Below are 72,089 nucleotides of genomic sequence, written 5' to 3' on the forward strand. Positions count from 1 at the left end.
AAACAAACGCGGTGTTCGAGGACTACCTGCCGGTGATGGCAGAGAAATTAGGGGCAGAGGGCCTAATGGACCTCATGTGCAATGGCTTCTGTCTCCTGGCAGATGCGGAAACAAGCGTCATCACCTTCGATAAGATAAAGAAGTGAAAAAAGCAGAAGCGCACAGCTCTTTAACTCAACACACAAACACTGAACACAAGAACTTGCCTCTATTCATCAATTAACAGGTATATATACAAGCTGGAGAAGTTTCTGGAGATGGGTTCAGTCGGTGGCTTCCTGGAGAAGCTTCCCCCATTGTCAATGTATCCGCCGACTTCTAGAACTTCATTAAATACAGCGGCTGATTTCTAGATCCAGCATTAAATCATTGTTGAATATTGGTGGCAGGTAGTTGGAATTACGTCTGGTTTCCAACACTCCCCCTTAATTCCAACTACATACAATAAACAAGACATTATACTCTTAATTGTCATGCCTGCTGGTCTAAGTCTCAATGTGTTTTGTCCTTGCATGATATATAGGATTGTTTGCCAATTTGATAATTCTTTGATTATCACATCTGATTACTGTAGGTGCTTGTTGTGTTTCTCCAACATCTTCAAGTATTCTCCTAAGCCATATTGCTTCACAGGTAGCACTGCATAATGCTTTATATTCAGCTTCAATGGATGACAATGAAACAATTGGTTGTTTCTTACTGCTCCATGATATTGGTCCTAAACCAATATTGAACATGTATCCAGTAGTAGATTTCCTATCATCTGGATTTCCAGCCGAGTCAAAATCAAAATATCCTACCAATTCAACATCAAATTCATCAGTATACATAATACCAAACTTAAGTGTTCCTTTCAGATATCGAAGGACCTTCTTTGCTGCTTTCCAATGGCTTTCACAAGGCTTAGCCATGAACTGACTAAGTATACTGACAGAATATGCTATATCTGGCCTGGTAGTGGTGAGATAATTCAGACTTCCCACCAGTTGACGGTACATAGTTCCATTCACCTCTTTGGTTCCATCATCACTGCACAATTTGAAATTCTGTTCTAAAGGAGTAGATGTTGCCTTGCATTCAATCATATTGAATCTTTTAAGGATTTCCCTTGTATATTTGCTTTGTGAGATCAGTGTCTTACCAGGCTCCCTCCAAACTTCAAGACCTAAACAATAATGCAATTCACCAAGATCCTTCATCTCAAATACATGAGACGACTGATTTTTAATTTCTTCAATCAACTTGCATGCGTTTCTTGTTATGATAAGATCATCAACATATACAGATATTAAAGCAACATTCTTGCCTTCATCTTCCTTGATGTACAAGTTAGGATCATTTTTGCTTCTCATAAAAGAAAGAATCAATTTTCACATACCATGATCTTGGTGCTTGTTTCAAGCCATATAAAGCTTCCTTTATCCTGCAAACCAAATGCTCCTGTCCCTGTTTTACAAACCCTTCAGGCTGAACTAAATAAACTTCTTCTTTTAACTCACCATTCAACAATGCAGATTTGACATCTAACTGATGCATTTTCCAATTATATTTTGTAGCTAATGCAATCATGATTCTAATTGTGTTCAACTTAGCTACAGGTGCAAAAGTATCTTCATAATCAATTCCCTCCTTTTGTGAATATCCTTTTGCAACCAATCTAGCTTTATGTTTATCAATACTTCCATAAGCATTAAATTTAGATTTATAAAGCCATTTGCATCCTATGGGAACTTTGTTTTTAGGCAATTCTGTTAATTCCCATGTGTCATTCTTCATTATAGAGTTATATTCTTCATTCATTGCATTTCTCCATTCTTCATATTCTTTAGCTTCATCATATCTTGAAGGTTCTACAACATTCATAACCTGAGACATTAATGCATAATCTTTATACTTTACAGGTACCTGACTTTGACGTGATGACCTTCTTGGAGTTTTACTGCTTTCATCTTTATTTTTGCTTTGCGGAGTCCCCTCTCCTCTTCTTGGAGTATCATGACTGCTTGATGCTCCTTGCTCTTCAGCTTGTATCTGTTCCTGTGCTTGTTCCTGTTCTTGTTCAACGCTTGGATCTAATTTGACATAATCATCAATATCATGCCACACACTAGTATTATTTATTTTATCACCTTCATTTGTATTCTCATGAAACACCACATCCCTACTTGCAAGCAGTCTATGAGTACTGGGATCAAACAACTTGTATGCTTTCTGTTTATCACAATAACCAATAAATATGCACTTAATTGATTTTGCATCAAGTTTTCTTCTTTCATCTTTTGGAATATGAGCAAATGCCTTGCAACCAAAAACTCTTAAATGACTCACTTTTGGTTTGTACCCATAAAATGCTTCAAAAGGTGTTTTAAGCTCTAAAATTTTGGTTGGACTCCTATTTTTCAAATAAACAACAGTATTAATGGCTTCATCCCAAAAAACATTAGAGATATTTTTACCTTGAAGCATATTACGTGCACATTCAACTAGTGTTATGTTTTTCCTCTCAGCAACTCCATTTTGCTGAGGTGTATGTGGCACTGTAAATTGTTGTTGAATCCCATTTCTTTTACAATATTGATTAAATTCTCTTGATTTGAATTCTCCCCCTTGATCAGATCTCAAAATTTTGATGTAATTACCAGTTTGTTTTTCTACCATATTCTTAAATTCTTTAAAGTACTCAAAAACATCACTCTTCTTTCTTATGAAATAAACCCATGTATATCTAGATCTATCATCCACAAAATAAGAAAATACCATGCTCCACTAATAGATCTAGTTTGCATAGGTCCACATACATCAGTATGAATTAATTCAAGTATTTCCCTTTGCCTTTTTCTTTATGTATAGGAAATTCCTCCCTATGTTGCTTGCCAAGTACACATGCTTCACATTCAACATGATCATTCTTCAAGACAGGAAGACCTTCAACCATAGTGTTCTTTTGAAGTAGCATTAAATCTTTGTGATTTAGATGTCCATACCTTTGATGCCATAAATCTACTGTTGACATTGTTGTAGATGCCAAAGCTTGATGACTTTTCCTGGTCACATCTAGCTTATACAAGCCTCCAACTCTGGTTCCTGTGGCAATAACTTTGTACTTGTCTTTCACTACACACTGTGATTTAACAAATTCCACCTTCAAATCTTGGTCAGTAATAGTAGAAACAGAAATTAAATTCTTTTTGATATCAGGAACATACATCACATTATGGATCTGTTTCTCTTGTCCATTAGGAAAATTCACACCTATTACTCCATAACCTTGAACTTTAAGTGATCTGTTATCTCCTAGGCAAACATATGTTCCATCAATGTTTTCATGATATTCATCAAACCACTCCTTATTACAAGACATATGGAGTGATGCCCCAGAATCAATGAACCAAGCATTCTTATCATCATTTTCCACAGACAATGCAGCATCAGAAACAAACAATTTAAGATTTTTAAATCCATCATTGATATCCTTGTCCACAAAATTTCCATTATGCCTTCTGTTTCTTTGCCTAGACTCATTATATTTCCTTTTATAACAATCTTTAGAATGATGCCCAGGTTTGCCACAATAATAACACTCATCATTTCTCTTTGGAAATTTAGACTGTATCATACCTTTTTGTTTTGCTTGAAACTTGCCTCCTTTGTTCTTGTCCCATGGCTTGCCTCTGTATGGATATTTGCCCTTGGCCACCAATGCCAAATCTGAACTGCTAGAGCCCAAATTAAATTTCTTCATCCTCTCCTCCTCTTGTAGAAGAATTCCTATCAATTCATCAAATGAAGAGGGTTTCTCTCTAGCTGCAAGACTTGAAACAAAAATTTGATAATCTTGCACTAAGCCATTTAATATAATGGTGACTAAGTCAGTATTAGACACCTTTTCACCAATATCTCCTAACTTATCACTTAAATCTTTGACACAAGATATGAAATTGCTTATAATTTCATTTTCTTCCATTTTTAGAGATAAAAGCTTAGTCTTCAAAAACAAGATTCGGTTTGCATTTGTTGTTTCATACAAACCCTTCAACGTATCCCATGTTTCTTTTGATGTCTTGCAATCTCTGATATGAGGAATAATGTTGTCCTTTACGGACATACACAGCAACACTTTTGCTTTTGTCTCCCTTCTCTCCCAATCTGGAATAGAACCTGCAACAGTGGGTTTGGGCTCATCCCCACTCACAATGGACCACAAACTATTTCCTTCTAAAATAGTCATTAACTTAAATTTCCAATTCACATAATTTTCTCCATCAAGTTTGGTGGATTCATTCATATAATTATCAAGCAACAAATTTGCCATGATGAGAAGCTTTCTCCAATCACCAATATTCAAATATTAGAGAGGGCAAACTCAGACACATAACACAGAAACCACAACTTGCAACTTCACAACTTCAATATTTCCTTAATAATAACAACCCTCCTTTTTTTTAATCACTAAATCATAAAAAACATATACTCATTCAACGTCAAGACTACCAAAACCAACAGCCAAACCATATTTTATAGGTAGAATCATTCATTTTTAGTAATCAGCATTTCAAAGGAGAAACCTTCTAAATTGCAAAGCCCTTCAGCACCAATACACCCTAATAAGAATAGGACAGGTTTAAAATGGTTTAAATGATCCACAAAACAGCAAATCAATACACGAGAATCATAAATATTTGATGAACATTTACAGCAACTCAATACACGAGAATAGTATCGACTACACATAGAGTAACTTCGTAGAACCACCTAATCTTCCAATCTCATCACAACTTGCTCAACATATCATTTTCAGAAAATCAAACCAAACACGAAGAGGGAGTTAACGTCCATCTTAATATCCCTTAATTGACCAGACTACTTACACACTCGCAAGCACTCATTACACAAAACAAGAGTTTCAAATCCGCTGGCCTTGGTTCCCTCCGAAACGGCATGCTTCGCAAGCTTCTCCACGCTCACCGCAGCAACCTTTCAGATCGTTCTCTTCACTACAGCGGCTGCTGCAACCTCCACCGCAACGCACAGCTGAGCCCTCCTTTGCACTGCTTCTCTGCAACACTTCTCAGCACACAGCTCACAGCTCCTCTGTAACACACAGCTCACTTTACAGTGATATCTCACCCACTCTGATCGCTCGACTTGGGCTCTCACACTCAGCCCTCAACCTCGCTCTGATACCATGAAAAAAGTAGAGGCGCACAGCTCTTTAACTCAACACACAAACACTGAACACAAAAAATTTCCTCTCTCACACTCAGCCCTCAACCTCGCTCTGATACCATGAAAAAAGCAGAGGCGCACAGCTCTTTAACTCAACACACAAACACTGAACACAAAAAATTGCCTCTCTCACACTCAGCCCTCAACCTCGCTCTGATACCATGAAAAAAGCAGAGGCGCACAACTCTTTAACTCAACACACAAACACTGAACGCAAAAAATTGCCTCTATTCATCAATTAACAAGTATATATACAGATTGGAGAAGTTTCTGGAGATGAGTTCAGTCGATGGCTTCCTGGAAAAGCTTCCCCCATTGTCAATGTATCCACCGACTTCTAGAACTTCATTAAATACAGCGGCTGATTTCTAGATCCACCATTAAACCATTGTTGAATATTGGTGGCAAGTAGTTGGAATTACGTCTGGTTTCCAACAAGAAGAACGTTGGGGTGTTGGGCATGGAAACCATGAAAGACGAGGAGCTCCGACCGATGATCGAAGAAGGCGACTTAGACGGCAATGGGGTTTTGGATATGAACGAATTTTGCGTTCTCATGATCAAATTGAGTCAGTGTTTCATGGCAGAGGCCGAAAAGTGGTTAGAAAAGGCAGCCATGGATATTATCCATACCTTTGATTTTGATAGCTCCGTGTGAGTTTCAATTCAGGGTTGGGGAAGAGGGTTGTGGACGTGAACGAATTCTCGTTCTCATAATCAAATTGAGTCCGTCTTTCATGGCAGAGGTCGAAAAGTGGTTAGAAAAGGCAGCCATGGATATTATCCATACCTTTGATTTTGATAGCTCTGTGCGAGATTCAGGGTTTGGGAAATGGAATAGCTTAGTTTGCTTTCTTGCCCCCACTTCCTTTCATATGTTTATATAATTTATGATTTTTTTTTATTTTTTTTTGTATAGTTTAGGAAATCCAAAGAATTTTGAACTCATTCTTATACATTGATATATGGGGATATTGCTGTTACGACCAAAACTGTGTTGCAACTCAGGATCTTGCGTTACCTAAGGAGTTATCCTCTACCAAAACTGAGTTGCAACTCAGGACCTGGCCGTTAGCTAAGGAGCTATTTTATTGTTTTAAGAAAGACAACTTACATTCGGTAAGGAAGGTCAGGGGATGAAAAATACCGTAGCGTAATGAAAAAATGGAAACTATGACTAAACTAATTTGAATAAAATAATAATTTGACTAAATAATTTTGAATAAGATAATATAAACGAATTTGGTTTTGTTTATTTAATAATATGATTAAATGATTTTGAATAAAATAATATAAACGAATTTAGTTTTTTTAAATATATATTTCTAGAATTTGGTTTAATTAAATATAATTTGATTTTTATTATATATATATTTTTGGTTTTGTTACATGATACTATGATTAGATTATTTTGAATAAAATAATATAAACGAATTGGGTTTTTTTAAATTATATATCTTTTACAGTTTTTCTAATTAAATAATATAAATGAATTTGATTTTTATTATTTTTTTTTTGGTTTTGTTTATATAATAATATGATTAAATGATTTTGAATAAAATAATTATGTCATAAGGCATTCCCTTTGAAATCAACTCCCCTCTTGCCCACCTGTCATTATTGTGTACCATGAGATTATTTGTTAGACGATTGGAAAAGACTCAACCGTTCGATTAGGGAAGTGGTTACCAATTCGTTGCAAGTTGTATACGGTTCCAAAGCATAAGTAATGGCTCATCCTGATGCCTGATGCCCTTGCAGATGGCAAGACTCTTTTAAATGCCACCAAGAAACAACCAGAGCCAACCAAATCGATGGTGAATCTACTGAAATCATTATCATCGGAAGAAGAACAGAAAGATGTCGTCTGCAAGCTCCGTATGTGATGTTGTGCTTGGTATTTCATCGATGTGTATAGTGGTGATGCTCGAGTTCAAATCCCTGCCATCAAGCAAGCCGTTGGGTTCTATTTCATCGATGTGTATAGTGGTGATGCCCGTCTTCAAATCCCTGCCATCAAGCAAGCCGCTGGGTTCTAGCAACCTTTCTCCCAGCCCTGAAGCCTTTCCTGATCTGGCCTGCCTTTCCTAATCTGCGCCCCAACAGGCAACCAACCTCTATTTATCGCTACGCTAAGGGATTTTGATGGGCACTACATATAACCCCAACCTAGCCAGTTTAGAACCCATCAATGGATACCGAATTCATCTATTAAGTGTCTTAAGATATGTAAAGATGAAAGTTCGATAGGGTTTGATTTGAGTTGATTTATCATGAGATTATACGGTTAAAGAATCAACCGATTACTATGGCTATTATTTCAAATAAATATGATATATTCTTTGTATGTTTCACAATGGAGGTTTCCTATATCAGTTCCAACCTTGGAACTATGGGATTGGCCAATCTTCACAAGCCCATAAGGGAACAGACACTGATAGCATCATATTTTATCTCATTCAGAAACAAAAAATGTTAAAGGACTGCTTTCTTGCAGAGAATCCAACTCCATGCATTCTCGCAGAGAATCCAACCCCATCCTATGAGAAATCCCCTCAAATATGACCAATAACAGTTGTTGAAGGTTATTCGTGCATGAATCAACCAGAAAATGAATTTATACCAAACCCTTCCTCCTTATTCATGTGGGCTCACTAATGTTCAAAATTCCTTATTTGATTCTTGGGCTTATTCTCTATGAATTTGGACTGTGTGATGTTCATGGCCAAGGTGTATTGCTCCTACGCTTGTTGTTGACTATGGAGCGGGGTAGGGTAAGCTCAAAAGCACATTCGCAACAAAGTGAAGAGGTAGAAGACCATTTTGTTTGCATGTCCAATCACATTGCCCCACTAGGATCTGGAGATTCAAGAATTCAGTTTTTCTCAGTGAGGACATCACATGTTACATGGAGGTAAAGCCCTCATCACCAAATAGCTCAAATCCATGTGCTAAGCACAAATGTCAACCAAATTTTGGGTATCAAATTTTGTGAGGGGAAAGTCATGTAGTCTCCATGACCAACCAGAGGATGGAGGGCAAGGACATATAACAAAGAAACTCAGACGGATATCTACTTATAATGGGACATAGATTCATCCAACAAGTTGCAGTATCATAAGAAAACAGATCAAGAAAATAATACTACCTATCCTTTATATTAAGACAAATGTATAGAAAGTAGGATATTAGAATGGCTTGCAGCAACTGTGTCATTTATGACAATATGGGACTCTAAAGGAAGGCTTAAAATTTTTATGATGCCATTATGGTACTATAAATTTCAGAAGTTGGTAGTATAGGCAAGAAAAGAAGGAATGAATTGCATATAGTGATTTTGATGATAAGATGTGAACCATAAAATCAAATATTTAGATATCATCAACTTCTATTTGAGATATTGTAATTAATGTCTAACACTGTTTTCCTGGTTAAAGTTGTTTATAAAACAAATTGAACAAATTTAGAGCATTCAATACATCTATGAAAAAATATCATGTCATAATTTTTTTGGTTCTTACTATATAGAAAGAAGTGGGGTACTCTATGGTGGAGGTGGGGGAAGATCCCTGTAAGTTTAATGTATCTAGAGTTAAGATATATGTATAATGGTTGAGAGAACTCTGTTTGCAATGTGCATGCATGAAGTATTGTGGTGGGGACTTTAAGTATGAAGTGTTATGATTGCAAAAATTGATGTTCATATGCTGAGGTCTTCTTTCAATTGTTGACGTAGCTGCTCCACTGTTCCCCTACCCCACTGTAGTTCTGAACAAAATTTGGTGTTAAGCTTCCTCAAAGATGTAAAACGTTCAATACCTGGAAGTTCTTCTAACTTGTAACAGTAGCAACCCTTAAAACTTGAAGTTATTCAACTTCACCAACCCTTCTATGCTCTTCAGCTTCAAACATTGAGATGCCCTCAACTCCTCCAAAGATATCAATGTTTCAAGACCTAGCAGCTCCTCTACTTGATAACACCCGCTGATATTCAAATCTTTAAGTTCTGAAAGACCACAAAGCCCTCCTCTTTTCCTCAATGCATATTTTTTTGGTTCTTACTGTATAGAAAGAAGTGGGGTACTCTATGGTGGAGGTGGGTGAAGATCCCTGTAATTTTAATGTATCTGGAGTTGAGACATATATGTATACTGGTTGAGAGAACTCTGTTTGCCATGTGCATGCAGGAAGTATTGTGGCTGGGTCTTTAAGTATGAAGTGCTATGGTTGCAAAAATTGATGTTCATATGTTGAGGTCTTCTTTCAATTGTTGATGCAGCTACTCCATTGTAGTTTTGAACAAAATTTGGTGTTAAGCTTCCTCAAAGATGTAAAACATTCAATACGTGGAAGTTCTTCTAACTTGTAACAGTAGCCACCTTTAAAACTTGAAGTTTTGTCAACTTCACCAACCCTTCTATGCTCTTCAGCTTCAAACATTGAGATTCCCTCAACTCCTCCAAAGATATCAATGTTTCAAGACCTGACAGCTCCTCTACTTGATAGCAGCTCCTCTACTTGATAACACCCGTTGATATTTATATCTTTAAGTTCTGAAAGACCACAAATCCCTCCTATTTTCCTCAATGCATTGCAATTGATCAACTCTAACTTTATTAGTGTTTTTGGCAATGCCCCAACATCCAACAAATCATGACAAAAGTTCAGGCCAAAAGTTCAGGCTGAGACATTGAAGGTTGGGGCAAATACCTTCATGAAAGGAAACCTCCAATATCCTTGTCTGGAATAGTTCAAGGTGTCTGAGGGAAAACAAACATTTTTCAATGGAAGTGTCTGTGTTATGCAACATTCTTTGCCCTATCAAACCTATTAATGTTTCAATTTCCCCTTCAACTTTCTTGAATGGAAGTTCCTTTAATGGACATTTCATTACTTATTTTCGTTAATGTGGTAAGTGTTGTACATTTGACTCCATTATTTTCAACTCTCTCAATTGAGTCAACAGTCTAATGGAATCGGGCAATCAATTCTGTAGACAGAAATTCTCTGAACTCCTTAGGTAGCCAATGGAAGGTGGCAACATTTCTAGCAAAGGGGTTCCTAATTTCAGAACACCCAAATTGAATAGTTTTCCAATGGAACTTGGCAATTCTTTTATGTTTGTACCTAACAAATGAATTTCTAAAATTATGAGAGCGTGAACAGATGAGAGATGCCTTCAGAGCTTCTCTTTACCTTCATCAGTGTTTTATATTTTCATGTTCAATTGGGTCAAATCGTCAATAAGTATACTCTGCAAGGAATTTAAAGAATTCCTAGCAGCACTTTCTCTGACATCAGACAAGAAGCAAGATCGATTGTAATATGATATGTTACGGTTGAAGAATTCTTTTGCAAGGGTCGTCTTGCCAACTCCACCAAGACCCACAATTCCCACAACTCTAGCATCATTGCTTTGCTGCTGCAATAGCACTGTATTTTCAAAATCTTTTATTTTTTCATTTAGACCAGTTGGGTATCTGGCCACATTTAGTGGTGTTTTTCTAACCTTTTTCAACACTCGTTGCACGACCTAATCAACCAGCTGCCCCTCATTCATGAATAAAATAGCTTAACAAGTAAGAAAACCCTACAAAAGTGTCATATATCTAATCTATCCAACATGAAATTAAAAAATAAGAATATCAGGAAGAGTTTGAGGTCCTCACTCACCCATTATATGCCTCCAGCTCGAAACCACTTATTTCTGCAACAGCAAAAAGTGCCTTCCTCCATTTTTCAACAGTGTTGTAGTCATATCGTTGCTTTTCTTTATGTGTTTGAGGGTCTAATGTTTTCTTCTCTTCGAGTGTGCGCAGGGCTTGAGCATACACTCCGTTTTCACCCTTCGTCCACCTAAGATCTAAAGGCTTCACACTGTAGAAAACAGGAATAATGGTTGACCTTGACTCCACCATCAGTAGTAGCTCATTCATACACCAATTTGATTCCACATAATTGGGAGAAAATATTGTAATATGTACAGAGGTTGTTCGAATGGCACCTTCTATTTGAAAAGTTAAGCTGTCTCCCTCTTGCAATTTCTCAAAGTCAAGGAAAATTCTCAATCCATGTACAAGAAGGTTATGGTAAAGATGGTTGGCTAAGGTCTTCTTAACATCTGGTCCCGGATGGTTTATAAACATATTTAGTAGCTGCTGGGGATGGCATATGTAGCCAACATATGGTTCCTGATGGTTTATAAACACATCGTAATAGCTGCTAGGGGTGGCAGATGTAGCCATGGAATTTGAAGAGGAAGCAGATGTACATGCCATTACAAATGAAAATATGTTGACACAAAAGGAAAAGGAAAAAAAAGGGAAACTATAAGTTGGGAGCTATGTTCCTGGAGTAGCTTGGGAAGGTGCTCTCCCACAATTTCTCAGTTTAGCTAAGTAGAATTCCTTCTTCTCCCCATTCAGCTTCAAACATTGAGATGCCCTCAACTCCTCCAAATATATCAATGTTTCAAGACCTGGCAGCTCCTCTACTTGATAACACCTGCCGATATTCAGATCTTTAAGTTTTGAAAGACCATAAAGCCCTCCTATTTTCCTCAATGCACATTTTTTTGGTTCTTACTATATAGAAAGAAGTGGGGTACTCTATGGTGGAGGTGGGGGAAGATCCCTGTAAGTTTAATGTATCTGGAGTTAAGACATATGTATATTGGTTGAGAGAACTCTGCTTGCAGTGTGCATGCAGGAAGTATTGTGGTTGGGACTTTAAGTATGAAGTGCTATGATTGCAAAAATTGATGTTCATATGTTGAGGTCTTCTTTCAATTGTTGAGGCATCTCCTCCACTGTTCCCCTACCCCACTGTAGTTTTGAACAAAATTTGGTGTTAAGCTTCCTCAAATATGTAAAACGTTCAATACCTAGAAGTTCTTCTAACTCATCATAGTAGCCACCTTTAAAACTTGAAGTTTTGTCAACTTCACCAACACTTCTATGCTCTTCAGCTTCAAACATTGAGATGCCCTCAACTCCTCCAAAGATATCAATGTTTCAAGACTTGGCAACTACTCTACTTGATAGCAGCTCCTCTACTTGATAACTGTCGCTGATATTCAAATCTTTAAGTTCTGAAAGACCACAAAGCCTTCCTATCTTCCTCAATGCAGTGCAATTGATCAACTCTAACTTTATTAGTGTTGTTGGAAATGCCCCAATGTCCAGCAAATCATGACAAAAGTTCAGGCTAAGACGTTGAAGGTTGGGGCAAATACCTTCATGAAAAGAAACCTCTAATATCCTTGTTTGGAACAGTTCAAGGTGTCTGAGGGAAAACACACATTTTTCAATCAAAGTGTCTGTGTTATGCAACACTCTTTGCCCTCTCAACCCTGTTAATGTTTCAATTTCCCCTTCAACTTTCTTGAATGGAAGTTCCTTTAATGGACATTTCGTTACTTATTTTCGTTAATGTGGTAAGTGTTGTACATTTCACTCCATTATTTTCAACTCTCTCAATTGAGTCAATAGTCTAATGGAATTGGGCAATCAATTCTATAGATAGAAATTATTTGAACTCCTTAGGTAGATGATGGAAGGTGGCAGCATTTCCAGCGAAGGGGTTCCTAATTTTAGAACACCCAAATTGAATAGTTTTCCAATGGAACTTGGCAATTCTTTTATGTCTGTACCTAACAAATGCATTTCTAAAATTATGAGAGCGTGAATAGATGAGAGATGCCTTCAGAGCTTCTCTTTACCTTCATCAGTGTTGTATATTTGCATGTTCAATTGGGTCAAATTGTCAATAAGTATATTCTGCAAGGAATTTAAAGAATTCCTAGCAACACTCTAACATCAGACAAGAAGCGAGATCGATTGTAATATGATCTGTTTCGGTTGAAGAATTCTTTTGCAAGGGTCGTCTTGCTAACTCCACCAAGACCCACAATTCACACAACTCTAGCATCGCTGCTTTGCTGCTGCAATAGCACTATATTTTCAAAATCTTTTATTTTTTCATTTAGACCAGCTGGGTATTTGGCCACATTTAGTGGTGTTTTTCTAACCTTTTTCAACACTCGTTGCACGACCTAATCAACCAGCTGCCCCTCATTCCTGAATAATATAGCATAACAAGTAAGAAAACCCTACAAAAGTGTCATATATCTAATCTATCCAACATGAAATTAAAAACCAAGAAGATCAAGAAGAGTTTGAGGTCCTCACTCACCCATTATATGCCTCTAGCTCCAAACCACTTATTTCTGCAGCATCAAAAAGTGCCTTCCTCCATTTTTCAACAGTGTTGTAGTCATATCGTTGCTTTTCTTGATGTGTTTGAGGGTCCAATGTTTTCTTCTCTTTGAGTGTGCGCAAGGCTTGAGCATACACTCCGTTTTCACCCTTCATCCACCTAAGATCTGAAGCCTTCACACTGTAGAAAACAAGAATAATGGTTGACCCTGACTCCACCATCAGTAGTAGCTCATTCATACACCAATTTGATTCCACATAATTGGGAGAAAATATTGCAATATGTACAGAGGTTGTTTGAATGGCGCCTTCTATTTGAAAAGTTAAGCTGTCTCCCTCCTGCAATTCCTCAAAGTCAAGGAAAATTCTCAATCCATGTACAAGAAGGTGATGGTAGATATGGCTAGCTAAGGTCTTCTTAACATCTGGTCCCAAATGGTTTATAAACATCTCGTAGTAGCTGCTAGGGGTGGCAGATGCAGACAACATCTGGTCCCCGATGGTTTATAAACACATCGTAGTAGTTGATGGGGGTGGCAAATGCAGCCATGGAATTGGAAGAGGAAGCGGATGTACATGCCATTGCAAATGAAAATATGATGACACAGAAGGAAAAGGGAAAAAAAATGAAACTATAAGTTGGGAGCTATGTTCCTAGAGTAGCTAGGGAAGGTGCTCTCCCACAATTTCTCAGTTTAGCTATGCAGAATTCTTGCTTCTCCCCATCTTAAAAGAAAAGAAACGGAGAAAAATGTATAGTCAATTATCATTCACAACATTTCTGCTCTTCCCCATCTTAGAAAGAAAAAATTGTAGAGTCAATTATCATTCAGAACAATAGTATAATTGATGATCATTTCCACATAAAACCATGACGAACTAGCTTCTTGAAGATCCCAAATATTATGATGTTGTACACCCAGTCCTGTAATATTAATCAACACAAAATTCATTATTCATCAATTGACATGAAACTGCAATCTTCGCAATTTCCTAGTAATGTAACCCGTGGTCCCTGACAAGCAGGTGAAAAAAAATAATAGAGTTGAAAAATGTTTAGTTGACTGCCATTTAATAATAAAATCACAGGTTTTATGGTTTTATAGAGCAATTAGTGTGATATAAAGATTACTAATTATTCATTAATAACATAAAATGATCTTGCGAACATAACCGATGGCCTTTCATATAATTTGCAGAGCATTAATGCTGTATAAATTCCATCCATTGGCATGAAAGTGGAATCTCCCCTCTTTCTTGATCTTGCTGACATAAGCCACGACCCTTGATTACCAAATTACTCAATTGACTTGAAACTGGCAGTTTCACATTTTCTTCGTCATGCTAACATAAGTTGTGGCCCCAGCCCTAGCTTATCAAATAATTCAAAGCAATTGATCTTAGAGGATTCCTTCACATTTTCTTCTTTGAGCTAATGTAAGCTATGGCCCCGGATTATCAAATAATTCCAAGAAATTGATCTTAGAGGATTCGTTTAGAACAATCTGGTTTGATTGGATTTTTTTTAGGTAATTTGATTCATATGATTGTTCGGTCAAGTTTTAATTTTTGATCTTTTAATTTAATTGGTTTAGTTTCACATATTTTTATTCTATTTATATTGTGTAATTTAATAAAATTGTGTAACCTCAATTAATAATTTATTTGAATTTTTGAATAAATTTTGAAAATTATTAGGAAAAAAAACACGGCAAAGTACTCTTATATTCAAATTGTGTAATCTCTAGTGATACCTACCATTCATATATATATACACACTCATGTTATATTTAAATTATACTAGCGATTGTCCCAAAAGGTACAAAAAGAGGCCGATAGGAATATTAAATTGGAATTGTTGAATTTTTCTAGAAGAGATGTTGGTTCAAGTATCTCTCTGGTTGTATTCTTTGATCCAAAATACCCAAAAGAACTTAATAAACCCTGAACACGTCAAATATAAATGAGGAGCACAATTCCTAAGAAGAATAATGATAAGTTGTACTATGACTCCTCAGATACTAGGAGAATAACTCCTGATACCCAAAAGATTGCAATATCAAATGATCATAGACAATTGTGCATGTCAATGATCATAATAATATCATATATACTAATTCTCAGCCATTACATTACACCAAATATATACTAATTCTCAGCCATTACTAGTGTAGTTCTAGTTCCAAGACTCCTTAAATTCACTGGAGGGCCATAACAATTACCTCCCTTCTAGGAATGCTTCATTCCGAAAGCATAAGATCCAAATTACTCAAAATCAGTAGCCACACCAATTGGAAAACCACACAAGTATCCAACAAATGCAAAATAGTTGTAGTAAACACAATTTATCCAGCACATAAAAAACGCAATGTCACCTCAGCATTCTTAAAGCATCATTTCATCTGTTGCAGTGTTTATGTGGCAAATGCATACAACATCCATACATTATACTATTAATCTATTCATCTGTGCAACTTACAAAATGACAGTACGATTTCCAAGCATCATAATGGCAATAAAAATACAAACAACTGCAATAATTTAATGGAAAAGCAATGTTAGTGTCTGCAATAAATTAAGCCATGCAATTCTTCTTAACTCAAACGTACAGCTCAAACATATCATTACTGATGTTGTTGCGCCAATCTTCAATATGCTAGCTCCAATAAATGCCACTGATAGGCTGACAAAAGGTCTGCACATCATGACAATCAAATGCAGAAGATTTTTGTTGGAAATGATATCTCTACCATAGTATGGATATTGAACTGTTACTTGGTAAATCAAATCAAGTAAATTAATTATTGGAAATAAATCATTAAATAAACTCAAAAGTATTAATAATATTGTTTATAAAAGTGATAAAATTATAAAAATTATTAAATGGGTCAAGTTCACAAGTAGAATTACACTTTTATAATTCATATTTTAAAATCAGATGTCTTATAAATCACCTCGAGATTTTTTTACAAAATGATTTCACTTTATTTCGCTATCTGACATCAAAGGATGGCAGTAATAGCAAGGGTGCTTTATAAAAAATATTATTTTGATATGAAAACATATTTATCAATTTCTTTATAGAAAAAAAGCACCACCATCAAACATTCCAAAAATTTCATTTTCAATAATTATTTAATAGTAATTTTATTTCCAAAAAATAATTTTAAATATTAAAAAAGGACCCATCTTCGTCAAACATGCCAAGACTCTTATTTTTAATGATAATTTTATAATAAGTCTTATTTTCGAAAAATAATTTTAAATAATTTTATAATAGAATTTCATTTAAAAAAAAAAATTGAAATAAGATATTATAGAGGAAAGAAATGAAATGAAAAGTAAAGGCACTATTTTTTTAATGCCAATTGACGTGGCTAAGACACTGTGGGGGTGAGGTGTTCAATTATGATGACAAGGATAAGAAGAGGAGGTGGTCCGGCGAGATGGTGGGGAAGGTAAGACTCAATCGTCTGGTGTAATGACGAAGATTGAGTTACCCAAAAAAAAGTTGTACACCTAATAAATCACATTATTCAACTAATAAATTATATCGAGACTTCATTTGGTGTCCCATCATCTGACGTGGATGTAGAGTTGTGTGCCATTAGCACATGTGGTTATTCTATATATATATATATGACCTTGGAATATACCAGCTTCAACACGTGGCACAAATGGCATAGTTTCATGGAAATTATGATAAAATTTTGTTCCATGTTGACATACTTGAACTGTTGCCCACACCAAGCAAAAGAGTAGTCATCCATGGTGAAATGTGGATGTAACAAATGCGTAGTAATCTCTTCTACCTGTTAATATTCTCTTACGGCCAATACTATGAGAGCTAGTTTCTCGGATTTTTCGTTGTGGGTTTTTAGCCATGATGAATGTTACAAATATTACACATGTTAGACTTTGGAGATGGACACCATCGATGAGACATATGTTCATTATGAGCAGAATAAGTAAAGTATTGTGGGTTGTTTTATTACCTCGGTCATTGCTTTCATATGTTTTATATTGGATCTCTGTTGTTTGTTGTCATGCATTGATTATTATAGTTAGTGGATTAATTGTCATAGACACATACATATAGATGGGTGGTCGGGCTCCTTATGAGGAGAATGTAAGGCCATTTGATGAAAAGATGAATGCTGGATCGACTACTAGAGCGATTAGTCTTTAAGTGCATTTTGTTGTAATGCCATGAATTGATTTTATATACCGAAGTGGCGAGGCTGAATTGTGATTCTTTTGATTTGTTTTTGCCTTTGATTTGCCATGGTTTGTTTGGTTTGTTTTTTTTTTTTTTTTTTAAATATCTCTTAAAAAATAATATGGTGGACGACGCTTTTGAAAGTTTGTTTTTGGGAAGTTAGATGGGTTGTAATTATAAATAAGTGAATGAATAATAGTGTTCTTTTCACTTAAAAGTTTAGATTTTACACTTGTTTTTATTTTGGGTAATGTTTGGATTCAATACGTGTGGATGATGAATAATGTTTGGATTCAACACTTGTGCCTCATCTCCATTATCTAGGACAAATGATGAGATGAGAAATCTAAATTTGTTCAGATTATTCAATCATTTCTTCCATGTCTTTCGTGTCTCGAAGATGAGCCATATTTACTAGTCACTCAAATAAAACAGTGTGATGGATAAACTATTCATATCACAGAACTCAATTCCTTAAAAACTATTAGGGATTTTTTTCCCTTTCATGATCTGGTAATGTTTCCGTGTTGTTTTTCTATATTACATCTGTAAAAAGGAAGTAACCCTCTGCTGCTAGATTTTCTACAGTTAGTCTGACCTGGACCTAACATGGATCTATTTGTAAATGGTAGGCGTAGGCCTTATTAACAAGGTTTACTGCAATTTGGTCTACACCTTGTGGCCAATCTGGAACTGTAGATTAGAATCTTCGGTGATAGGTTTTAGACATATCAACAATTTTGTTGCGTTTTGCTAGAGGATATTACATGTGATTTTTTGTCATGGACCTATAATTTCCTTAGTCTGGAATGCATGCAATTTTGCAATGTAAGTGGTAAAGAATTTTTTGGGATCCGCAGCCTGTCGATGTAGGTACTGTGAAGAGGAGCGTCTTGCAATCTGCTTTTATGGTGTGGTTCGGCTGCTGATAGGTATTGCTTTTATTTAATTTATATTAAATTAAGATATTAATCATTCATGGACATTACAACTATTATTGCATGCGCCAAATTTCAAACAAAACATTGTCCTAAGGATATCTATGTTAGAAATACGCACCTAGAGGTGGAGAGAGTGGAAAAACATTGTGTCGTTTATGGAGACGAAAACATCGTTCACTTACAGATTTTGTCCCTCTGCAAACAGTATGATTGAAGGCAACATGTTTCCCTTCTTCCATACTTTACCGTGAGGAAGAGGTCTTTGCTTGCATGGCTTTTCAATGATATCTATAGCAATATTTCAAAGTTCAAAGAGCCGCCAGTGGACAATGATATGGTATCAATTGAGGACTGACCGACTTCATGAGAACTACTGCCCGTTTCTACACCGCCTGCACTTTTCCTGTCATGACTGAGAAGACGCTTGCGAAGATGGTGAATGTAAGATATAGTTTCGAGTACAACGCTGATTTTGTCACTCTGAAAATTAGAACGTTCGATATGTTTTATTGGTATAAGAATGTCCAAAAATATTAGGAACCTGTTATGATATGTTGACAGAGTGGTCTTAGTAGTACCCGTAATAGAAATATTGAAGCATCAGCAGTGCGTGAAATTTGGATGAATATGTTTTCCCTGAGGCAGAAAGAAAGAACACACTTTGTGCATCTCCCGACATTTGCAGCTCTTGTGTTTGATTCACAATCCCTGATAATCCAAAAAAATAAGGCGACATCCAAAAGAGGCAAAGAATTTGTCTCTTCGGCAGAAGATAGAATCATGCCGAACCCTTAACTTCTTCTACAACCCTTAACTTCACTTTTGGGAAAGTCCTATTTCTATCGCGTTTCGCAAAAGGAACTGTGATAAGAAATTTACCTTCGTCATCCCGGGTGCGATCAAACTTAAACTACGTTCAGACCTGCGACCACAACTTAATGATATCCTCACGGTTGAACAAGCAAATGTTGGATTTGGACTTCCATTCTAGTTAAAATAGGTGAGATGGCAGCGCCATATCAATTTCATCTTGCTAGCACCACTAAGAACCAATGCAAACTACCTACTTCACACTTGGGGTTTAGAGGATGCGCATGAAAATAGTCGTAGGACTTGGGTTGCCATTGTGAACTTCGTTTTGCGTTGTGTATTGCTCCGATTAATAAGACCATGGAAACAGTTAAAGAGCACTTCGCAAGATCTCGAGCAAATAGCGTTTATCAGCATAACATTTACTTGTAACAACGTAGAACGCAGACGAGGATTCTCCAGCCCTCTGCCAATAACAGAAATTCCCACCATTCCGCTCGTAAATGAAGACCATGATGCTCGTAACTGTAAAATAGACGATCAACATAACATTTACTTGTAACAGCGCACAATGCAGACGAGGATTCTCTAGCTCTCCGCCCATAACAGAAATGCCCACCATTCCGCTCGTAAATGAAGACCATGATGCCCGTAACTGAAGGATCTTGCCCGTAACTGAAGGATGAAGACCATGACGAATATCCGGAAAATGCGTACAGGAAGAGCTATGCCCGCTGAATGTGGACGCCAGGTGTCAGCCTCAGAAACAAAAGGACGACGAAAGTCTCTTTCAAAGGAAGGCCTATCGGCCTAATAATTTTAACAATCAATATTTAAAATATTTGATATTAAGAAAAGTCTTTCTGTAAAATATTTTCTTAATTCATTATAGATCACAGAATTTTCTTAATTTATTATGGATCACAGAGGCCTAAATTTAGAAAATACTTGATATTGGATGACTCGGGGAAGTGGAGAAGACAATGAGAAGCTGCCAATCAAGCACAATGTCTATTAAAGGCTATTTGAATATGGAGAGACTTTGTACATGTCTCATCACTTGGAATACATTTTCTTTGTTTCTTGGCATTCAGATTGTGCTATTTTTGGTGAATCCTGTTTTTAAATTGATTATTTGGACTATTTAAATAGTCAAAATTTAAGGACTAAGTTTCATGAACGAGTTTTCTTTCAAAGTAAAATTCAAAAATCTGAATTTTATATGTTTGTAGTTCATGGGGATTTTCAAATTTCATATTGTTTATATATATCATTTCGCTGTAATGAGATCCTCACTATTCAAATCCTTGCAACTTACATATAGATAGGCTTAACAATATTTCCATGTTGACATGGGTGCTTATTTATGTTTGGGTCAATTCTTCTCGGTTCAGGCTTTTCAATATCTAAATTTATGGTTAGATAGCCCTCCATTGCAGTATGCATAGGCCAACTGCAGATGAACATGGTTGCACCTCGAATTCTCAATGTTCATCATAAATTGTGAAACAAACTTTTGTACAATTCGTCGCATTGATATGGGAAAATCCTATGCCCACTGAAATGTCTCATTAAGGCTTTCTTGCCTTCCATTACAATTTTGCAGAAGCATGACTTATGCTTTCAAGATACACTTCATAATAAAATAATAATAACTAGACTTTGAATTCTTCTATCTACAAATCTATGTCATTGCTTTATGGCGTTCTCTTTGTAACATAAGGTGCAAATGCTAGTATAAACTAATTTAATTTTTTTAAATATATATTTTTAGAATTTGGATTTTTAAATAAGTTTTACGTTTTTTTTTTAATTAAATAATATAACTGAGTTTGATTTTTATTATATATTTTAATTTAAGTTTGCCTTAAATGGGAGAAGGTTTTTTTTTCCTCCCATTTTTTTCAAATTACGAATTTAAGTTTGCCTTAAATTGGAGAGGATTTTTTTCAAATTACGAATTTAAGTTTGCCCTAAATTGGAAAAAGGTTTTTTTTTAATTACAAATTTGAACTGTTCAATTTTTTTAAAAATATGTCTTTAACGAATTTGGATAAAATAATACACGATTTTTTGAAATTTCAAGTGGAATATATAACTGAACAATTTTGAATAAAATAATATACACTAATTTGAATAAAATAATATGACAATACGTTTCCAAATCTAATGACTACACGAGGGATATTTTTCAGAAAGAATTTGAATAAAATTATATCAAGTCAGTCAATGTATTTATGTATTAAAAACTATTTTAAATTACAAAAAAATCACAGTTTCACTGACGACCATTATAAAGTAACTGGATTTTTATAATTTTGATTAAATATATAAGCTCTTTAATTTCTAATTTCCATTTAGAACGAAAAATTACCAAAATTTAACAAAAATGTTAAAAAAACGTGTCCGTTGCAAAATTAAATTTCAATTTTGCTACAGGAAAAATTTAAAATACGATTCCGTAGGGTATTTAAAAAATGTTTGTTGCAAAATTGACTTATCCCCTTGAATGAATATGAAACCCGATTTCCAAAAAATACATACGAAAATCGATTTTTTTATTTAGAAAATAAAAGTAAAGTAAAAACCTTTTTAATTAAAGATAACATTTTTGGAAATTAATCTGATGACGATGATGGTGGTGGTGGTTAACGTCTACTAAGACCAAACATTGGTCTATCAGACCTAAAGAAACAAATTATTTATTTTGATTTAAGATTTTATTCTTATGCTCAAAAAGCTTGGAGAGAAGCCTCCCGAGCTCACTATAATTTTGACATTGTAAAAGGCTAGGAAGGTCAGTGTTGTAACAAAGATTGTGAAACTGAGATCTAATGCAAATTTACAAGCAAATAATAATATTTGAAATTTAATTTCTTTCTTAATTTAGCAAAATAAATAGAAATTTAAAATTACAAATTTGTTAACTATTATAAATTCTAAGATAAATATATAATATAAATATGGTTGACTATGGTTAATTTCATTTGAGACAATCATTGTCACAATATGACGTTGGACCATGGTTGACCATGATTGATTTTCATATCGAGACAATATTTGTCACAATACGACGTTGGACCATGGTTGATTTTCATAATTAGAGAATATTTGTCACAATGCGATGTTGGACCATGATTGACCATGGTTGACTATCGTTAATCATGATTGATCATGGCTCACCATGATTGATATTATAAACCTAAGGGAATAATAAACCCAAGGGATTAATACTGAACACCAAAGGGATTATAAACCCAAGGGAATAATATTAAACCTAAGGTATATAAAACCTAAGATAAATATTATAAACTCTTAAATAAACATGGTTGACCATGGTTGATTTTCATATTGAGACAATCTTTGTCAAAATGCAAAGTTGTACAATGGCTGACCATGATTGATTTTATAAAACATGATTGACCATGATTGTCCAAGGTCGACCATGATTCATATTATAAACCAATGGGAATAATAAACCCAAGGGATTAAAACTAAAATCCCAAGGGAATAATATTAAACCCAAGGAATATGAACTCTTTAATTAATAAACTATAAACCAAAGGGAATAATAAACCCAAGGGATTAATACTAAAACCTTAAGGGATTATGAACTCAACGTAATAATATTAACCCAACGGACTAATATTATAAACCCAAGGTATATAAACCCTAAGATAAATATTATAAACCCTAAAATAAACATTTTGACCATGGTTGATTTTCATATTGAGACAATCCTTGTCACAATGCAATGTTAGACCATGGTTGTCCATGCTCGACCATAATTCATTTTCATATTGAAACATTCTTTGTCACAAGGTGATGTTGTACCATGGTTGACTTTCATATTAAGACAATCTTTATGTTGGACCATGGTTGCCCATGATTGATTTTATAAAACATAATTGCCCATGGTTGATTTTCATAATTAGACAATCTTTGTCACAATGTAACATTGGACCATGCTCGACCATGGTTGAACCCTTAAATTAAAAAACCCAAGGGATTGATATTATAAGCCCATGGGATTAAGATTCTAAACCCAAGGGATTAATACTAAAACCCTAAGGGATTATGAACCCAAGGGAATAACATTAAACCCAAGGGATTAATAGTATAAACCCAAGATATATAAACATTAAGATAAATATTATAACGCTAAAATAAGCATGGTCGACCATGGTTGGTTTTCATATTGAGACAATCCTTATCATAATGTGATGTTGCACCATGGTTGACCATGTTTGACTATGATTGATTTTCATACCGAGACAATATTTGTCACAATGCGACATTGGACCGTGGTTGACCACGATTTGTTTTATAAAATATGGTTGACCATGATTGACCATGATTTGTTTTATAAAATATGGTTGACCAAGATTGTCCATGGTGACCTAAGGGAATAATAAACCCAAGGGATTAACACTAAAAACCCAAGGGATTATAAATCCAAGAGAATAATATTAAACCTAGGGAATATGAACCCTTATATTAATAAACCCAAGGGATTGATGTTATAAACCCAAAGGATTAATACTAAAACCCCAAGGGATTATGAAACAAACGAAAAAATATTAAACCCAAAGGATTAATATTATAAACCCAAGGTATATAAACCCTAAGATAAATATTATAAACTCTAAAATAAACATGGTTGACTGTAATTGACCATGGTTGATTTTCATATTGACATAATCCTTGTCATTTTGCGACGTTGGACCATGGTTATCCATGCTTGACAATGATTCCTTTTCATATGGAAACAATCTTTGTCACAATGCAACGTTGGACCATGGTTGATTTTCATATTGAGACAATCTTTCTCACAGTGCGACATTGGACCATGGTTGACCATCATTGAAAAACATGGTTGACCATGATTTATATTATAAGCTCAAGGGAATAATATACCCATGGGATTAACACTAAAAACCCAAGGGAATAATATTGAAACCAAGGGAATAATATAAATCCAAGGTATATAAACCCTAAGATAGATATTATAAACCCTTAAATAAACATGGTTGACTATCGTTGACCATGGTTGATTTTCATAATGTTGTGACATTGGACCATGCTCGACCATGGTTGAACCCTTAGATCAATAAACCCAAGGGATTGATATTATAAAACTGATGGATTAATAATTAAACCCCAAGCGAATAATATTGAACCCAGGGGACTAATATTATAAACCCAAGGTATATAAACTCTAAGATAAATATTACAAACACTAAAATAAACATGGTTGATTTTCATATTGAAAAAATCCTTGTCACAATGCAACATTGGACCATGGTTAACCATGGTTGATCATGGTTGATTTTCATATCGACATAATTTTTGTAACAATGTGTCATTTCACGAGGTTGACTATCATTGATTTTATAAAATATGGTTGATCATGTTTTCCATGGTTTCCTATGATTGACCATGATTGATATTATAAACCTAAGAGAATAATAAATCTTAAGGGATTAATATTAAAAACCCAGGGATTATAAACTCAATGTGTATAAACCTAAGATTAATATTATAAACCCTTAGATAAACATGGTTGACCATGCATGACCATGGTTGATTTTCATTTTATCCCTTAGGTTTAATAATTATCTTTTATGTTTAATACTATTATTTACAGATTCATATACACGTCAATATAAAAATCTATAAATTATATGAGCTACAGTTGAATGTGCAAAAACCCTATAGAATGAGCACTATTTTATAGTTTCTTATACATTAAAATTTGAAAAATGAACAATATGCATATTTCCATTACTATATAATTATATTAACTATACATATATAAACAGTCAAATTAGAAAATAAAACCCTTCCCTCATACCCTCAACTGTTGTTGAAACAAAACCCTCTCTGCAAAGGGAAAAATAAGAACTATGACACAAATTTAGTCTCACCAATAGCCTACAAATAGTTCCCAGAGTTGACCTAAATATTGAAAACCTACAACAAGCATGTTTGATGATAAAATATTAGTTAAAAATAGTTAATAATATTAAACATTAAAAATATATTAATTATCTATTAAGTAAGTAATATTATATTGTAAATTTATTTTTAATAAATTAATGTTTAAATAAAACTACTTACATATCAGTATTGGTTTAATATTTCAATTCACCAAAATGTTATATATAACAATAAATTAAATTAAATTATTATATATAATATTTATTTATTTAAAACTAATTATATATAAATAGAGTATTATTTAATATTTATTTATTTAAAATTAATTATATATAAATAAAATAAAATAAATAATATTATTTTGCTTAGATATTTACTATAACTCATTTTAGCTTTACTTCACATTATACAAATGATTATTTTTTAATAAATTATTGTTTTAATTAAACTACTTATATATCAATATTTTAATTAAACTATTATATAAAATTCCACTAACGAAGAAGAAATATTAATACTTTAGTTTTATTAAGAAAAATAGAATTCATTTAAGGCTTGAATGTCGATAAATTTTATCTAGTATATCTTACATACTAATAAATTTCTCTTAGTAGAGAAATTATTGTTAGAACATTAATCACGCCTGACCGTATGACGGTGATAATCGGCGTAGTCATCAGTGTTAGTCGGCGTAGAGCGGCTATAGTCGGCATGTTAGTCAGCATAGAGCGGCTATAGTCGGCAGATTTAGGTAGATAATAAATAGCAGTAAGTGAATAGTTGTAGTGAATTTTGTATAAATATATGTGTATTGCAATGTAATGAATAAGCTCATTCCATGAGTCTTCAAGTTTCTGATATGGTATCAGAGCCGAGGGTTTCGGCTTAGTGTGTGTTGGAGTTGTGGTAGCTCTGGTGTGTGTTGTGAAGTCTCTGTGTTGAGCGCAAGTCGAAGCGCTGTTGTTGACAGTGGAGTGTTGTTTGAAGCCAAAGTTTGGTAGGTGTTGTGTTTTGTGGTGAACCCGACCTGAAGGCTCGGTAGTGTGAATGCCAAGTGGAGAGCGATATTGTTCCGTATGAGCGTCGGAGAAGTGCACCAGTTTGTGCGCACCGTGCTTTCTGTATTCTGAGAAAAAGTTGTTTCTCAAGACCTGTTGCTATTCTATTTACCGAGCTGCCTTAGAGAAAGCCAGCCAGAGTGCAAGCGTGATCTCGTACTGCTGTTGTTAAGCCCTGTGTAGAGGATTTTGTGCAAGATTCTAGATCATGTAGTGAGCGTGGAGGAGCAGAGGGGCTGCCTAGAGAAGCGGCCAGCGTATAGTAGCGTTACTTTGTCTGGCACCTGCTGTGTTGACGTTGGCCCTGGTTAATAGGTCGTTGGAGAGCCGATCTATCACACTTCTGCCTGGAGGCGTCTACGTATGTGTGTTGAGCTTTGTTGAGGCATAGAGCTGAAGGTCTGTGGCTAGCCTTGATGTGCGTCTGCCAGGGTGTCAATCACCGTATTTGAAGACCATGTCGAATCTTGTGTGTTGAGGAGGCGTTGAGTCCTGTGTTGCTGGGCTGTTGTGAAGGGTTGTTGGAGTCTTTCCTGGCAGAAGGAGGCGTAAACCTGAGCCCAACTGAAAAGTTTAAAGGCCAACGCGCCAACGCCTAAGTGAAGTGTGTGATGTCCACTGGTTGTGAGTGGTTGCTGACAGTAAGCAAGCCGTGTAGCGCGAGAAGTATTATGTAACCCGACGTGGAGTTGCCTGGAGTAGTGCTGAATCTGCGTGGCTTGTCGAGGCCCATGGTGGAATGTCTATTGCGGTGTAGGTTACAAATTGAAGACCAGTAAATACCTGGAGAAGCCGCTGCCGGTTGTGATGTGAAGTGAGGCGTGAAAGCCTAGGAGTTTTCATTTGAACTGTTGTAGCGCAGAGGAGCAAAGTTTGTAGTGGCTATTGTTTGATGAAGCTCTCAAAACTCGGGCAACGAAAGTGTGGTGTGCATCCGGGGAAGTGAGAGGCAGAGCCGAGAGGTGCTATTCCAAGAGTGGTGCTATTCTGAAGTCAAAGCTCGCCAGAGTTTAAGGAAAATTTAAGCCTAGTTGATATGTCTATCTTTTTAGACTTTTTTGACAATGATCCTTTCTATGATCATTTTCTCAGGAACCCATTTGGGTTTGGCAGTGTTTTTGAGTTCATTGACAAACAGTGTCATGATCATGTTGTTGAAGAAATCACTCATGTTGTTGAGGATCATGTTGTTGAAGAAAGCACTCAGAGTAAAACTTGCTTCTCTCATAACCCAATTGTTAGAAGTTTTATTGGATCTGCTTTCAAGATGACTGCAATTGTGGAGGATACTACCATGGATGTTGTTTTGAGGCCACTCATGTTCGAGGATGAGTGCATTTTGGTGGCTCCTCATGGAAAGTGGGGAGAACATGAATTAGATTACCTTGTTTGGGATCTTGCATTGCATCCCAATCCAGAAGAGGTTGTTGACGATAAGTACGTAAGCAAGGAGCAAAGGAATTTCATAAGGAAACCTAGAAAGGTGAAGATGAAAATGCACTAGCAAAGGAAAAGGAACAAGCATGGACCCTTTAATAAGAAGGCAAAAATGAAATGTTTTGTTGTAAGCCTAGCTGAGACTTAGACCAGCAGGCAAGTTAAATTTTAGGTCGTCGTGATTAAGGGGAGGTGTTAGAACATTAATCACGCCTGACCGTATGACGGTGATAGTCGGCGTAGTCATCAGTGTTAGTCGACGTAGAGCGGCTATAGTCGACGTGTTAGTCGGCATAGAGTGGCTATAGTCAACGGATTTAGGTAGATAATAAATAACAGTAAGTGAATAGCTGTAGTGAATTTTGTATAAATATGTGTATTGCAATGTAATGAATAAGCTCATTCCATGAGTCTTCAAGTTTCTGATAATTATTAATTAAACTATCCTGGAATATCAATAAATTTTATTTCATTTAAAAATTAACAAACCTCAAAATATATTACTAAATTTATTCATTAATTTGGATAAATCTTCTTATTAAATAAACCATACCTAATGAAATGCCTCACTTTAGGGTCCCTTTCACCCAAGAGTCCCCTTCCATTCCCAAATTTCAGCGAGATTATTCAGTAGATTTCTTCAGAACTTAAATCATAAAACATCCCTTAAACATAGCAAGGATCGAATAAACCTTAAATTATTTGGAAGCTACATGACATAAGTATGCATTTAATAAAATAAATAAAGATGCATAAAAATAACAGGCGTATGCATTTGATAAAATAAATAAGGATGCATCAAAATAAACATAGCAAAGATCGAACAAGCCTTCTATTATTTCGAAGCTGCATAACACACTTATGCATTGAATAAAATAAATAACCGCAAGGAGGCATCAAAGTATTAAACGCTAATACTTCAAATTTTGGCATTGCAAATACCATGAATATTGAAGTGCCATATGAAATTAACCATAGATTTGGATTTAATCCATCATTTACTGTCTTCTAAATAATGCTTTTATCATCGGCCATTGTATTTTCGTGGTAAGATTACTATTGAAGCCAACATTCATCTTAAGGATTTCATCCTCTTTTTGTTTGTTGCAGAAAATATTTTTAATTAATCCTAGTCTTCTACTAAATGGAAATTAAATTTTAATAGTTGATCTTGACATGGAGAAAAAAAACTCTGATAGCTATTCTATTTGTACATCAACTATGACGAAGAAAACAACCCACAGTCTGCAACTCAATAAAGCATAATAGGGATTCGAAATGCCCAATAAATCCAACAAAATAAGTACATGCGGGACAAAGTTTAGCTTTGAAACTTCACTATCATAATTGTTAATTACAAATTAATTGAGCACAAAACTTTTCAGATATTTATCTGAATGGACAGTTTAGTTAAAAATAATGGAGAAAATGGTTATATGGTTGTAACGCATCTCCCTAGTTTAAGATTAGTTCCTAGAGTTTAGGAGGTTGTTCACAACTAACTAATTTTCAGTGATGTATTTAATATTGTAATATTCATTTGATGGAATATAGAGTGAATGAGAGTGAGAGTCTCCTCTTTGTGTTGAGTGCAGTCTCCCAGGTGTCATACACACCTGTGAGCTGCAACTCCTTCATTTAATTCAAAGTGTGATTTTTATCTTGGTATCAGAGCTTAGAGTAGAGATAGCCTCATTTTTTTTCTTACGGATGTATCATTAGTTACATTTCTGTAGTGGTAGGAGTGCATGTAAATGTATCTGTGTGATCAGGTGGAACTGCAGTGACACCTGGAGCGAAGGATCTCAGATGACTGATCATCTCTGAGTCGAAGAAAGGGTTAGAGCATATTTTTTTTAGAAGGAGCAGCAGATTGGCGCGGATTTTTTGAAGATAATCGCGCCAATCCAGAACAAAACAGAAAGGCGCGATTTTTTAAAGAATAGAAGCGCCCATTGGCACGGGTTTGGGGCTGTTAAGAGCGCCAACGAAGTTATAACTGAATTGGTGCGGATCCGTGGCTGTTAAGCACGCCAATTTCCGTGGACACCGCGAATTTTTCTTTTCTGCAATTGGTGCGAATTTGTAGCTGTTTAGAGCGCCATAGAGCCAACCTCTTTCTCTCTGGAAATCTGCAATTTTTTGTTGCAGATCGGAGTTGCCCGGTGGTGGCACGTGGAGATTTCTGCTTGGTGGTAGCAGATTTGATTTGCCCGGTGGTGGCGAATTGAGGTTCCTTGATCCGCTCGGATCAGACCTGCCCGGTGGTGGCGAATTGGGGTTTCGTGATCCGCTCAGAGGTAGCAGATCAGACCTGCCCAGTGGTGGCGAATAAGAGCTCTATGATCTTCTCAGTGGAAGCAGATCGGTTTTTTGCCCGGTGGTGGCGCAGTGCAGCTCCTTGATCTATTCAGTGGAAGCAGATCGCCTTTGCCCGATGGTGGCGTGTTGGAGCTTGCTTGTTGATCTGTTCAGTGGTAGCAGATCGGTTTTGCCCGGTGGTGGCACAGTGAAGCCCCTGATCTGTTCGGTGGCAGCAGATCGGACTTGCCTGGTGGTGGCACAGTAAAGTTCCTGATATGTTCGGTGGTGGCAGATCGGACTTGCCCAGTGGTGGCCGATTGAAGAGTTCAGTTGGGCGAAAATGAACAACAGTATAGAATCATACCTCCACGAGTCTGGCAAACTCGATGGAACGAATTTCTCCAACTGGAAATTCAAAATGCAAACTTTGCTGAAGAGTGTAAATGCATGGGCAATCGTTGAGGAAAATGAGTCGAGATCTGGAACAGTGACCCAAGAACAAGACTGGGATAAAAGAGAAACAAAAGCAAAAGTTATACTGAAGATGTCCGTTAAGGACAATATTATCCCACATATCAGAGATTCCAAGTCGGCCGCTGATATATGGACAACGATCAAGAACCTGTACGAGACTTAGAATACAAATCGTGTTTTGGCACTCAAGGGAAAGTTGTTTGCATTAAAGATGGACGGGAATGAGTCCGTTGGTGGATTCATGGCCAGAGTCAAGAATCTGAGAGACAAACTGGGAGCTATTGGAGAAAAGGTGTCCGACTCAGATCTAGTTACACTCACATTGAACAGAATGACTGATGAATACCAGACATTCATCACAGGACTGTCAGCGAGGGAGAAATCCCCTTCATTTGATGATCTGACAGCGATTCTGCTCCAGAAGGAGGAGCGACGACAGAATCTGAAAACTCAGAGAAATGACCTAGCTCTGATCGCGAAGAGGTGATAGTACAGAGGAAACCAACACCAGCACCAACATCAGCACTAGCAACCGCAACAGCAGCAGCAGCAGAAGGGGGCCAACTCTTTTCAAAAGAGACCATTCAGAGGTATGACTGATAATTATGTTAAGAGATGTTTTTATTGTGGTAAACCTGGTCATCAGATTAAAGAATGCTATAAGAGGTAGGCGGATGAAAGAAAAGGCAAACAGAGGAAACATCAGGGTTGTTTTGCTGGAAAAGAGGAGGACCAAAGCCATGATCTTCGACTATTCACAGTTGATTGTGCTCTTTCAGCATCAAAGGGAGATGAGGACGACATATGGTATGTCGACTCTGGTGCGTCCTCACATATGACTGGTAAGAAGGACTGTTTTGAATTTCTTGAATAATCTGCATGTGGATCAAAAATTTATCTAGGAGATGACAGTGGGTATGAGATCAAAGGATATGGAGACATTCCTGTGAAGCTACCTAGTGGCAACATTAAACATCTTAAAAATGTATTATATGTTCCAGGAATTAAGAAAAACTTGATCTCTGTCTCAATGATTACAGACCAGGACATGCAGGTGCAATTCTTTAAGAATGGTTGTGTCATTAAGGATAGCCAGATGGAAACAATTGCAATAGGAGTGCGCGTGGGGAATTTGTACAGATGGATGCAAAGAGTATGCCACGACAAGCAATGGTTGCAGCAGGATCAACAGTCGAAAATCTCTGGCATCAGAGGTTTGGACATCTCAATTTTCAAGACCTCATCTTACTTCAGAAGAAAGGTATGGTCGAAGGACTCCCTGTTTTTCATAATGTCAAGCTGGAATGTGATGGATGTGCATTAGGGAAAATGCATAGAGAAAAGTTCCCTTTGCATGTAAACAGAAAGGAAAGAGACATCCTAGAACTAGTGCATACAGATATTTGTGGACCTATGCAAACTAGGTTACTAGGAGGTGCATATTATTTTCCGTCGTTTACAGATGACTGCACTAGGTTTTCATGGGTGTATTTTTTAAGTAAAAAGAGTCGAGCCTTTCGGTACTTTAAAGAGTTTAAATCTATGATAGAGAACCAAACAGGAAAAAGGATAAAGATTCTCCATTGGGACCAAGGGGGAGAATACAGGTTAGGAGAGTTCATGAACTTCTGCAAGCAACATGGGATTATGCAGCAATTTACAGTGCCACACACTCCATAGCAGAATGGAGTAGCAGAACGCAAGAACAGAACTCTTGTGGAGTGCGCGAGAAGTATGCCTCAAGGAAAAGGTATATCAAATGGTCTTTGGGCAGAAGCCATTAATACCGTTGTTTATTTAAAGAATAGGAGTCCTACTAAATGTCTAGGCTTCAAAACCCCCTTTGAAGCATTGTTTGGACTCAAACTAGCAGTTAGTCATCTAAGAATATTTGGATCTAAAGCTTATGCTCATATATCAAAAGCAGAGAGAAAGAAGTTAGACCCCAAAGCCTTGAAATGTATATTTGTAGGATATGGCACAGAGTATAAGGCATACAAGTTATATAATCCTGTGACGCATAAAGTTTTTGCAAGCAAAGACGTTATTTTTCATGAACATACTGAAGATGGAAAGGAAGACTCTAACAGTGACAGCCACATTCTATTGCTGATAAAGATGAACAGTGACGAAGATAAAGAGTCGGAGCAGGAGCAGAAACAGGAAGAAGTAGCAGCAGATAGTGTAATAAGTGATGATGCAGGCCCGGAAAGTGTTGAAACAGATAGAGTTGAGGTAAGTCCTCTACCTAGAAGATCAGGTAGGAAGACTAGACTACCTGAAAGATTGAAAGGCTATGCTTTAATGTCCAAAATTTTAAACATTGTAGAACCTTCAAACTATGAAGAAGCAAGTAAATCAGATGAATGGAGGGTTGCAATGCATGAGGAAATTGAATCAATATATAGAAATAATACTTGGGATTTAGTTGAGTTGCCTGAAGGAAAAACCCCTATAGGTTGTAAGTGGCTGTATAAACCTAAGATAAATGCAAATGGGAGTGTAGAAAAATTCAAAGCTAGACTGGTAGCAAAGGGTTATTCACAGCAAGAAGGCATAGATTTCGATGACACCTTTGCCCCTGTAGCTAAACTAAATACAATTAGAATGCTAATCTCTTTAGCAACAAAACATAAATGGAAGCTACACCAGCTAGATGTTAAGTCTGCATTTCTGAATGGAGAATTAAAGGAAGAAATTTATTTAGTACAACCTCCTGGTTTTGTGAAAAAGGGGCAGGAGCATTTAGTGTGTAAATTGCATAAGGCACTTTATGGTTTGAAACAAGCACCGAGGTCATGGTATGAGAAAATTTATTCATTTTTTACACAACATGGTTTTCGTAGGAGCCTCAACAACCCAAACCTGTATACCAAGATAAATAAACAGAGACAAATCAGTTTGATTTCTTTGTACGTGGATGACATGATCATAACAGGAAATGTAAATAATTTGATCAAAGAAATCAAGCAGCAAATGTCACAGGTATTTGAAATGAAAGACCTTGGAGATTTTCATTATTGCCTAGGTTTGGAGGTGTGGAAAGATTCTGGTCAAACTTTTCTAACTCAAGGAAAGTATGTCAGAACCCTGTTGGAAAGATTCAGAATGGAACAATGTAAAACAGCAGCAACACCATTGCAGCAAAATCTCAAGTTAAGCAGTGATGATGGCACAAAAAAAGTGGATGCCACTTTGTATAGACAGCTAGTGGGAAGTTTGATATATCTCACGACAAGTAGACCTGATCTGGCATATTCTGTTAGTGTGCTGAGCCAGTTTATGTCCAAACCACTTGAAAGTCACTGGATTGCAGCAAAATGTGTGTTGAGGTACCTTAGTGGTACTTGTAATTATGGGATTTTATACACTGACATTTCTGATGTTACTTTAGCAGGTTATTCAGATTTTGATTGGGCAGGTGACCTGGATAATCGTAGATCCATCACAGCTTATGCATTTAGTATTGGATCCGGGGTTATTTCGTGGAGTAGCAAAAAGCAAAGTACTGTAGCATTATCATCATGTGAAGCTGAGTACCAAGCGTTGTGTGCACCAACATGCGAAGCCATCTGGTTGAGGAGATTGCTTAGCGATGCAGGCGAATGGCAGAAAGAAGCAACCAACATCAAAACTGACAACCAGAGCACAATAAAGCTTGCATACAATCCAGTTTTCCATAAAAATACTAAACATATTGACACTCAGTTTCATTTTGTTCGAGAAAAGATACAGTCAAAAGAAATATGTGTGGAGTATTGTCACACTTGTGATAATTTAGCTGATATTTTTACTAAGCCTCTAGGGCGAGTAAAGTTTAATTATTTAGAGGGATGTTAGGAGTGCAGAATTACCCTTTCTCCATTAAGGGGAGGAGTTAAAAATAATGGAGAAATGGTTATATGGTTGTAACACATCTCCTTAGTTTAGGATTAGTTCCTAGAGTTTATGAGGTTGTTCACAACTACCTAATTTTCAATGATGTATTTAATATTGTAATATTCATTTGATGGAATGTAGAGTGAACGAGAGTGAGAGTCTCCTCTTTGTGTTGAGTGCAGTCTCCCAGGTGCCGTACAGACCTGTGAGCTGCAACTCCTTCATTTAATTCAAAGTGTGATTTTTATCTAGTTTACCCCAACACAAATATTTGCAACAAGTTCTGAAACATCATTATTTGAATCATACTTTGATGCTAATCATAATAAATACCATCAAATAATTTCCAAGTCTGCCCAATGACTTAGAAGGTCCATAGATACGATAATTAAACTCACACCGAATTTATTTATATCAATAACAAAATATCTTTGCAATTGGCAAGTTAACAACAGAATGCGTGGAAATTCTGCGAATCCGCATCTTTGAATCTATAACACACTGAAATAAAACTTACAGTTTCGCGATGGAATTACATAACTGAGAACTCAAATTAATCCAAAATTTTGATTAGGTTTAGTAAAATATTCATTCTCTAATTCTAAAAACGAAGGGAAAAAGGAATTCATTAGATGATTTATATGCATTGAATTCACCTGCTTCTTCCACTCCAGGGCCCTTATCGATCCTTGCATGTTCAAAAGAAATACAAGCTGTTCAAAATTCAACGAGCTGCCCATATGGACGCAACTTACTGTTTTTCCTCTGTGATTTTCAAAATGAGATGAACGCAAAAATGGTTTTTTGAGGTTATACACATCTCTCAGGTGCATCAATTTCCACGGAGATAATCACTTCCGCTGCTATTTTACAGCCAAATAAGATTCATTCATTCAATAACGAAAACATGGGAAATTGCCCCACAAAGAGATTGGGCCCTGATTGTAGTGGTTTTATTGTATTGGTGGAATCATCCATCGACTGAGAGTGGTATTGCGATTCTCATATTACCAATAGAACCAGGGATTATTTCCATGAGATTATTGTACACAAGATCGTGATTTCTCCTATTTTAGAAGGAATTTCACCGACAAACTAATTTTAGACCAAGTAAAGCCATTCCATCCTCTGGAGCTTCTTGAACCTAGAAGGAATTTTGCCTGTCAGCTCGTTTCCTCCGAGTTTCGAGTACACCAAGCTTGTCATATCAGAAATCTGAGGCGGACTAGTTCCCTCTATACAATTCCCGGCGAAATCAAGATATTGAGCCTTGGGTACAGCCCAATATCAGAGGGAACAACACCAGATATCATATTATTGTACACATCCAAAACCTCCAACATTTTCAGACTCGACAGGCCGAACAGGTATTGCCCCAGAAAACTTGTTGCCACGCAGAATGAGTTTCCTCAGACTCGAGCAATTTAATGACTTGACTCGAATCGAGCCCGAGAAATTGTTGCTAGACGAATTTAGAACACGAAGAGACTGCAGGGTTGCAATGGCCGGAGATAAGGTTCTAGATAAATTCTTGCCATGCGCCCAAGAGACCGTGCGGTTTGCATTTGCTTCACCACATATTCCAAACGACCGCAACGACGTTCCAATTTATTTATTAAATCCTTTCAATTTATTTTATAACGACCACCATGCGCAAATCATAACCCTCCATTGCCCTCTCATAAGAAGCATATTCCTGTGAAAGTTAATCGTATCCATTAATTTAAATAAAAATTAAAAATCAACAACAATTAAACTTCAAATAAAATAAGGGTTACATAGTAGTTAGTGTTTATATATAATTAAATTAAAGTAAAAATATTAAATTCAAGTTAGTGTTAAGGTTTAAAATTTGGTCAATTTAGATTTCACTCATTGGAAAATTGAGGTATTTGGTTATTTGTATTTCAACATTATCACCATGGAAAATCTAATCTTGCTCAATAACAATAATAATAGATTTTTAATTGGTTGATCATATCTGCATGTTAGAAAGTTGGATTTGCATATATAAACAAATTGATTAAAAAACCATTGATTTTTTCTAAAAGAGACACTGCAATCTCTAGAAAAAAGAAGAAGAAGAAGAAGAAGAGAGATTGCACCCCATTCAATAGAGATTAAGGTTTTAGCATAGGATATATCTCTTGTTTTCTAATTGGTTGTTTTTTTATTATTATGAGTGACAATCTTATCATATTGTATAATTGGAATTTTCTTATTGTTTCAATATGTTTTAAATTTATTATTATAAGTGACAATCTTATCATTTTGTATAATTGGAATTTTCTATAATATTTTTTTTTATGATAAAAAAATGTTGTGAAAACTTAGCAATGATAGAAGCACTGCGCAGCACTGGAGCGAACGGGCGTTTGAGCCACTGGTGAGTTTCCCGTCTTTGCCCCTATAGCGTGCCCCCGACAACCTCTTGCTGTTGAGGCCTCCTTTCCTGCCAGACTCCTGTACGCGGCCTACCCTATCTCTTATTTCGCTGATTACAGACATCATGGAAGCCGAGGAGGGTCTCCCTCCACTCCCCCCCTGAGATCGAAGCCTCTAAAAGACTAGTAGCCTCCAGTGGAAAAAGGAAACTGAACAAGAATCAACAGAAGTTCGTCAAGAAACTATACTCCATCCCCACTGTAGAATTGCCAGCAGACCAACCGTGCAGGACTGCGTTGAATCTAGCAGAAAGAGGACTCATCGACCAATTTATGGGTCTTTGGCCCTCTCCGAAAGCTAATGAAGGATGGGTCCAGCGAAACCGGAGGCCTCTCGTCTCTGAAGGTATTCAAAATCATCTAGTAGGCAGAGGTTATTATGCCTTTGTATTCGAATCGGCAGAAGATCGAGACCTCATCTTCAGAAACGGTCCTTATTTCATGGGCCCCCAAGGGCTTTACCTAAATAAGTGGACTCTGGACATTGATACTATTCAGGACACCCCCTCTGCCGTTCCAGCCTGGGTAAGGCTTCCCCATCTGCCCCTTCACTGTTGGAACTTCGAATCAATGGAAATAATTAGGAATAAATTAGGTAAATACATAGGTAGGGCTGAAAGGAGAGATCAATACTCGTGTGCCATAATATGTGTTGAAGTAGACCTAGAGATAGGACTACCAGAGGAGATCAAGCGAACCATAGCTAGCTGGTCTCATATTCAGGAACTGGACTATGAACAGCTTCCTTTCAAATGCAGGCTCTGTCACGGCTATGGTCACTTCGCCCAAAACTGAAAGAAGAAAACTGATGAAGGTTCTTAAAAGGAAAAGGGAGAACAATGGACATAAGTCAGAAAAACTGGCACAACAAAACAAAACTATAGAACAAAAAAGAAAGGAGGGAATCCAGAGAACGGAAGCCCCACTACTGGGATGAGTTTATCAGAAGGTCAAGCAGCAGCTAATGCGAAAACCTCCTCAAATCCCTTCGCTGCTCTTCACACCCCAGAAGATCAACCAGATTTAGAAGAAGGAGAGGTGCAACAACATATGGAGCATGTAACAGACGATGGAATAAATGAAGTACCTCAGGAACAATTTGCAGAAGCCATCCCATCCCCGTGTGTAGATGCAATCCATCAAGAAATCTAGGGGGCTCCAACAGCTACAAGTTCCCCTCCCTCCTATGCAGAGATGACCAAAAAGAAAAAGCTGATAGAAAGCCCATGTTCTTTCGAAGATGAACCTCTCGAACAATCCAATAAAAAGGCAGGAAGGAAGTCCCGCAAGGAGATCAGAGAGGAAGAAGCAGAGTGATTAAAGATGCAGGGCTCTCAGTCCACAATTGAAATGTCGTTAGGTAGAAATACAAGGACCCGTCTCCCAAAGGGAGGGTCTGCTCCTCCTCTCTCCAATAAATAATGCAGATCATCTCTTGGAATTGCAGGGGTTTGGGAAACCCACTGAAAGTTGAAGCAGTCAAAGATCTAACTAGAATGGAATCCTCAGACATTCTCCTGCTCCAAGAGACAAAGATAGAAGAGGATGTTCTTCTATCTACAAGCAGAACTAAATGGAAAAAGAACACAGGAAAAGCAGTCAGTGCTTGTGGAACTTCAGGAGGCCTCGCTACCTTATGGTCGGAGGATAGGTTCCAGCTTAAAAGCTCCTTTGCTACCCAACATTGGATTTATACAGACCTGCTTCATCTCCCAAGTAAGACCTCTCTAGCCCTCTTTAATTTTTATGTTCCTGTTAACTTCATGGAAAAGAAGGATTGCTAGAATACGCTAACAGATTTCCTAGAAATCTATTCCCCCTCAAATATCATTATGGCAGGGGATCTCAACATTACTATGGCACCAAATGAGAAGAAAGGAGGAGTGTGGGGTAAAGATCCCTATCTGGGCACGGTGGAGTCCCTGATCCTTGCCTGGGACCTCCTAGACCATAAACCCAAGAAAGGTCGATATACTTGGACCAATAACAGAGTTGGTGCAGCCAATATAGCAGCCCGTCTAGACCGTTTCCTTGTCCAAAGCTCTTTCATGGAAGGAAAGCATATAATCTCCTCTAAAATTCTGCCCAAACTAACTTCTGATCATAATCCCATCTTGTTGTTGATAGAGAAAGAGGAGGATCTGGGCCCAATCCCCTTCAGATTCAATCCTCTTTGGGTATCGAGAGAGGGCTTCCTGAATACAGTGGTCCATGCTTGGTCACAAACTATTGAAGGATCCCCCAGCTTCGTGTGGGAGCAGAAAATTAAGCAAAACAAGTCTGCATTAAAAGCATGGGCAAAAGAAAAACCTCCCTTCACCCCTACGAACAATAGACAAAAGAATGTTCAGGCTCTTACCGAGATCTAACTAGGCATGGAAGGAACCAAAATTACCAAAGATGAGCTGCTCACAGAACAAACTGCCCAATTCAACTCTTTTCTCTCCTTTCGCCAGGAAGAGGAATATTGGCGTCTTAAGTCTCGTAGCCTCTGGCTCAAAGCTGGAGACAGAAATACATATTTCTTTCATAGACAATACAGAGCCCGTCTTTCCCGGAAACATATTTCAAAAATATCAAATAGTGAGGGGGTTGTCATTAAAGAACATGCCTTAATTCATCAGGCAACCACTTCCCACTTCAAGAATCTTTTTCAGGAGGAGGATTCTTCTGATGATGAGCTGGCTGTGGATTTTTTGTCTAAAATCCCCTCTCTTATCACTGCAGAGGTAAATGCTGGTCTTATGAAACCCTTCACCGAAAAAGAGACAGAGGAAATTATATGGTCTATGTAGCCGGATAAAGCTCCGGGGCAGGATGGCTTCACCATCCATTTTTATAGGGTGTGTTGGAATGTCATAAAATCTGACCTCCTAAGAATGATAAAAACCTTTCAAAAGAAAGCCAAAGTGGGAGGGAATACCAAATCCACCTTCCTTGCCTTAGTCCCTAAAAAAACTAATGCATAGTCTTTCAACAGGTTCTGGCCCATCTCCCTCTGGAACGCCTCTTACAAGATTCTTGCCAAACTTCTAGCTAATCGACTCAAATCTTTGTTGGGAAATTTGATCTCCCCCATGCAGGGAGGATTCGTCAAAGGAAGGCACCTCATAGACAACGTGATCCAAGTGTAAGTAGCCCTTCACTCCAACGATTCTCAGAAGGGAAAAGGCATGCTCATTAAGCTAGATATGTCCAATGCATTCGACCGAGTCAAACTCTCTTTTCTCTATAAAATCCTTCTCTCCTTTGGCTTCAGTGCTGATTTCGTCAATTTGATAAAAGCTTGCACTCATAGACCTTGGATTGCGCCCCTAGTTAATGGCAGACCTTCTAATTTTTTCCAAGCTCCGAGAGGGCTCCGCCAAGGTTGCCCATTGTCTCCCTTTCTATATATTTTATTGGCAGAATTGCTGAGCAGAAAATTGACAGCGGTAATGGATTTAGGTGCAATCCCTAGGATCAAGGCTGCTAGAGGAGTTGATCCCATAAATCATGCCCTCTTTGCAGATGACTCTCTCCTATTGGGAGGGGCCTCGGTTAAGATTGCAAAGGCCTTCAAAGAAATTATCCAACAGTTCTGCTTAATCACTGGAGGCCTGATCAATAAAAGAAAGAGCATTGTGTATGGTTGGAATGTTGATCACCCAACTATGCTCAGAATTGCCTGCATGTTGGGTTTCCCTAGGTTTGACAAATGGGAAAAGATCAAATACCTCGGTCTCCCATTAACCTTGGGTCCTAGCTCCTCCTCCTTGTGGGCTGAAGTAATCAGCAAGATAAAAAATAAAATAGCCTATTGGGGAGGCCAATGGCTTACAAAGTCTGGGAAATTAGTCTTGATCAAGGAAATCCTCTCCACCCTTCCTATTTTCTAGTCTTCCCTTCTACTGGCTCCAAAGTCTATCATGAACCAGATTTCCAAAATCCTTCGAGATTTTCTTTGGAATGGGGGCAAAGGAAACCATAGCAAGTTTCATCTGGTTAGATGGGAGACTCTCAATAGACCTCTCCAGCAAGGAGGGCTTCAGATCCGAGACCCTGGCTTGGAAAACTTAGCTCTTGGAGGAAAAATCATATGGCAACTTTATACATATAAAAAGCATCATGATAGCAAAATCCTCTGGAAGAAACACTTAAAGGGAGGATCCCTTAGAAATCTTACCACTGCTTCTACTCCTATAGGAACTGCAATTTGGAATCTAGCCAGAAGAAGCATTGATCATATTCAGCAGCAACTTTATAGAATCCCTGGTAATGGACTGAGAACTCTTCTGTGGGAGGATTCCATTCAGGGGAAAGCCCCACTGTCCACCCTTGACTCCTGCTCTGAGTTAAAGATGTGGCTGGTGAATAAAGGCTTCCTTCGTCTCGCTGATATATGTGCTTGGGACAGCAAAGGGAATTGGAAAGGGTGGATCTTTCCTGGGATCCCTGACCCTTTGGAACCACAAAAAAATTTACTGTGTTCGGCTCTCTCGGGCCTTGCCCCTGTCCACCTCTCGATCAAGGATAAATGGGGGTGGGGAAGAACAGGAAACTACACAGCTGCCCAAGGCTTCTCCGCTTTACAAGATACTCATGCTCCCCTGCTGAATCCGAAGCTCTAGAAATCTGTCTGGTCCTCCTTAAGCCTCCCAAAAGTGAACTTTTTCACTTGGCTTCTCATGCACAATAAGGCTCTAACTGGAGAAAATCTGAACAAAAGAGGGTTTAATGGTCCATTTAGATGCTGCCTATGCAACTCAGCAACCAAAACTACTGACCATTTGATGGTGGACTGTGTTTTCACACAAGCTGTTTGGAAGTTGGTTCTCCAAGGCCTCAACGTCCTAATCCCTTCTCAGATATCTGTTGTCTCTCTCTACATCTCCTGGGCAGATCGAAATCCTGAGCTCAAAATAAAAAATGCAGAGTGGAATAACATTTGGCAAGCAATTCCCAAATGTCTCTGGTGGAAAGTCTGGATTGCAAGAAATGAGAGGATTTTCAATGACAGGTTTCCCAAGGCGGTGGATGTGGCAGCCAAAATCAAAGGCCTCCTTTTGGAAATCGTCACCAACATAGAATCTGACTTCAAGTTACCGGCAGAAGCCTCTGCATGGCTTAGACCCTGTGTGTCACGCCCCCAGGCCTGCGGTAGTCTTTCAACCGCACTTGGTGAGGTGCGGCACCACCAAACACTTTCTTTTCACCAATACTTATGTTCGTGGACTACGCCTAACCACTTATCCTACATAGTTTGTGTTTCGCAACCAAGTATTATTAATGTTTCCTTTATACCAATGAACACCCATACACATTCATTATCATCAGCAATTATACATGAAGAACACAATTGCACAGTATAAAGGGAGGGGCAACTCCCTGAACAATGAGTTTGCCCGAATAATATATTATACAGTCTTTCAATATTACAAAGCTTTACAAGTATACTTGGAAACACCAAGTTTCATACTTAGCCAAATTTACAATCTTTGGCAAACTCAGTTGCCTAGCTCGTCAGTGCCTCCGCACAATCGCTGCACAACTCACCAACCCTTTGTTCACCTTGTCGCACGATCATGTTGTTTGCCCAACTTGGGTGCACCTCGTCGTAACCAAGTCGCCACACACGGGCGCCTTTGCACGAGTCACACTTTCGTTCACAATCTCAACACTTCACCAAAAGTCACACCGTGCACACTTGCATGACGAGCAGACGCTTACCCGAGTCACCCAAGAACCCGTGCCAAGTCGTCGCACAAATTGGGTGCCCACGCCTTCGTTTCACCGTCGGGCGCTCCTTCGCACAACCCGGGCGCCACACCCGTGCACGCCCTACACTTCGACCGGCGGGCGACCCTGCCCACGCCCAACGCCTTCACTTGATACTTCGTGCGTTCACCGTGCGCCTTCGCCCAAGTTTGGGCGCATAGACCTGCACTCCCAACTCGCACTTGTATCCTTGATCTGCGCCTTTTCTCTTCGTTGTAGGCCGAAGATGTTGCTTGAGCGATGATGCCAAATGAGTCCATCGCATGACTTGTTTATACGGGTGGCAGGGCGAGTTGGTCTACCCGGCCGACTCGTCCTCCATGCCTTAACACACCCACACTCCATCGCAATACCCCGTCGGCTTTGTCTTCAAGTATGGGTCGGCCCGTGGGTGTTCCATCACGCTCCCACGCATATAAAACTCCTCGCCGAACCTTCTACGCATCCTTATTATAACATAACACCTTTGCTCTATAGGACTTGAGCTCGAACTTCTTTGTTTGTCATCGCACTTCAAGCCAGGAGCGTGTTCAAGGACTGCAGGTCCTTACACTGTGGGACTAGAGAAAGAAATTAAGCTCTCAGAAAACCTGTGACAGACCCTCCATGGTGCTTGCGTATCTTCGAAGAGGACTTCCTTTTGAGGTGGCAGGGGACGCCGAATGCCACTATCTTCTTCGATGACGCGTCCAAGGGGAATCTTGGAAACTAAGGCACAGGCGGTTTGATCATTTCCCCAGATAGAGTGGACAACGCGAGTTTCAGATGGGGCCTGTGCATAAACACAAACAACCAAGTTGAAAGCTACAGGCTCCTAAAAGCCTGCCAAATCATGAAGGACTTAGGATACAAAAGAATCCAAATCTTCAGAGATTCGGAGCTCTTGATTAAGCTCTTAAATTTTGAAAGCCATTTTTGCAATGTCGTTTTAAATAATACACTGCAAAGAATCAGAAATACAATGAGATATTTTGACTTTGTGGCAATGTATCATATTTTGCAGGATCTCAATAAGCTTGCAGACTCCCTGGCAAACGAAGGCTACTTGTTATCTCAAGGATCTCTTAGTCTCAATGGAGGACCCTGCTTGAACCACCCTCTGCCATAGGCACACTTCAGTTGATCGATCCCAGGGGCCTCTTTTCAGTTTGGGAATGACATCAGGACTACAGAAATTCACTTACAGGAATGCCAAGTATTATGTTGATAGAACAGCCAGCAAAAGAAACACCAAGAACAGTGCCAAATGGATCAGTATTCAGAAAACAAGACAGAAATCAAAAGCAGCCAAAGTATTCGATGTAATTTTGAAATTAAGCATAGTTTTCATAAGCTATTGCTGCTTGTAATTGGAGTTCGCTCCTATTTTGGCAATAAAATCTCTAACCGTTTCTGTTAAAAAATAAAACTTAGCAATGATAAATCTCTCATTGCAACTATTGACTCATTGACATGATAATACAGAGGCAACACAAATAAATCTATAATATATAAATAAAGTTGTTAAATCTCCAATATGAGTAAATATATTTGAAATACATAATAAATTTGTTATTAAATTTACACAGATAAATCTATAATATATAAATAAAGTTGTTAAATCTCTAATAAAAATATTTTTATGAGTAAATAAATTTGAAATACATAATAAATTTATTATTAAATTAATTTTTAAGATAAATTAAATAAATTTGTTAATAAAATAATAATTAGAAAATTTCCTAAAAATCTAATATATATGGAAGAATAAATATAATAAATAAAAAAATAATTTGTAAAATTATATCTTACAAAATTAAAAATTATTTAATATATGTAAGTAAAATAATAAATAATAAAAAAAAAAAACTCACCGCTGCCAGCGAGCATAATAAGATCCCCTACGGCGAATTAGACCTAAGGAGGATAAATAAGGTCCCCTAAGGTGAATTAGATTTCAGGAGGCTCCCTCCGCGATGGTTAATGGAATAAAGAGCATCAACGTATCCCCAACTGGCTATTTGACTGAAACATGTGTTAGCTGCACGTCTAATGGATGATTCGGAGAAAGCGCTGCATATGAATATGGTGCGTGTCACCGGCCAGTGCCAGGCAACAAACAACCGTTGCAGCGTGCGTGTCATCGCCAAGGGCAGCCAACATTAACCCTTGGAAGTTTCCGGAATTAGAGAAAGATATAATTCGTGGGTATGGTAGATGGCATTCATCATTTGCGCCCAAGAAACGTGGTAGGGCCCGCGTCCTGGTAACGGGCAGGTAATGCAAGTGGGCACTCTCAATCCAAGTTGTAAGGAAGGCCTAAGCACTCAGATTGACGCGGAACTCCCACGACACTGAATCATTACAAACCAAAAACAATCCATTCGATTTAATGTAATGATTTAAAATAATGTTATAGCATGAGCGATGGTTTTTTCAATTAATATAATGATTGAATTGTTATTGTGCGGGTATTTGTTTAATAATAGATAAGTTTATTTTGAATAAAACATTATTAAAATAGAGATATTTTCCAAATAACATTACATTGACCAATTAAAAAATAATATAATAAAAATTAAGATGTGATATATTGCATAAATATGTTTTGTTACAAAATATTAAAATATAAAGTATGAATTTGTCTTAAGAAAGTACCTAGGAATTGATATTCATTACAAGCTCAATTGGAATCATAGCATTGAGAAAAGAATTAATGGGGGTGGAAAGCTTACTTTGGTCTTGAAAATAATTGTAAAATAGCAAACCTTGTAATGTGGGATAAAAAGAAGTTCCTCTTTGAAACTTTAGTCACTCCTGTTATCTTATATGGCTGTGAGGTTTGGGGTTGCAGCATCTCCAGAGAATCATGGAGAAAGATTGAGCAAATCCAGAAGCGTTTTATAACTTATAACCTGAAAATTAAAAGTAATACACCCTATCATATTCTCCTTATAGAAGCAGGTCTTTCCCCTATTGAGAGCCTAGCTATGCTTAGGTTTTTGTTGTACAAGCACAAAATCAGTAACATAGACGATCATAGACTTCCTAAGCTAGTTCTAAATTCCAGCCAAAAGCACCTAAGGCTCAATCGAGGGTGGCATAAAGACACAAGGGCTTGGTTAAACTATTGGGAGATCAACGAAAATGATGCATTGCAAAACATAAATAACATTAAAGATATTGTTACTTCTAAGTTCAAAGAAAAAATGTGGTGTGAGAAAGACTTAGCGGCTAAAAGAAAATTAAGTTATTATAAGAAGGTCATCAACCCCACCCTAGAAGATCAAAAGTATCTCTCTATTTTAACTAGCTCAAAGAAGAAAATTAATATAGCAAAGATTAGAACGAATTCTCATGAGCTCCATAGTGAAACAGGTAGTTGGGCAGTTCCTAAAACGCCATGGACAGAAAGGATCTGCCATATATGTGAGAATAGGAACATCGATGATGAAAACCACTTCCTCTTAGAGTGCCCCGCGTATAACCACATTAGATCTCAGTTTCACAATCTTTGTTACAATACTGACCTTCCTAGCCTTTTACAATGTCAAAATTATAGTGAGCTCGGGAGGCTTCTCTCCAAGCTTTTTGAGCATAGGAATAAAATCTTAAATCAAAATAGATAATTTGTTTCTTTAGGTCCGATAGACCATTATTTGGTCTCAGCAGATGTTAACCATCATCATCATCATCAAACGATGGAAATGTAATATTGATAATAAATATAAATATACAAAGTATGAATTTGTTTTAAGAAAATATAATGGAAATGTAATGTTGTATATAAATATAATAAATATATTTAGCATAATCATATAAATTGAATGGTTAACAAGTTTTTATAGTGAGCTCGGGAGGCTTCTCTCTAAGCTTTTTGAGCATAGGAATAAAATCTTAAATCAAAATAAATAATTTGTTTTTTTAGATTTGATAGACCAATGTTTGGTCTTAGCGGACTTTAACCACCACCACCATCATTATCATAAATATATATTAGTATAATCATATAAATTGAATGGTTAGTAAACTTATATAAACATTAATTCATAATAGATGTCAAAATTTCCTATTATTAAAATTAAATAAATCATTAAAATTAACTCAATTATATATATATATATCCTAATGCCATAAATAAATAAATAAATAAATAAAGTAAAATAGTTAATATAATTTTAATGAAAATCAAAATTGAAGCTAATAGATATGATATTACTTTAATTAAATTGACAAGCATAAATAAAAATAAATCTCAAATCCCTTTCTATTACCAAAATTATGCCATATCTATTTGATGAAAGTTAAATCTTCACCATTTTTTAATATTTAAATTAAAATTTTAGAATTTATTCTAAAATAAATTTTTTTATTGACTTAACCATATAAATTTAATAATAAAGATACAATAAATTATATATTTAATTATCAAATCAATTCTAATAAATTATACCATAAATATATTTCATTGACATATTATGCAAAATCACATTACTTAAAATTAATTATATTGTACATTTATTTGAACATCATTCATAAAAGAAATTTTTAATGCTCAATTTAAAATATTTAAATTTTAAAATTTAACCTTTTATTTTTTCATATTTGTATTTTGTGATTAAAGTTTTCTTATTTTGGATTATATAATCGTTATTCTGTTAAGAAGTAATTTTGCAACCTATTTAAGTATAAGTATTAGGACAGTGGCGTGATTTTTTCATCGTATTTCATTAAAATATTATTTATATAATAAACATATTGAAATTATTTAATTTGTATTTATGTAAATATTATTTATATAATAAACATATTGAAATTATTTAATTTGTAATTTGTATTTGTTTTTGCTGAATTGTAAAAGAAATTAAATGTCAAATGTTGTTATTTGTTTGTAAATTTGCGTTAGATTAATTTTCAAAAATATTATCGTTAATTAAAAGGGCTTTTACGTTACTTTTATTTTTTAAATAAAAAAAAACGTATGTATTTTTATCTTTTCGAAATCGGGTTTCATTTTTATTCAAGGGGATAACTCAATTTTGCAACAAACATTTTTTAAATATTCTACTGAATGGTATTTTAAATTTTCATTGTAGCAAAATTGAAAATTAATTTTGCAACCCACACGTCTTTTTTAACATTTTTGTTGAAATTTGGTAATTTTTCCTTCTAAATGGAAATTAGAGATTAAAGAGTTTATGTATTTTATAAAAATTATAAAAATCCAATTACTTTATAATGGTCGTCAGTGAAACTGTGATTTTTTTGTAATTTAAAATAGTTTTTAATACATAAATACATTGGGTGACTTGATATAATTTTATTCAAATTCTTTCTGAAAAATATCCCGTGTAGTCATTAGATTTGGAAACGTATGGTCATATTATTTTATTCAAATTAGTTTATATTATTTTATTCAAATTCGTTCAGTTATATATTTCAGTTGTAATTTAAAAAAATCGTGTATTATTTTATCCAAATTCGTTAGACATATTTTTCAAAAAATTGAACCGTTCGTATTTGTAATTAAAGATAAATCCAATTTTCACAAATTTGAACCGTTCAAATTTGTAATTAAAAAAAATCCTTTTCCAATTTAGGGCAAACTTAAATTCGTAATTTGGAAAAAAATTCCTTCTCCAATTTAAGGCGAACTTAACTTAAAAATATATATAATAAAATCAAATTCATTTATATTATTTAATTAAAAAAAAAACCGTAAAACACATTTAGAAAAAAAAAACCAAATTCTAAAAATTTATATTTAAAAAAACCAAATTCGTTTATATTATTTTATTCAAAATCATTTAATCATATTATTATATGAACAAAACCAAAAAAATATAATAAAAACCAAATTCATTTAGATTATTTAATTAAAAAAACTGTAAAACATATATAATTTAAAAAAATAACCCAATTCCTTTATATTATTTTATTCAAAATAATTTAATCATGTTATTATATAATAAAACTAAAAAATATGTAATAAAAATCAGATTATATTTAAATAAAGCAAATTCTAAAATATATATTTATAAAAAACCAAATTCGTTTATATTATTTTATTCAAAATCATTTAATCATATTGTTATATAAACAAAACCAAATTCGTTTATATTATCTTATTCAAAATCATTTAGTCATATTATTATTTTATTCAAATTAGTTTAATCATAGTTTCCATTTTTCACGTGAAGAGTTACGCTACGGTATTTTTCATCGCCTGATCTTCCTTACTGAATGTAAGTTATGTCTCTTAAAACCATAAGATAGCTACTTAGCTAACGGCCGGGTCCTGAGTTGCAACTCAGTTTTGGTAGAGGATAGCTCCTTAGGTAACCGCAAGGTCCTGAGTTGCAGCACAGTTTTGGTAGTAACAGCAATATTCCCATATATCGATGTATAAGAATGAGTTCAACATGCTTTGGATTTCCTAAACTATATTTTAAAAAAAAAAAAAAAAATCATAAATTATATAAACATATGAAAGAAAGCGGCTGCGAGAAAGCAAACTAAGCCATTCCATTTCCCGAACCCTGAACTGAATCTCTGAATCTCGCACAGAGCTATCAAAATCAAAGGTATGGATAATATCCATGGCTGCATTTTCTAACCACTTTTCGGCCTCTGCCATGAAAGAGGGACTCAATCTGATCATGAGAACGCAGAATTCGTTCATATCCAAAACCCCATTGCCGTCTAAATCGCCTTCTTCGATCATCGGTCGGAGCTCCTCGTCCTTCATAGCTTCCATGCCCAACACCGCAGCGTTCTTCTTTAGATTATCGAAGGCGATGACGCCTGTTTCGGCATCTGCCAGGAGACAGAAGCCGTTGCACATGTGGTCCATTAGGCCCTCTGCCCCTAATTTCTCTGCCATCACCGGCAGGTAGTCCTCGTTTGTTTCTTCCTATTCTGCTATTCTTGCCGTCGTTTATGCCCTCGACGAAGTTCAACTAGATTCTGGTAAATTACAGAGAAAATGAAATGCGGACGCAACCTCCGGAAGAAGAGACAAGCGGAGCATAGTATAGAATGAAATTCCGAAGAGGGAAGGGCTGTTTTATAATAGCGGAGGAGTATGCTACGGTGATTCAGAAAACTTCAGAGAAGTCTCGAGATATGAATGTGGTCCGTGTCACGGCCAAGAAACAACCGTTGAAGCGTGCGTGTCACCGCCACGCCAGCCAACAACAGCCATTCATTAATGACGTCGGGTAAATGGGAAAGGAGTGGTGTAACAAGGCGGAATGGTCGGATGATCAAAAGTAGCTGAAATTTGGAAAAAAAAATAAAAATTAATGAGACAGTATTTGAATGGTGTTTTTTTATACCGAAAATGGATTCAGTACCATAAAAAATTTGAACACTTAAAATTTTGAAGTTTAAAAACTATAACTTAGATATAAAAAAACACTAACCACATTTTCTCTAAATATAATCAAGCAACTCCTCCACCTCGTTAAACTAGGGTAATAGGAAATGTCAAAATATCGTATTCGATTCATCGCGCCAATAACAACTCGTCATTAATGACGTCTTGGAAACGTAAAATGTTCAATAATGACGGCTGGGAAATGGGAAATGTAGCATGTCCCTGTCCAAGTCTAACTATTCTACGTTTTCGTTTTAGGGGAAATGTATTAGGTTCCTCGGGAACAGCGGTTAAATTTTACGGGTCCCTACCATCAAAGATGTTAAATTTTTTTGAAGAGTTTTATTTTAAACTGCTTTTCATACCACTTTTAATATTTATTCTTACTCTACATAATATTTTGCCAAACCACTTTTCCAAAACAGCCCTGGGAGATGGAAAGGAATTTGAAAACAAGATACAGGTTGGTTTCACGAGCTTAGCGGGTATGTTGACGGGCATCTATCATGAACTACATTTATCGTCACAGCGTTTTGAACAAATAACTTAGATTTCACACCATTTTAGCTACTGCTTCCCTTAATATTTAAATTGATAATTTAAAAAAAAAATGAACAATAGAATATTGAAATTAATTAACATTATTTTATTCTAATTAAAAATATGAAATTAATGAACTATGAATCACTGTATTTGCTCCACGTTATGTCATTCTATCCTAGATTGGACGTATTAGGCACTTGGATTAAAAACTCACAAACACAATCATGATTTGGATAAGAACTCTCAATTTCTTGGACTGGTGGGAATAACTTAGATTTCTTCCAAAGTTAAATTTATTTGGTGAAATTGATACAATGGACACTGCACACTGAATAAGGTTTTTTCTCTAAATAAAATCAAGATTTGGAGATTTTATTTTTTATTCACTGAAAGTAGTTTCTTGCTAAATTTCCCTATTAATCTATACCAATTATGCTAATTTTTACTTTTGCATCTAAGAAATAAACATTGAGAAATATTTGGGGTAAATATATCAATATCATTCAGGGATATTTGCTGTAAATTCATCTAGCAGGGACATATCAAGATCAAATATCATTCAGGGATATTTGCTATAAATTCATCTATCAATATCATTCATAAATATTTGCTGTAAATTCATGTAGCAGGGACATATCCAGATCAAATATCATTAAGGGATATTTGCTATAAATTCATCTAGCAAGGACATATCAATATCAATGTGTGAGAGGAAAAATATTTTGAAGTCTTGCAAAAAAAAAAAAAAGTAGAGCTAAACATGATGTGGATTAGTTTTATTTTCCAAAAACAATTTCCAATCTAATTCTAAATCAATAAAATGGACACTTCCAGTTCTGATCCTTAACTAACTTATAACAAAATAACAAAAAAACCCTAATCTTAAAAATATTCATCACTGTGTTCCATAAATCTAGGGAAAAATGGCAACACTGGTGAAAATGTGGTAAATATAGGTAAATTCAACTTTACATCTTTTGAATTCAGAATCGATTGTGCAAAATACCTCCCTCCAACTGAATTGAATATAAAAGAGTAATGAAAATGCATAAGAATCTGTGGGTTGGCCTTGATCTAGTTTGTTTGGGGATGGAGAAAATTTATTGGGAGAGGGACATGCGATAAAATTCTTTATCTCTCTCGGCATCTAAATAGGCAAAGTTCCACACTGTGATTAAGAAAAAGCATTAATTTTTTTTTCTTTTTCATACCGTGTCGAAAACAATTTGCATAGACAGGTTATATAGAGTTTTAATTGATAGCTAACAAAGGGAAATAGAAGCGTTATCTGCTTAATAGCGTCCTTGACGAAAAAGTCGACATGCAATCGCAAATCTTCACTGGATAACAGTATTGCAAATCTGCACCGGATAACAGTCATATCGGGAAAACCAGTGTCCATGTATCCGCTGGGAAAACCAGATACCAAACACACCTGAATGACGCAGACCATTAGGGTGGATCATTTCCATTGTGTGGATTCGAACTGGGCAACATAGGAAAACCCTCAAAATTAAGGATGCAACCCAGTGTTTTCTCCTAAACATTTAATTTCTTCTGCAACCCATTTTTTTCTTCTAAACATTTAATTTTTTCTTCTGCAAATTATATTAAGTTCAAATCTTTCCCCCTTTTGTTCTGGTTACGTCTAAAGTCTAGTGAGCATGTATTTATATTGTTTGCGTAGTCATTAATAGTGTTCACCCTTTCGATAACTTTAGTCATTAATAGTGTTCATCTTGTTTTATGAATTGTGAAACGTAAATGTACGATAGAAGTGCAAAATCATCCTGCAGAATAAGAAGAAAGTTCTCTGCACCAATTAAAATATAAATAAACAAAATTTAAAATTAAAAAAAAAAATACTTTTTATTTATAAAATAGACGCTATAAATTGAAAGTTTAATTCAGTTAACCTAAATTAATTTATTGTTCATGTTAGAAATATTTGGCAAATTTAATTTGGACAACATACTAAAACTTAGCATTCGTTTCTTAAACATGAAAATACCTCTACATGAGACGTGCTCACCAAAAATTACTCCACCATTTTCTCCATAGAGACTTGCCCTCTTTTCTTATTTCTTACTCTCTAACCTTTCTACACAGTGTAACTTTTACAAAATGACTTTTACATTCATATATAACTCAAGATACAATTTTACATTTAATTCATGACAGAGCGAAATTAATTTTGATGTTGTTATTGAGTGTGATCAGAGTCCGGAGGTGTTTCTGGAGTGTTGACAAGGTTGTTGAATTAATGCTTGCCCATATCTGCTTACCTAAGTATATAAATTCTTTAAATGCCTTTGTTGGTTTTTCTGAATTGTTCACGACTGACTTCAAACCTTCTATCTTCACGCTGAAACGCAACCTGCAAAAATGTCTTCAAGCAGAGACGCAACCTGTAAAAGTGTCTGACATGTATGGCTACTGTCGGGCTGTTTATTGTGGTGGTTGAGATTATTATTTACAACACTCCTTAATCACAACTGCCGCCATTGACAATTCTCAAACAGTTTCTGAGATAAACAAAATTTTCTTCTGCCAATGGCTTTGTGAAAATATCAGCAAACTGTTCTTGTGACCCGCAGTTCTGCAACACAATTTCATCATTGTTAATCAACTCTCTAATAAAATGATATTTAGCATCAATATTCTTGGTCCTTTCGTGGAAGACAGAATTCTTTGACAATGCAATTGCTGAGGTGTTGTTGCGCCCTTCTGGTCATGACGAAGATCCCTCAACATCCTTCTCATTCAAACTGCCTGACACGCTGCTGTTGTTGCTGCGACATATTCAGCTTCTATTGTTGACAGTGACACTATTGACTACATCTTGGAGGCCCATGAAATGGCTCCAGAACCCAAATGAAAAACATATCCTGACGTGCTCTTTCTGTCATCGACACTGCCTTCCCAATCACTGTCAGCGTAACCAACCAGCCTGAAATCACTGGTTGCTGTATACAAAATGCCATACTGTTTTGTCCCATTGACATACCTCAGAAACTTTTTCGTTGCTTTCCAATGTGTCTCGTTGGGTGTCTCCATGAACCTTGACACCAAACTTACTGCATGCATTATTTCTGGCCTAGTGGTGGTCAAATACATCAGGCTGCCTATCATGCTCTTGTATAATGTCGGATTGACATCGCTACTGCAATCTTCTTTGCTCAACTTGTACCCTATGACAGTTGGAGTTGGTGCGGACTTGTTGTTCTACATTTTAAACCTCTCAAGAATTTCTGCCCCATACTTTGCTTGAGAGATAAAAATGTCATTTTCTGTTTGTTTCAATTCTATGCCCAAAAAATATCTTAGCAATCCCAAGTCAGTCATTTCAAACTCATTCTTCATTACTTGTTTAAAATCAACGATGAGGAAATCATCACTCCCTGTAAAGATCAAATCATCTACATATAAGATGACAATGAGAATCTTACCTTCGCTCTCTTTAATGTAGAGAGTAGGCTCACCGTACATTTGTCGAAACCATTGTTCAACAAGTAAGCATCTATCCTGCTATACCATGCGCGCGGTGCTTGCTTCAATCCATAAAGCGCTTTCTTCAACCGATATACTTTGTCTTCTTGTTCTTCAATCTCATAACAAGCAGTTGCGCGACATACACTTCCTCTTTCAACACTCCATTCGAGAACGTTGACTTTACGTCCATCTGATACACTGTCCATTTACGTTGTGTGGCAATCGCCACAACTGCGCGCACTGTCTCCATCCGTGCGACTGGCGTGAACGTCTTTGCGTAATCTCTTCCATGTTGGTGCTTGTATCCTTTGACAACTAGCCTTTCTTTGTGCCTTTCAATCTTTCCTTCAATGTTGCTTTTAGTCTTGTAGACCCACTTTACCCCAATAACATGTTTTCTTTTGAGAAAGCTCACTAACTCCCATGTACCATTCCTTTTTATTGCTTCTATTTCTTCCTCCATTGCCGCAACCCATTTTTCTTCTTTGACTGCATCTTCAAAGTGGATTGGGTCATCTACATGGCAAATAATGCAAATAAGGAATTCAGACCTGTGCCACTATCAACTTCATCTTGCTCATAAATTTCATTTAAATTTCTGAATTTTGGCCTTCTTGTGCTTGCTGAAGATGGACTTGATATGTCACTTGGTGTCAATCTTTGCGATGTGCTTGGAGAAGCACTTGCCTGGCTGCGCGAAACTGTCTTATTATTTGTTGATGGTGTTGCTTGCTACCTGCTTTGCTACGCTTGAATAGGAGTAGAGGGAGTCAGTGTTGAGGAATTACTTGTTGTTGTTAATTCCTCTCCGTCCTCATGTGGTATGCATGCTTTGACATTGGTTGTCTTTTCTAAACTTCCATCACATGCTTCCTCTTCTATGAACTGCACATCTCTGCTGATTATGACCTTCTTGGTTAATGGATTGTAGAGTTTGTATGCCTTGGATTCATCACTGTATCCAACAAATATGCATTTCTCCCCCTTGTTGTCCAACTTCTTTTTTAACTCATTGGGGACATGTGCATAAGCCACACATCCAAAAAATCTCATGTGAGTGACACTATGCTTTCTTCCACTCCATGCCTCTTCAGAAACAATGTTTTGGACACTTTTTGTTGGACATCTATTCAAGATATATGCTGCACAAGCGACAACTTCAGCCCAATAGTCATTTGGCAAATGCTTTGCCTTTAACATACTCCTTGCCATCTCCATAATGGTCATATTCTTCCTTTTTGCCACACCATTTTGCTACAATGTATATCTTGTTGTAAATTGCTTATAAATTCCATGTTCCTTACAAAATCGAAGGAAGTCATTTGAGATGTATTTTCCACCTCTGTCTGTCCTAAGGACTTTCATGAAATGTCCGCTTTGCTTTTCAACAAAAGCCTTGTATTGGCAAAAGTGCTCAAACACTTCACTTTTCTGTTTTAGGAGAAAGACCCATGTCTTCTTTGTGTAGTCATCCATGAAGGTCAGTACATAGTGACTGCCACCAATTGATGGTGTCTACATTGGTCCAGATAAATCTGAGTGGACAATCTCCAAAGGTGTTTTTTCCCTCATTGATTTTCCTGCTGGAAATGTCTCTCTATGTTGCTTGCCCAAAATACATCATTCACATATGCTATCTGGTTTTTCTATGAGTGGTAAACCCTTCACCATACCTTTCCTATGCAACAAATTCAAACCTCCAAAGTTGAGATGTCCAAATCTCAAGTGCCATAACCAGTGTTCATCTTTTACCTCTACTTGAAAGTTTATTTGTGTGACAGCTGCCCCGTTTCTTCCATTTTCTTGTGAGTTCATAGATAGTTGTGCTTGTGCACCTTCTTTCTGCAAATCTGATATTATTTTCAGGGGAAACATTCTATTTTCTGTCATCTGAACTTTTCAATCAACTATCTACTTGGGGGCCTATCCAAAATTGTGCACACATCATTTTTAAAGAAGACATTGCAGCCTTTCTGCATGAGCTGTCCAATGCTCATGAGATTATGTTTTAGACTCGGGACAAAGTAAACATCAAAGATGTATTTCTTCTCCCCCTTCTTTGTTAGGATATTAACTCTTTCTTTTCCCATGACAGAAACTTTGCTATCAGTCCCTAATGTCACTTCAGAGTTCATACTTTCATCTAGATCAGAAAACATTTTTATGTTTCCTGACATGTGGTTGCTACACCCTGAAGCTACACCCTGAATCTAGATACCATATATCACTCTGTTTTTCTTGTGCTACATTACAAGCTAGAAACATGCTATCATGGTTCTGATTTTCTCTTGTGAAATTTACACTTGGTTTGTTACTAATATCATATTGCTTCTTTCTACATTCATTTGCATAATGACCATACTTCTTATAGTAATGAAATTGAACTTGAGATTTATCATACTGTTGACCTTGTGCTTGATTTTGGCTTGGGCCTTGACTTGGATTTTGATTGCTGCCTCTTCCATTTGAGCTTGAAGGGCTACTTCTTCCACCTCTGTGTGGGCTTCTTCCTCTTCCTCTAGCATATGATCTTCCTCTACCTCAACCTTGACCAAATGATACTTGTGTCTTGAAGGCATGCTCCAATGAGGAGCTTGCTGCTCTATTCAGTCTATGTTCATGAGAAATTAGTGATGCATTAAGCTCATCCAATGTGAACTGTGAGAGATCCTTTGTCTCTTCTATGGCCACAACAATGGCCTCAAACCTTGCTGGCAGACTTCTCAAAACTTTCTCAACTATTCTTCTTTCCTCAAGTGTCTCACCATGAGACCTGATTTGAGTAACCAGCCCACTTACATGTGTAAAAAATGAGTCTATATTATTAGACTCTTTCATACAAAGTGTTTCAAAATCTCTCCTCAACATTTGCAACTTTGTTGCCTTGACTTTTGTCATGCCTTGGTAGGCTCTCTGGAGGATGTCCTATGCTTGCTTGGACTTTGTTGTTGCTACAACCCTTGGGAAAATACTTTCATGAAGTGCTTTAAAGATATAAAATAGGGCTTTGGAATCCTTCTTCCTGTTGTCCCTTAACACATCTCTTTCTGGTTGAGATAAGGCATTGTATGCTGCTGCATCTGCTAGTTCTTGAAAACCATTCTCCACAAAATCCCAAATGTCTTGAGAAGAAAACAGGGCCTTCATTGTAATTGCCCAATAATCATAATTTTTGCCATTAAACTTAAGTATTTGAGGATTAGTCAAGCTTGTGCTTGATGTTTCCATTTCTGAGTGTAAAAACAAACTTTCTACCTACTGATAAATATGCTAAAAAACAATTCGCGTTCAAAACAATTTTCACTGTTAGTAAAAACACTTGTTTTTACACTAATATAGTTTAACCTGCTCTGATACCATGTTAGAAAGAGTTTAACCTGATACCATGTTAGAAATATATGGCAAATTTAATTTTCATTTTCGCCGAGGGGAGAGGCCGAGTTATGATACCATGTTAGAAAGAGTTTAACCTGATACAATGTTAGAAATATTTGGCGAATTTAATTTTCATTTTCTCGAGGGGAGAGGGGGAGTTATGACTTTCGCAAAGCTATTTTCGCGAAACTAGAGCAAAGCAGATTTCATGGAGCTACCTTTGCAAACCGCAAGGCTAATTTCCCAGACTTGGATTTCGCTAACCAGAGGCTAATTTCCCAGACTTGGATTTCACACACCTAATAACTATTCTAGAGACTTAATGAATACTCAATAAAAATAACAAGATAGGTTTGGAGCAACACACTAAAACTTAGTATTCATTTCTTGAACATGAAAATACATCTAGATTGCGGCTCATTTACAAAATAAAATAAAATTTTACAGAGATTTAAACTTACGTGGAGTAACACATAGTAATTGCTCCACCATTTTCTCCATAGAGAGACTTGCACTCTTTTCTTATTTCTTACTCTCTAACTCTAACTTTTACAAAATGACTTTTACCTTCATATATAACTCAACGAAATTAATTTTGATGTTGTTGTTGAGTGTGATCATAGTTGCCCAGGTGTTTTTGGAGTGTGGGCAAGGTTGTTGAATTCATGCTTGCCCATATCTCTTTACCTAAGTATATTAGTTCCTTAAATGCCTTCGCTGGGTTTCTGAACAGTTTGCGTCTGACTTCAGACCTTCTATTTTCATGTTGAGAGGGAACCTGCAAAAATGTCTTCAAGAAGAAACACAACCGGTGTGTGACGTTGAGATGCAACCTGCAAAAATGTCTTCCAGCAGAAACGCAACTGGCAAAAGTCTCTGACATGTATGGGTGTTGTTACGCTGTTTATTGTGGTGGTTGGGATTTAATATTTTCAACAGTTCAACCTAAATCTAATACGTTATTACCTGCCAGCAACCGGAATAATAAAAGTGTCATATTGACATGCATATAAAAAGATTGAGAAGTTTTAATATATACATACCGCTTCAATTTCAGAATTCCAATTTTCCAATGCTCACACTGATTTCTCGCGGCTCCACATTACCTGCCAGTAGCAGGAATAATAAAAGAGTCATATTGACATGCATGTAAAAACCTTGAGAAGTTTTAAATTTATATATATATATATACCGCTTCAGTTTCACTCCAATGCCCAAACTGATTCCTCGCAGCTCCACGTCACGGCGAATAGTGTGAACAAAAATTAAATGGTTTGAACGACGAATTTTGTTCACACTATTGTAAAGGTTATCTTTTCTTAATCATATATTACACTTTTCCTCGTGAATCCACGTCGCCACGAATGTCCGTAGGACAACACTGTGGTGAAAAAAATAAACTTCGGGAACCTTATATCTACCTAATTATTTTGGCTTAGCTGCAACTTCCCACTTATGGGACTCCTTGTGAAGCAGAAGCAAGGGCAGCAAGAATACAAAACTTGGAAGTCGTAGAACCTAGAGACAATACACCCCAAGAGTTGTTGAAAAAGGGGCGTAGAGAGGTACCTGCACTTATAGATTTTAGTTTTAAAAATTTCTTCGCATACATGCTTCGAAGGTTTACAACATCTTAATAAAACAATGGCTCTAAAAGTGTAGCGAGCTCAATACATAATGTGTGGATATGGATTTGATCATTGATTTGTTTCAGCATATAAGTTAGGGTCTACTCAATGCAAACGCTAACAAATTATTAATTTTGTAATAATCATATTTTTAGAAAAGACAAACAATTTGTGTGAGAGAAATTGATAAAATATCAATTTTCCTTTTTTTAGCCATTAATTAAAACCTGTATTCACACTATGTTAGATATAATAGATCAAATAAGGAAAAATGTAGATAGAAACATAGACAATGTATATAAATGGCAATAACTTTTCATTAATTTAAATAAATAAATTATATTTTATATATTTAATTATATATAAAAATAAGAATGAATAAGATTAATAGTTGATAATATGTTTTTTAAATTGAAATTTATGTTTTTTCTTTCGTAACAACCAGTTAAAATATATATTTTTTGTATTAAAGACATGTTCAAATTTAAAATAATAAGATATATATATATATATATATATATATATATATATATATATATATATATATATATATATTGGAGTAATAAAATAATAGAATATATATATTTAGGTAATAACTTAAAATCTAAAATAATAAAATATATAATGTAACACATCAAGATGCATAAAAAAATCACCATGGTTACTAAGATTGATCTTTATTATTTATTACTTTAATTTTCTTATTCTATGTTGTTAAATAATAAATGAATGAGGTTAGAAGGTCAAGATATATATATTTGGTTACCTAAATTATTGGGAATTAGGAGTTCAGATACTTTAACAAAAATAGAAATTGTTTGAAATAGTTAAAAGAAACATTTACAAAAGACAGTTACCTATTTGCGTGAAGGGAGATTTAGATGGGGGAAAATAATCTACGAGAGATCCTACAGCTAGATGGAATAAACTAGTGGGAGAATACTCAAGGATAGTCTTTAACAAAAATAGAAATTGTTTGCAATAGTTAAAAGAAACAATTACAAAACACAGTTATCTATCTGCCTGAAGGGAGATTTAAATGGGGGAAAAGAATCTAGGAGATATCCTAGAGATGGGTGGAATAAACCAGTGGGAGAATACTCAAGATAGTCTGTAAAAAGTACAGGACTTGAGGCAGGACACTGAGTCTGAAGGCCCAAGGTACTTGACTGTGGTTGGAATTATCTTAACTGTGAATAGAAGAAAGTGCTCGGGGGAGAGTCTAGATGTAATTGTTAGGCTCGCGGCTGGGAGGAGAGACTTTCCAGAAAGGATTGAAGTTACACGTTTGCAAATATTGAACAAATAAGTAACACATAAATTTTCATTTACGAATTGATGTTGGACTGTGGAAATTACTTGTCTAAGTGATAGAACAAACTAAGGAGAGAAATTCCTTGAAAATACATTAGAATAGAGAATAGAATTTACCAGATTCACAATAAAAAGAGTAGACAGTATGTTATGGCAATACATGAAAGATAGCAAGTAATACAAGTAATGTATGAAGAGATATCTCAATATAGCATATAAACACTCATGCGATAAAGGTATTTTTTATGATAAGTAGTGCGAACAATTTATGCGAAATACTACAAAAGCACTATAGAATTAACTGTGTAATATCCTACAAAGTCACAGTAGAAATAATCTGTGTAATATGCTACAAAGCCACTGTAGAAATAATCTGTGTAATATGCTACAAGATTACTGTAGAGTTAATCTGAGTAATATGCTACAAAATCATTATAGAAGTAATCTAGGTGATACACTGTAAAAACAACCTTTAAAGGACAGTTCTAGGAATACTGAATGGATAAGGAGAAGAGCTAAGCTTAATTCACTAAGCTACTACCCTGAGCGAAGAAGCAGAGTCAACCTTTGTCCATCATTAAACAGTAACAAAATAACGACATATTCATTCATTTAATTAGACAGACTGTGTTTATATAAATATAATTCAACTGGAACAATAACTCAAAGTAAAGTTCTCCATAACAGCATGGGCTCAACAGCCTGAGTTCATCGACATGACAAAAAACCTTCTAGTGTATAACTTTAGCTATAAAAAGATGCATAACAGAGAACCCTCATTCAACACTGACTAATTAAGAGAAAATGTTCAGGAAAACTCACAGTTGAATAAGTCTCGATCGTTCAAAACCTTGCAAGTGTCGTGCACAATGTTTAACCATTTTTACATAGTTAACTAATTAAAAGAAAAACCTAACAAGTCTCGGCGTAAGGGCTCGACTCGGTACTCAGTTCCTTTCGCTGAGCAGTTAAACATTTAGCAGTTAAATATTCATGAACTAGAGGTGAGTTTTCCCAACCTGGAAACAACCATGGAGGACGTAAGCTCCTAAACCCATAAAGGACGTTGTCCTAGCCACATAATTAACTGGGCAAATATAGTAGAATACCTGCACACAAACGCCAACAACCATGGAGTCAGTATGAGAATAAACCTGCTTAATAAGTAAAATGCACGATGCCGAGAGGAGGGGCGACCTTACCTGAGACTGGAGGGTTCCAGCATTGGGCGGCCCACCTGCATCACAAAAAATATCATCATTAAACAATTCTAGAATCGAAAATCTATAAATGACCGAGAGAAAAAATTCTATAAACTTCAGAGCTTTAAGGCCTATGGGCTTACCTTCCGGAAATGGTTGTCGGAGCAAAGTATTTCCCGCAATAATGGAAGACCATCGAGCCACCCCTAGACAGTGGAGGAAATCAATTAAAATCTGCACCAGGCAAAGGTTCAAAGCAGAAGACAAGCTCACACAGTGCAGAGAATCGAAATAGCGTAAGGACAGGTTGTTGGGGTTACCTGCCTTCGCATGACTGACCATAGCACCCATGGCAAACAACAGAAGGATCATGTGCTGGCCTGAAACCCTCAATGAACAATTTCGTTACAGAGCAGCAAGACACCAAGGGCCGATGACAACAAATGACTCTACCATCTGCCAGACACGGAAAATTGGTTAGGGGGTTAAACCCTAAACCCTCCCCACTGTCAGATTTCCTAGCGGAGATCAATGGACGTGAAACGATACATGTGTTGCAAGGGATCATCACTAGCTGGTGGACGCATGCAGCAAACTCGGCTACAAGTGTGTCGCGTGTTCCAACGTACAAGAGCCAGTTAACTAAGGTCTGGTCATGGACGGCTACCCTGCTGGGGGCCATGTGCACATTAATTACTATCCACCACATATACATCGCTAACTACGAAGTTTAATGAAACATACGAAAACCATATAAGTGTTGTCCTGTGCTTACGATCTTACTTTAATTGCACATTAATATTTCATGTAAATTCACTATAGGGTCCATTTCTCAATGTCTGTTATAGTTATGTGATTAATGTTTTTTATTTTTATCTTTAATGTTTCGTACTTTAAGGTTTTAGTTGTTACATATAAACCTAGATTTCCTTAAATTTTAATAATAAGAATTAAAAAATGATTTATGAATAATATATTAAAAAAAAATTTCTTTAATGATTTTATTTTTCAATGACCATTTGTTCACATAAATTCAAAAACTATGATTTATTTATTATTATTATTTTTTTAATCTTTACAATAGATAATTGTGCTATGAGGATTTATCATATTTTAAATTAATTTATTGAATGGAAAAACAATCATATATCAAATTTGATTGATTGGACAAAGCTGAAACTATCTTTAGTAATCCGAAAGCTGAAAATATTTGAAGTTTTTGCTTTTATGTTTATGTTTATTTTAGTAAGAGACTCTAGTTGAAACTGAAAGTTGAAAATATTTAAAGTTTTTGCTTTTATGTTTATGTTTGTTATGGTATCGTGTTTTGACATAGTGAATGTACTTTTTGCACATTTACATAGTTTATGCACATTATGTTTTTGGTTCCAAACTTATTTCATAGATATTGTTTTTTTAATGTGATTAACATTGAAGTAATTTAAATGGGAAACATGGTATTTGTATTTCAATTTGTGTCAAGTTAAATTTTATTGTCTCATTTAACTCCAACAATATTTACATTCACGATTTTCATGCAAGATTAATTATGAATATAATTTGTAGAAGTTAGATGAAACCGTTAAAAGTAAATATGTCATAGGAACAACACTCTAAAAATAAAACCCTCATAAAAAAAATTCTATGATGGGTAGGGTGACCCATCAAATTTAGCCCCTGGAGGGAGGCATCCACCCTGAGTAGGGCACATTTTCTAGGGAAAGGTTGGAGGGATGCAAGGCGCGGCGCGGTAGTCTTCTTGTTGAAAGTGCCGACTTGACTTTTATTCAACTTGGTTCTTTAGTAATGTTCGAGTCTGCAAGTGTGCGACGGGAGGAGTGTAGTGTGGGTTTGTGGGAGATGTGAGTGCAGTGTGGGTCTATGGGGGCTGCAAGTGAAGTGTGGGTATGTGGGAGCTGCGAGGAGTGCGGGTCTGCATGAGCTATGAGTGTGCGGCAGGGGAGCGTAGTGTGGGTATGTTGGAACGGCGAGTGTAGTGTGGATCCGTGGGAGCTACGAGGAGTGAAGGTCTACAGGAGCTTTGAGTGTGCGACGGGGGGAGTGTCTGCGAGGAGTGTGTGGGTCTGTGGGAGTTACAAGGAGGGTGGGTCTGCGAGGAGTTCCTTGAGTGGAGAGTGGGGACAAGGGTAGTGTTTGTGAGATGTGAGTGTAGTGTGGGGTCTATGGGAGCTGCGGGAGCTACGAGTGTGTGGCAAGGGGAGTGTCTGCGAGGAGTGTGTGGGTCTATCGGTGCTACAAGGAGGGGGGGTTTGCGAGGAGTTCCTTGAGCAGAGAGAAGAGGCAAGGGGAGTGTCTATGAGGGAGCTGCGAGGAGGGTGGGTCTACGAGGAGTTCCTTGAGCGGTTTGCAGAGGCAAGGGGAGTGTTTATGAGGGAGCTGTGAGGGTTTGAGTTGGTTTGGCTAGGCAACAACTAGAGATTGTTCTACAAGGGAGTCTTTTGAGGGGTTTGTACCCACAGTTTCATCTACATCGGAATGGAAAGTTTGGACTCACAATTCCTTCATTTTTATTTCTTTCACATAAAAACAGACCCATTAAATTTTTGTTAACAAGAAAAGTTTAAAGGAAAAATTATTTTAATATGGAGACAGGGGGGTCTAGTACAAAAAAAAGTATTGGTTTTGGTGGAAAATAAACATCTATGAACCTTTATAGCAAACAATTCGGAAACAGTGAACGAATTTAAAATGCAAATACCAGGTTTCATTTTAAGGGGGTTGTTAGAGGAGGGTTGGTGCACACCCTGGAACCACACTCTCCGTATCTCAGGAGGAGATAGGGAACCCTACCCCAACACTCTCACTAAGAATGTAAGCAGGACTTGGAGCCCCTTTTTGCCTGGGGTGCATAAAGCTAATGCATTCGACGCAAAGGAAAAGTTAATTTTTGTGAATGAGAAGCAGTACAAGGTGATTTTAAGGTGCAAACAGGTCAAAAAGAAAAATATGAGAAAATCACAGAGAACAAAATTCACTTGGATCCTACCAAAATAAACTAAAAATAATGCAAGTGTTATTACCAAGTCACAGTCATCAGTAGGGGAATAAGCATGGCGGAGGGTGGTTAACAATAAAAAGAAGGCGAGCTCATCGATACATGAGGGGCCTAGTTCAATGCAGAGTGAAAGAAAAGTTACACCAACAAATAGAGAATAAAAAAACATAGACACATATAGCCCCACCACCACTCTATTGTTATGGTCATCTGAGCTCCATGTTTATGAACTCACAAGCATGAAAAAAAGAATTTAATTTATTGAGCTAAAAGGGCAATTCAATGATATTAAGTTAAAAGAAATTTTGTAGGCCAATCAAAAAATTGAAAATGAAAACAAGACCCTCAAAGAGAAGATAATAAACTTACAAAGCAGTATGGAAAAAGGGCAACCATAATTGGCCACATTGAAACATGAATTAGAGCAAGTGAAAGGGGTAGAGGAAAAAGACACATGGACAAGAACAACTAATAAAGAAATTCAGATGGAAGAGCTTCATTCAACACTTGCAAACATGGAAATGAAAGAAAACAAAATAAGCCAACAAATAGAAGAGGCTAAACCCTGGGCTCAAATAGTAAAGGAACCATTGGTTGAGCAAAAAGAAACCATAGAGAGACAAATCAAGAGAAAATAAGAGAAGAAAAAGATAGAGAAGACAAGGCCACAAATTTCATCATCAAAGGTTTGAAAGATTATGGAGAAAAAGAAAGAACAATATTTAACAAGGGATTTTCTCAGGGACGTATTGAAATGGACAGGTTATATCCAACAAGCAAATAAGATAGGTAGGAAATCAAAAAGCGGAAGGAATAGACATGTGAGAGTCACTTTAAGAAGCACATAAGACAAAATAGCTATCCTAAAAAATAGGGGGCTACTTAGAGGCACTCGCATTTATCTAGAGGATGACTTGACATGGGACCAACAAGAAGACCGAAGGAAGGAATGGGAGAAGGTGAAAGCAGCAAGAGAAGAAAGAAAGTGGGTGTGGCTAAAAAATGGGAAAGCCCAAATCAGCGAGCACTTAACAAATCAAAAATAGGGATTCGCCCCCCCCCCCCCCCCCCCCCCCCCCACCTACCCGAGAGGATCTAAGCATGGTAAGTTGGAATTGTAGAGGTTTCCCATGGAGGAGAGGACCAAGGTTGGGCCCATAGCATAAGGGAAAGACATCATGATCCTTTTAGAAAACCATGATCATGAGGGCTACAAGGTGCCATAATATTAAGGTTTCAGTGTGGAATGAAGAAACATGAACAAGCAAAGGGCACAGAGGGGTCATAGTGCTAATAAGAGAGTCATGGGGGAGAATAGTAAAAGTGGAAAAAGAAGATCCAAATAAGAAATTTACATTGTTGAGTATAACTAACAACAAAGTCACATTCAGATTGGCGACATGTTACTTTGCCCCAAAAAACTCAAAGTTTTACAAGAAGACAAATTTAGATAATGAAGGCCCTTTTGGTGCTTTGAAAAGAGATATCCCTGCCTTCAAGATGTTAGGAGATATAATGTTAATTGGGGACTTTAATGCTAGGACAAAAAACCATCAATCTATTCAATTGGGAAGTGATGAGAATATGGACAACAATCTTCTTTGGTTAGAGGAGATTGAGGATCACATGTGTGAAAGGACCTCTCAGGATAGGAAGGGGAGCGTGTCCCACTTTGGCATTGAATTGTTAGGCTTATGCAACCTCTATGACATGGTTATTTGCAACAACATGAAAGCTCTACCAATATCCGATGGCATCACATGTAAAACTTACAACGGTCAAAGTGTGGTGGACTATGCGATATGCTCTCAGATCTTGATTTATAATTTGTCAGATTTCAGGATTGAGGCTTGCCCTATTGAGATGAATTCAGACAATATGCCCTCTTTATTAAGTTGGGCATGCACACAACTGAGCTACAGGAAGTGCAGACCCAAAAATATTAAAAGAAAGCAAATGCAAGTGGAAGAATCTTCATGAACCAGGAAAATCAAGAGCTCTTTACTGCAGCTCTGGAAGAACACTTTCAAGTGACAAAAAACAACGCAAATGCCAAAGAAGATAGTGCGGGAATAGAGTTCTTTTACACCAGTATGTTGATCCCTGTAATCCACAAATCCTTAGAGGTATGCAAAAGATCTAGTCCTAAGAAGAAGGTCTCAAAAACTTTTCCAACTAATCCTTGGTATGATGAAGAATGCAAGGTTGCAAAAAGGTCTCTTAAGAAGGAGACAAATAGTGAAACCTTGAAAAAGAATAGAAATATGATTAAAACCAAAAAAGAGAGTTACGTGGTTGTGAGAAGGAATGAATTAATTTCTTTGGGAAAGAACAACCCCAAAGGTTTTTGGTGGGAGATACAACAAAAGACAAAGAAAACATACAATAATATATCATTTGCACAGTGGTTAGATTATGTGAAGCTCCTATATGAGAGAGATAAAGAGAAAATTAACCCCCCCATAATTAGCTCCACAACCGAGTTATTGTCAGTCGAGGTGGTCAAGCGGGGTATAAAAAATTTAGCAAGTGGTAAGGCTCAAGACATCGATGGTTTGCAGGAAAAATATTTGAAGTGGGGTGTTGAGGCCTTGGCTCAAATCATTAAAATGATATTCAACAGCGTCACGCAAGGCAATTTTCTAGTGGAATGGACCACAAGTGTGGTTATCCCTCTTTACAAAAATGGAGACCTCAATATTCTCGCTAACTACTACACTATTATGATCAATCCTCTTCTTGGAAAATTGTTCGGGAGCATGTTGGAGCATAGAATCATCAACCAGGAAGAAAAAAAGGGTAAAAGAGCTAAAGGGAAAGCTAGTTTTACGCCAAGGAACTCTACCATTGATCATTGCATCACTCTTAGGCACTTCATAAAAAAAACTTGGGACATCCAAAGCGAGGAGGCCTTTTACTACTTCGTTGACTTCAAGAAGGCTTTTGACACTGTCCCTAGAGATAAACTCTGGATAATAATGGAAGAGCTCGAAATTTCAAGGGAGTATAGAGCAATTGTGCATAATCTTTACGAGAAAGTTAGCGCCAAAATCAGAACTAAGGAAGGATTTTCCTAATTATTTGGTAGTGACATACGGGTTAAGCAGGGGTGCCCTCTTTCCCCCAAACCCTTCGGTCTATATATTGATAATCTAGAAGAATGGGTGAATGAAACTAGTGGAGAGGGTGTTCAACTGGTGGGATATGTGGTGAAATTGCTTCTGTATGTAGATGATCTTATTCTAATTGAAAATTAGCTCAGGGTTTGATAGAGCATTTGAAGGCATTAGAGATCTTCTCTCACGAGTTAGGGATCCAAGTAAACACTAACAAAACTAAAGTCATGATTTTCTCTTTGAAGCAGAAAAAGCAACAAGTTGGCTTTGTTTTTGATGGAAAAGCCTTGGAGTTAGTGGACAAGTAAAAGTACTTAGGAATTTCTTTTCACAACAGGCTTAGTTGGGAGACATGCATAACTAAAATGATTCAAGGGGGATGAAGAGCATCTTTTCTCCTTCAAAATAGATGTAGGAAAGCAAAATCGTGGGATTGGAAAATCAAGAAAACTCTTGTTAGATTGTTAGTTACTTTGGTTGTCCTCTATGGGTGCGAAGTTTAATGGAGTAGCATGTAAGACAACAAGTGGAGACAGGTAAAAAGAATTCAAAAGCACTTAATCACTAGTAACGTTAAATTCAAATCATTTGTCCCATATGAGATCTTGCTAGCAATGGCTGCTTTATTTCCGATGGAAGCTATAGCAATCATCCGTTTGTTAACATATTTAAAAAAGGTGGATGACATGGAACAACACCGGTGACCCAAGATGATCGTGGTAGAAGAGTTAAAGTGTGGGAAGAAAACTTGGAGGAAGAAGAATGACAAGTGGATGGGAATGGGGAATCAATTGGCATGATTGTCTTAATTCGAAAGTGGAAATAAAAAATTGGGTACTTGAAAAATTCAGGATTGCCATGTGTTATTAAGGGAGTTTTGAGGTCTAAAATGGCATCCTAAGGAAAATGTACAACCAAAATAAATTTTATGAGAACCAATAGGATTCAAGATGATGATGTCAACCATGGGGGATGATTCACCATTTTTGGAGTAAAAAAATAAAAATAATAAAATAATAAAACCACTTTTTCAACTTGTATTTTAAACTTATATTCCTAAGGTTTTACTCAAATTTTGAGCGGGAGTACTCGTTGGATGCCAAATTTAATTCCTAACCTAAGGAGTACCCATGTTGCATACTTTCATCTAGCAGAGTCCATCGAAAGTATGCAACATGGGTACTCCTTGGATGAGGAACCAAATTATGCATCCAACGAGTGTTTCCGTTCAAAATTTGAGTAAAGCCATAAGAAGATAAGTTGAAAATTATACGAGTTGAAAAATTAGTTTTTTCTTTTTTCCCTCTAAAATTTGATGATGTAATCTAATCTTACTTTACTATTTTCACTATTATTTTATAGTTTCCTTAGGAGGCCCATTTTAGACCTCAAAAATCCCCTAATGGAAAAGCAGGTTGGTCGTAAAAAAATGAAATATGTCAATAATTTCAACCCAACATGGTCGCATAATGAAAAGACCTATCTAATTGCCGTAATCAAGGGAAGGGTTAATATTTTAATAGCACAACAAAGGACTGGATCCTGTCATCGTAGATGTGAAACAGATAAATGGGTTGTTCCCAAGGAAGAGTGGGAAGAAATAACTTTTCCCTTTTGTGAGGAAGGAGTGGTTGAAATCGAATGTCACTTCATCATGGAGTGTCTTGCTTATAAGGACATTCATAGTTAGTTTGAAAGCGACTTGAAAGTGGACATTCTTTGGGAGTTATTTGTGGAAGGAAAGCTTCACAATATGGCAAACTTTTTTATCATGATTCAAGCCAAGAAGGTTGTTATGGAGAGAAACCGAATAGTATGATGCTCTATTGGATGGATATCTAGGCCCCTTTGACCGTTTTGGTCTCGTGGACATCATTAAAATTATTCAATTCAATTCCATACCATATTTTTTCGGTTTTTATAAATAACCCTCCCATATTTGGACTTCCATTCTATCCTATGATTTGTCTCTCTCTTCCCGCAAAGGTACTCCACATTTCATTCTTGTCTGTAATTCACTCAATTTTAGTTGAATTTTTCCAGGTAACCAACGATGGCAAGAGTAAGAGAAGAAGACGAAACCGGTGTGGTGTTCGAGGACTACCTATCGATAATGGCACAGACAATCAGGGAAGAGGGGCTAATGGACCACCTCTGCAATGGTTTCCGTCTTGTGACGGATGCAGAGAGAGGCATCATCACCTTTACTAGTCTCAAGAGAAAGGTTACAGTGTTGGGCATGCAGAAAAATGGTAGAAGAATCAGTAGGGCATTAGCCAAGAAGGACAAGCTCAAAATCCTTGGAGAGGCAACAAAGGCTATTGAAAAATAAAACAAGGAAAGCTCAAAGTTGTTTAACCCTAGTGTTTTTGGCAAGACATATAAAAATTTGATCTTTTGACAAGGTTTTGGGATCAATTCAATAAGATATGGACGAGAAGTGGTTATGGCATGGGGCAGTGATGCACATAATGTCGAATTTTTTGTGCATGCAATATGTAGTACAATTGGCTATTGTTAAGGGGGCTAATCTAGTTTAATTCCTTTGGACACTTAAAACTTTGGACTTCTGCCCTCATTTTTTGTTTCTCTTTGTCACCATATAGTTTAGAACTTTAGACTGTACAGTAGGGTCAATTTTGTTGTGTTTATTTAAACCAACATACTGGTGGTTTAGGATTTTGTTTTGTCTATTTAAACATACATGCTGGTGGTTTAGGATTATAGGGGTTGAGTATCAATATCCCACAACCCTTTTATTTCCTCTTGAATTTCCTCTACTGAGAATAGTGGGGTATTTTGTTTTCTTCCTTTGTGAGAAGACAGGGTTGGTTTCCATTGCACTTCTCAATACCATGCTCTTGGGAAGTTCTTTCTGAGAATGAAAATGATCCATACTGCTCTTGATCCCCTACGGTGGAATAAGCTACTATGCTATAGTGGAATAAGTTATTGATGAATCATCCATCTTTGTTACTGACTAACATTAAGTCCATTGTTCAACAGAGAATATATTTGTGATGATCCTACTTATAGCTTGGTAATATCTTATATCTTATATTATATGTGCAATATCTAACTTCTCTTAAAATGGGAACTGTCATGGACACTATGAAGGATTTAGTCAATTGAATCTTAATGCTTTAAAGGTTGTCACTCTTTTTTATCCTAATGTTTTGAAGCTTGTCACTATTTTTATGGGGTGTAATTTCTCTATCATAATTAGTAAAATAAAACAATTTCATTTACATGTAGAGCTTGATATATGTATCTGTGTATATAACAATGCATGTGGAAATGGTAAACAATCTGCCCTCAACATAGTTGATTTTACAGCACTTACGCAATCCTTCCCATGTCCTACCATTCAAGCACACGCTGATTATCCATAAGTTGTAGGCAAAGAAAATATTATTTTAGCACTTCTGTGGGGCCACCATTCTCCTCACATTCAACCAAGGTGTTGGTTAGCTATAATTTGTAGGGCCAAAGGTGATGTTGAAATTTGATCCTACAAGATACATTAGATTGTGTATAATCAAGAGCAAGTGGTTCACCTTTTAATAGAATATCAACAAATCATCCATTCCAAATAAAAGGACCAACTAGAAGTTTGATTATTCGCCCTCCAATTTTGGAGGAATGTTGAATGTCGTACTTCAACCTTTTCTTTGAGGTTCAACCTTTGCGTTGAGGTTTGAAGTATCCATTTCATGGTTCTCCATAAAGCCATATTTATCTTTAAACAAAGGGAAAAAAATTGGAAGGGTGAAAACTATTATGAATGACACTACTCTAGCCATAAGAATTACGATTGTTAATGTTTGAAGGTTGCTCAAGGTTTGCATATTTAACAACATTTTATTAGATCTACTTGTAGTTAAAATTTCAACTACCTTTCACAATTAAAAAAAAAACACATTGTTAATGTTTGAAGGTTGCTCAATCTGCATCTTTTACAACATTTGATTAGATCTAATTTTAGTTAAAATTTCAGCTACCTTTCATAATTTAAAAAAAAAAAAAAGAGCAAATGCTTAGCATCATCTGAATCTCGAAAAGGAGTGAAATATACTTTTCGATAACAATGTAAAACAAAATAATTAGGCTCCAACATGGTTTAGAGGATCAATTCATTAGGTTAGAAGTTATGGTTGATAATAATCCTTTAATCTATAGAGGTAAAAAGGTTGCAATTTATTTCTAATAATATTGACATCATGGATGGATAATAAGTCTAAACTGAAATGTAGATTTGCACACCATTGAATATAGTGTTGCAAAAAAACCTAATTCTCATCGATAATAATAAAAGATAGATAATATATACTAACAAATTTT

At 36.4% G+C, this 72,089-nt stretch overlaps 2 protein-coding genes and 1 non-coding gene across 3 annotated transcripts; 1 reads left to right on the plus strand and 2 right to left on the minus strand.

The window, feature by feature from the left end:
- Positions 1 to 10,435: 10,435 nt before the first annotated feature.
- LOC149233348 (disease resistance protein Roq1-like) lies at positions 10,436 to 11,504 on the minus strand. Its single transcript, XM_089382162.1, has 2 exons — positions 10,900 to 11,504; positions 10,436 to 10,706 (listed from the first exon to the last, which is right to left on the minus strand). Exons 1-2 carry the CDS (start codon positions 11,502 to 11,504, stop codon positions 10,436 to 10,438), a joined length of 876 nt encoding a protein of 291 aa, XP_089238288.1.
- A 5,813-nt stretch (positions 11,505 to 17,317) lies between these two features.
- On the plus strand, positions 17,318 to 17,408 carry LOC149233349 (small nucleolar RNA R64/Z200 family). Its single transcript, XR_016248569.1, has one exon. It is a non-coding gene; the product is annotated as a small nucleolar RNA R64/Z200 family (small nucleolar RNA).
- A 25,844-nt stretch (positions 17,409 to 43,252) lies between these two features.
- On the minus strand, positions 43,253 to 49,581 carry LOC149233350 (uncharacterized). Its single transcript, XM_089382163.1, has 2 exons — positions 49,223 to 49,581; positions 43,253 to 43,477 (listed from the first exon to the last, which is right to left on the minus strand). The coding sequence occupies exons 1-2, from the start codon at positions 49,565 to 49,567 to the stop codon at positions 43,253 to 43,255; spliced, it is 570 nt and encodes a 189-aa protein (XP_089238289.1). The 5' UTR covers positions 49,568 to 49,581.
- Between the last annotated feature and the right edge of the window lie 22,508 nt (positions 49,582 to 72,089).

Source organism: Pinus tabuliformis, chromosome J (genome assembly GCF_031772625.1).
Source record: "Pinus tabuliformis cultivar Carrire ecotype Pingquan chromosome J, CPIR1, whole genome shotgun sequence".
Classification (NCBI taxonomy): Eukaryota; Viridiplantae; Streptophyta; class Pinopsida; order Pinales; family Pinaceae; genus Pinus; species Pinus tabuliformis.

Coding starts and splice junctions, on each gene's coding strand:
- LOC149233348 (XM_089382162.1), bottom strand. CDS start 11,504: ATGGCATGTACATCTGCTTCCTCTTCAAATTCCATGGCTACATCTGCC. Junction 10,707..10,899: donor GAGCTGGAGGCATATAATGG/GTGAGTGAGGAC, acceptor AAATGTGGCCAG/ATACCCAACTGGTCTAAATG.
- LOC149233350 (XM_089382163.1), bottom strand. CDS start 49,567: ATGGCAGAGAAATTAGGGGCAGAGGGCCTAATGGACCACATGTGCAAC. Junction 43,478..49,222: donor ATTCAGAGATTCAGTTCAGG/GTTCGGGAAATG, acceptor GTTTATGCACAG/GCCCCATCTGAAACTCGCGT.